The sequence below is a fragment of the Malania oleifera genome, chromosome 11, assembly GCF_029873635.1.
Source record: "Malania oleifera isolate guangnan ecotype guangnan chromosome 11, ASM2987363v1, whole genome shotgun sequence".
Classification (NCBI taxonomy): Eukaryota; Viridiplantae; Streptophyta; class Magnoliopsida; order Santalales; family Ximeniaceae; genus Malania; species Malania oleifera.
Window position 1 is genome coordinate 773,192 of NC_080427.1, and position 72,089 is coordinate 845,280.

Sequence of the window (72,089 nt, forward strand, 5' to 3'; positions counted from 1 at the left end):
TGTTTTTCTTGGGGTGACAACTTCAAGAAAACCATAGTAAACTATCAACGAGTCATGTGTTTGGGTTGCAGGATTGGATTTGGGGTTAGGATCATAAGGGATGGTTAATGGAGAATTTGGAGTTTTAGTTGAATAAGTTGGGTTTATAGGGAAATAGAATTCTGAAACAGTGTTCTATGTGTTTGCAGGATGGACCCAGGAGGCAATAGCGCTCATGTTAGTGGGGATGATGATGCTGGTCCTTCTAACGCAATAGGTGGGGATTCAGATGTTGTGCTATGTAGTGTGGCTCAGCAAGTTATGGCTGAGATTGCACGTACCTCTAGAGAGCGGGAAGGTCCATTTTCAGCTCAAAGATGTACCATAGAGAAATTTATGAAGATGAATCCGCCAGCGTTTTCTGGAGTGACTAACCCTGCAGTTGCAGAGAGCTAGGTGCAAAAGGTAGAGATGATTCTGACAGTACTTCATTGCACCGACGAGCAAAAAGTTTTATATGCTACGTATAGGCTAGCGGGGGAGGCCAAGAGATGGTGGTCAGCCACTCGACTGTTGGAGGAGTAGAGGACTATACCAGTGCTGATGACCTGGGTTCGATTCAGGGACGTGTTCTTCGATAGATATTACCCTGCCTCAGCCAGAGAGGCTCGAGTACAAGAGTTTCTGAGCTTGTCCTAGGGATTATTGACTGTCCAGTAGTATGCAGCGAGATTTATCGAGATCTCACATTTCTGCCCATATATTGTCCTCAATGAAGTAAAGAAGGCCAGAATGTTTGAGAAGAATTTGAGGCAAGATATTTATAGGCAGGTGGTAGTACTAAGGATCCAGGATTTTGCAGAGTTGATTGACAGGGCTAATATAGCATAGGAGAGTCTATCTAAAGAGATGGAGACACAGAGTCAGAAGAAGAGGACTGCGCCCTCGAGTTTTCAGGCAGGACCCAGCCAAGGCCCTTGGAGAGGAGGTAGATCTAGCGGAGGCCAAAGGTAGATGGTAGAGCATGGAGGATTTCAGGGCGAACAGCTTCCTGCTATTTGTCCTAGATATGGACGGAGACATCCTGGTGAGTGTTAACTGGGGGAGAATGTCTGTTATCGTTGTGGGAGGCTCGGCCATATGGCTCGATCGTGTCTGATGCCATCGAATTATGCAGCGGCTCGCAGACCATTTCGAGGTGGATATCAGACACCTCACGGAGGTTAGAAGAGGAAACTGCGCCGGCAAGGGTTTATGCTTTGACGTCGGGAGATGCTGAGATGGCTAGAGATATGGTCAAAGGTATCATTATTTCTTTACCATATAAAATTGTTGTTTTGTTTGATACATGTGCCACTCACTCTTTTATATTGGCGGCATATGTAAAAATGACCGGAGTAGAGACAGAACCGTTAGACGTAGAATTATCTGTGGGTACATCGATGGGATCTATAATAAGATACAGAAAAGTGTTTTGAAATTTCCCAGTGAGTGTTCAAGAGAGAGTACTACCCGCGGATCTCGTGGTCCTAGATATGCAAGGGTTTGATGTGATATTAAGCATGGATTGGCTAGCAACTTATCACTCCAGTATTGATTGTCATCAGAAGGAAGTAATTTTCAGACCACTAGGCGAGCAAGAGTATAGATTCGTAGGATCACGGGTACGTGCCTCGCCACAGCTGGTGTCGGCTATTCAGGTGGGGAGGCTGCTACAGGGTGGTTGCTAGGGGTATGTCGCATACCTAAAAGAATTTCCAAAATAAGAATTGAGACAAGCTGACATACCAGTAGTGAGAGAGTTTCCAAATGTATTTCGAGAAGAATTACCTGGTTTGCCACCTGATCATGAGATTGAGTTCACTATAAACCTATTGTCAGGATTTGTGCCAGTATCTAAAGCACCATATCGTATGGCTCCAGTCGAGTTGAAAGAACTAAAAGATCAGCTACAGGAATTATTGGATAAGGGATTTATCAGGCTCAGTGTGTCGCCTTGGGGAGCGCCAGTTTTATTCGTGAAAAAGAAAGATAGAACCATGAGGTTATGCATCGATTATAAGGAGTTGATCAGCTTGATGATTGATTTGATCAGCTTCAGGGGACCCAAGTTTACTCTAAAATTGATCTGCGGTCAGGCTACCATCAGGTGAAAATTAGAGCAAAAGATATTTCGAAGACCATATTTCGTACTAGATATGGGCATTACGAGTTTTTAGTATTGCCATTTGGGTTGACTAATGCACTAGCAGTATTTATGGATCTAATTAATCGGGTGTTCCATCAGTGTTTGGACTAGTTTATGGTTATGTTTATTGATGATATACTAGTCTACTCGAGGAGTTTTGAGGAGCACGAGCATCATTTGAGGCTGGTGTTGCATATATTAAAGGAGAGAAAATTTTATGCAAAATTCAAGAAGTGTGAGTTTTGATTAAAACAAGTTACTTTTCTCGGCCATGTGATCTCTAAAGCAGGTGTATCAATTGATCCAAGTAAAATAGAGGCAGTGTTGAGTTGGGAAAGGCTAGGAAATGTTCAGGAAGTCAGGAGTTTTCTGGGATTAGAAGGTTATTACCAGCGCTTTGTGGATGGTTTCTCCAAGCTATCAGCTCCATTAACACGACTTACAGGGGAAAATGTAAAGTTTGATTGGATCGATGACTTTGAGCAGAGTTTTCAGGAGTTAAAGCGGCAGTTAGTTTCAGCTCCAGTATTAGCTATTCCGTAAGGGGAAGATGGGTTTGTAATATATAGTGATGCCTCTTTGAAGGGTCTTGGATGCGTGTTGATGTAGCACAGGAGGGTTATTGCATATGCGTCTAGGCATCTTAAAGAATATGAGAAAGAATTATCCTGTCCATGATTTAGAGCTTGCTGCGGTGGTGTATGCTCTTAAGATTTGGAGGCATTACCTATATGGTGGAAAGTGCGAGATTTTCACAGATCATAAGGTCCTGAAATATTTCTTTACCCATAAAGAGTTGAATATGAGGCAAAGAAGGTGGTTAGAACTCATTAAAGACTATGATTGCACGATTAGTTACCACCCAGGAAAAGTGAATCTAGTGGCAGATGCTCTGAGCAGGAAATCAGGGGGACCCGTACTAGCAGTTATGAAAATTTAGCACTCAATTCTAATGGATTTGGAGAGGCTCAGCATAGAATTGGTAGAGAAGAGTCCTCAGGAAGTTATTGCCAATCTAGTGGTTTAGCCTACACTATACGAGAGAATTAAAGTAGCTTAGGGTGATGACGTAGAGTTGGTAGAGGTAATGGCTAGAGTGCGGGATGGTTAAGGAGAGGAGTTTAGCATATCAGATGACGAAGCCCTACAATTCTGTACTAGACTCTGTGTTCCTATAGATACCGAGATCAGGAGAACTATATTAGAGGAGGCTTACAGATCCCTATACACCGTACATCCAGGCAGCACTAAAATGTATAGGGATCTGCAGGAGTACTTCTGATGGAGTGGGATGAAGAGAGAAATAGTCGAATTTGTACAGCAGTGCTTGACATGTCAGTAGGTTAAAGCTGAGCACCAAAGACCAGCAGGGCAGTTGCAGCCGTTGTTTATTCTTGAGTGGAAGTGGGACCACGTTTCCATGGATTTTGTTATGGGGTTACCACCAGTGCGATAGGGGTTGAATGTGATTTGGGTAGTTGCTGATCGTTTGACTAAGACCGCTCATTTCATCCCTGTTAAAGTCGATTATTCCATGGACCGGTTGGTAGAGATTTATGTTCAAAAGATAGTTTGTGTTCATGGGGTACTGGTATCCATAGTTTCAGACCGAGATCCTCGGTTTACTTCACGATTCTGGAAAAGTTTTTAGGAGGCTATGGGTACAAAGTTAGCTTTTAGCACTGCTTTCCATCCCCAGACAGATGGTCAGACTGAGAGGATGATTCAGACATTAAAGGATATGCTTCATGCTTATGTGCTTGATTTTGGTGGCAAATGGATTCAGTTTATGCCGCTAGTTGAATTTGCTTACAATAACAGCTATCAGGCTAGCATCAGCATGGCACCTTACGAGGCATTATATGGCAGGAAATGTCGTTCTCCTCTTTTCTTGGATGAAGTAGGTGAAAGGCAAGTTTTGGGTCCATAGAAAATACATCAGGCATCTAACAAGGTCCGATTAATTAGAGAAAGAATCAATACAGCACAGAGTAGGTAGAAAAGCTACGCAGACACTCACCACTGAGAACTAGAATTTGATGTGGGAGATCGAGTATTTTTGAAGATAGTTCCTTTGAAAGGAGTTATGAGGTTTGGAAAGAAGGGCAAGTTGAGCCCTAGGTATATTGGCCCTTTCGAGATACTAGAGAGAATCGGGCCAGTTTCCTATAGGCTAGTGTTGCCGCCAGTTTGGCTCGAATTCATGACGGGTTTCATATTGTTATGTTAACGAAATATGTCCAAAACTTGTCCCACATAATTAGCTATGCAGAGATAGAACTCAAGAATTCACTAGCCTATGATGAGATGCCGATACAAATTTTAGACAGAAAGGCACAAGTATTGCGCACCAAAGAAATTCAGTTAGTGAAAGTTTTGTGGAAGAATCATGCTATAGAGGAAGCTTCTTGGAAGCTCGAGGAGCATATCAGACAAAGATACCTACAGTTGTTTCAAGAAGTATAGAGGTAATCAGGTAAAGTATAATAGTTACATAAGTTTCTTTTGCAGGTATATGTATGGATTTAGTGAGTAAATTGTTTCATTTTTATATATGTAATCTCCTATAACATAAAATGTAACCACGGTATTCCTCCGCTATAAGTGAGGGCAGGTAATAAAATAAGTATACCATTTGCGTTCATGGGATGATAGAAGATAATACAAATAAGTAAATTTTGAGGACGAAATTTTAGAAGGAGGGGAGAATGTAATAGCCCAGGAAATTTTACACAGGGCCTCATCGACGAACTCCCTATGTTCGCCGACGAGGTTATAAAGAGGCCTCATCGACGAGAAAATACCGAGAGAGGTTTATAGGGCAGTCTGAAATTCGTCAATGAGGGAGGAAGTTCGTCAACGAAATTCCTTAAAAACTCGTCAACGAGATGACGTGTCTCATTGATGAATCCAGGGCTATAAATAGTGAAAACCCGAATTAAATTGCAAAATTTGGCGCAATAATCACTCTCTCTCTCTCTCTAAAACACCTCTCCCTCCTTCTCTCTTCGATCCTGATCCCATTTCTCACCGGATCGAAAATCCGAGGCCCCCACGAAACTCCTGGCAAAGTTCTCTGCAAGTCTACAGGAGCTGATTGTGGGAGAAGTTGGTTTGGAATTCATCTCTGTTGGCCTTACAAGGCTTAAAATCTTGTTATCTTGTTTTGATGCTAACATACAAGTGAAATTTAATGTATTTATGTGAGTAATGATATTTCAGGGCTTATATATGAGAAAGCAAAGGTCAAAGTGTTTAAGAGGATCAAATGAAGCTTAAAAGAGTCCAAGCATGGATTTAAAGATGATATACTAAATCTTGAAGAATATGAAGACATGAATGAGTTGTTGAAAGCCAAGGAATACTAAAAGATCCAAAGAAAGGTAAAGTGATAAAGCTCAAAGTTTGAAAGCTTGAAGAAAAGATGGAAGCTTGAAGAAACAAAACATGAAGACTTAAGAATGAGAAAAGTTTTAGAAGTTTTCATGTAAGTACTTTAAATGTTTAAAATATTGTTTGCAATATTTTGAAACTCTTAGGTTAACTTCTTGGACCTAAATACCTTTTAAAATATCTGTAAAATAATTTTATAAAGTCAAAAATTATTTTAAAAGGGTTAGAATCATTTTTGGAATAAAAAGCACCAAAAAGGGTTTTTCTATTTGCTGTCAGTTTTTATACATCCGTATTCAGGTGTATTTTTCACTATCAAAACTTCACTATTTTAAAAAATGATCAACACGAAAGTTGTTGGATTTTATCTTAGCTTTCATTTCACACCAAGAACACCTAATTTAGAGTTATAAAAAAAAATTTATGACTAAAACACTGAAGCGGGGTCACTGCTATCAGTCAACTGAACACTGTTCACGGGAGGGACTTCAGATGACTGAACAGATGACTTCGGTCGACTGAAGAATAAGTTCAGCTGACTGAAGTATTTCCAGAATAGGCAGAAAGTTGTAGCAGTGAATTTAGTCGACTGAACTTGTGACTTCAGTCAACTGAACTTGCGACATCAGCCAACTGAACTCTACTTCAGATGACTGACCCTGTATCCAGCTCTATTTTAAAGGGGTTAAAGGAACTTCAGTTGACTGACCACGAACCTTCAGTCAATTGAACTCTGTACAATGGGAAAATTTTTCAAATTCTAATATTTTAAAATATAGCCGTTTGAGCTCCAAACTTTCTATAATATTGGGAAACACTTAAAGGAAACTTTTGCAACATGGAAACAAGTTTGAAAGCCTATAAATACATGGTTTTGCAAATCAAAACTCATTCAAGAATTGAAAAATCTGCTTGTAAAGCTGAAAGCACTCTTGTTCTTCCAAAAGCTCTCTTGCTCACTCATTGCAAATCTATTTTGCTGAGAAATTCTGAAGTGCTAATTTATTCCTCCTTTGAATTCCTACTTCTAATCCTTATCTAAGAAGAATATTGGTGAATTCTACACTTGAGCTTCATTGTATTTCATATTGATATTTTACATTCAAAGTATATAGTGCTGAAATTGTACTAACTTGCTCTTTGAGAGAGTCTACTTGTATGCAAATCTTATCTTATGTTTCTTGTAGTTCTTTGACATTCCAAGGGTCACTTGGATCGTTGGCTAAGCAAGGGGAGATTACTTAGAGAGGCGAGCTCTAGCCTATGTAAGGAGTGACCGAACGAGGGAATATCGTTTGGAGAAGGCAGGCTCTAGCCTTAACCAAGGAGTGTTGTAATCGATATTGTTCCACCCGTCAACAGAACTGAACTAGTGAATCCTTTGGTGGTTTGCCAAAGGCGAGGACGTAGGCTGGGTATAAGCAGAACCTCGTAAAATCTCCGTCTCATTCTCTCCTTCCCTTACTCTTTATTTTCAGCATATTTAAATTGTGTGGATGGTTTAAAATTTGGGAATCATATAAACTACATATATTTGGAAAATCAAACAAACTTAAGGTTTAATTTTGATTTAGGTTGCAGAAACCGAAAGGGAGTACGTTGGTTCACCATATCTTGCGGAAACCTTACGGGAGTACGTTACTTGGTTAACATCCCAAAGATAAATTTACCAAGAGTTTATTTGAGTTTTAAATATTTGGAAAGAGTGATTTGATTCATCTATACAAGGCTTTACATCAGCAAGCATAAATTTTCATTCATTACAGGGCTTGGTTCAAATTTGGCAAATATAAACAAACAGCCATCTTGAGTTGTTATATTACCAAAGTGCTGAATACTTTATATCTTGATTTGGTTGTTTGTTGTTTGACTTATACTTGGAAAATAAATTGATTGTTTGGTTTGAAGATTGCATTTAATTGATTGGTTGATTAATTAAGTTGTTGTGTGATTGGTGAAATTAAACAAATAAGTTAAAGAATTGGTTAGGTGTTTAAAGAAGTTAAGGATTCTTAAAAGAAGAAAGTTTTAAAAGCCAATTCACCCCCCCTCTTGGGAAGCTATTCCTAATTTCAATCTCAAATCCAGGATAAGGTATTTTATTCAGATTATGCCTTCCTTGTAGTTATAAGAAATGTTGTAGGTAAGAAAATACTGATATTTTTTTTCTGGGGGATGTTGTTTTCAGGGTGTTGAGTGGAGAACCCTTGAGGTGTAAGGCTAGAGTTCAGTGAGAGGCTTTTCAGAATTAAGGTAAGGGAAATATACTATGCTAGGAATTTTTATAATGTTAATAGAGATTTTACACATATGTATATACCAGCTTATTACCCAGTTTTACAAAATATGAGTTTTAAATGCTTGTGTGGCCTGAGTAAATATTTATGTGATGAAGAACTTATATAGTTTTTATAGTTTATCATACTATACTTACACAGATGTAGACAGTATATTACAATTTTACTCAGATCAGTATGTTATAGTTTTATACAGATAAGTATATTAAAGATATTTATCCAAAATAGTATATTATAGTTTTACTTAGATCAGTATGTTATAGTTTTATACAGATCAGTATATCACAGATTTTTATCCAGAATAGTATATTACAATTTTACTCAAATCAGTATATCACAGTTTTATTTAGAACAGTATATACAGTATTTATAGTTTGTCATGTTTCCTATTACCATAACATACAGAGTATACCGACAGAGTATATAGACAAAGTATACAGACAGATATATAGAGATAGCATCAAGATGCTACTAATATATATATAGAAATTACAGAGTTTACAGTATAGAAAGATAGCGTTATGGTAATTTTGGAAACATGATGAAAACAGTAAAAGAGTATATATGTATATATATATATATATATATATATATATATATATATAGTATCAGATCCCTAAGGAATGATTATAGATAGATATAGATAAAGAATACAGAGCACGGTACCATTGCTATATACAGAATAGAGTGCAACCACATATCTCAGATACTGTGTGGGTACCGTCAAACTGTGCTCGGAGAGGATGCGGCTCCCCAGTTCGCTGGGTTGAGGGGGCCAATTTGACGAGGTAGTAGCCAGTCCAGCGCCTAGGAGAGTATGCAGTTTGGCCGAGCTGAGGTAGTGTAAAGTATATTGACTTATCTGGAGGGCTGACCAAATTCAGTCCCGCCTACGAGCCGGACAACCCTGTCATGAGGGGTCAAATCATGACATACAGAGTTTCAGAGATAAAGCACATTTATGTATATGTATATAGTTTTACAGTATCTGATGAGTATAGTATGATATTAGTAGTATGAAAAGTAGAAAATATAGATGATACAGTTATATTTTAAATTGTGAAAAGAAAGATATGCTTTACAAATTTACTATTGTATTATAGTTCAGTTGTTATTTAAACAGTATTCTTAACTTAGTTGCCACACACTAGTAATAACATATTTCCACTTACTGAGCATCGACTCACCCCATGACTTTAACATTTTTCAGGTGAGCCCGTTGGGCGAGTAGATCAGGCTCGCGGATAGAGAGTATATTGGTTACCCTAGTTTAGAGGGTAAGTTTGTGCAAGATTTTGTATTTTGGGACAGATATTTTGGAGAGAGAAAGATGTATTATATAGTTATGGTTTAGAAATACAGATTCCTGATATTGTTTGATGTGTATGGATGTATGGATTACGTTTCCACTGCATAGTTATGATTTTATATTCAGATTTACCCTAATGCCTTCCGAGGCTCGAGTTTCATAGTAGGGGGTATCAGAGTAGTTCATATATATAGAGGTCGTCACAGTAAATTTTGAGGTTGTTACAAGTCATTTCTTGTTGCCTAAGATTACTTGGAGTATCTTCTAAGTTTTTAAAAATTTTGGGGCACAAGAAACCTTGATTTGAAATTTAAAACATTTAAAATTTCTAACTGTTAATAGTGTTTAGAAGACTAAAGTATCGGGTTCAGTCTTCTGATGTTCCTTAACACACTGAAAAATTTGAACTGAACATTGGGTTAGACAACTAAACTGAGGGTTCAGTCTTCTGAAGTCCCAGATCAGACAATTGAACTGAGGGTTTAGTCTTCTAAGGGTGTACTGCCTCTTGTGTATTCATTTAGAAAAATCTTCAGTAGACTGAACTAATTCTTTAGTCTTATGAAGAAATTATTTAGTAGATTGAAGTAAAACCTCAGTCTTTTGAGGTACATCTTCAATCTTATGAGGGTGCACTTCAATCACCTAAGCAGACCAAATTCAAATTTTTCATTTTAGTTTTCAAAAATCCTTTTTGCTCTCTTGCTTTGATTTCTTATAAAAAATTTTCTGGGGTTTTGAAATAAAATCTCTAAGTCCATAATTAACCCTATAAGAGCTTTCAACATATTTCCATAAGATATTTAAAACATAAGGTACTTACATCATATCTTTTAAAGCCTAAGACTCTAAGCTTTGAAGTCTTCCATGATATTTTTTCTTTGACTCCATCTTGTCTTCAAGTTTCAATATACTTTAGCAAGTTCTCATTTATGCTCTCATGATCTTCAAGCTTTATTAGATCATCTTTGAATTTTTGCTTTTTAAGCTTAATTTGATCATCTTTCTTTGGAGTATAAGCTTTCATTTATCTTTATGAGCACTTGACCTTGTATTCTCATTCTTGAGTCCTGCCACATCATTACTTAACCAAATATGTTAAGTTCCTCTTATTTGTTATCATCAAAATAAGATTTTAATCATTTCAAATCATTTTCTTGGCATTACTCTCATAAATTCACATATATTTGAAAAATCTTTTTGAGAGTCTTGCTTGATTGTTTATTCCCATTATATTTCATATATAAATATTGGATTGGGAATAACTCATTTTAGTTTCCTAGTCTTGGCATTCAAATTGCAAGACTTGAGAGCTTGCATACTTCATTTGAAAAATCTTTTGCAAGCATAAACCTTAAGTATCTGCTGTGATTATATTTGATAAAATATTTTTGTGATACTTGATTAAGGTTTCGAGGAAACCTTGAATATTTACTTGTTGAATATATTATCTTGAATTAAATTTTCAAGATCTCACTTGAACATTACTTCCTTATCATCTATGAGTGCATTGGTTGTATTGTGCATAGTGGTACATATCTACTTGTGTAAAAGCATTTGAATTGTATGCAAAAATTCTTATCATATGTTGTATTCCAGGCGTGGCCTAAGGGGGTGTTGATCTAGCTCGTAAGGATCAGATTGTAAAGGTTGAGGTTAGCCCTGATAATTTGACCTGGTATTGTAAACGGCGTCACTCCACCTAATAAGCGAGCATTAGTGGTAATCCTCGGACTTACGAGCCGATACGGGGACGTAGACACAGTTGGCCAAACCTCGATATCATATCATGTGTCATTGTCTTTCCCTACACTATTTAATTTTCTATATTTATTTGTTTATATTTCAATTTCTGTGAATGTTTGGGAAATACTGAGATTGCTTTAATTGTTTAAATATTTGCTCTAGGTTAATTATCAGTGTGATTGAGATTGCATATAAAGACCATAGATTGTGATATATTGCTGCTGGTTTAGTTGAATCTAGGAAGATATTTTTAAATTTCCAATTCACCCCCCTCCCCTCTTGGATTACACCAAAGCCAACACAATGGAAATTAAGTGATCTAACCACACTGGGAAAAATAATAGATTAATGACTACTCTATTAAAAATGTCAAAAAGCCATTATTTTATACCAATCACTCGCTTGGTCACCATCCTTGTTGAGGTGGTTCCATTTTGATATGTGTTGAAAATGGGTATAACGTTTCTTTTGGACAATTTTTATGCAATCAATATTACTCAAAGAAAATTATTATTTTCATCTTCAGTATTTTGGAAAACATCGAATTAACTTATTTGATAAGCACAACACACAATTCCTAACATGTCGCAATGAGCAAGAAATAGATAAGAATTTATACTAGTTCTATTACTTCGCACAAATTGTGTGATTTGCATATCTCTTAGGATTCCATGTCTCCCTAATCTTCTGGTCAAATGGATAGATGATCTTTTACTTGTAAAGACTTTAGGTTTTTCACAAACTAGTCATATTTTCCTTGAAGTGACTCTTATGCTCTAGTATTCGTGGAAGCATTAAAAACATTTGCTATTGATCTCCTGCAATTTGACTTGCATTTTGTTTTCAAAATAATTAACCTTGCTTTTGTTTGGCATTTGCAAACCCTCCCATTCTGCTGCTTTTCCTTTCATACTTGTTTAAGTCGATAACCAATCATAGAAAAATCATTTTGGAGGGGATCATTTCATCATCCTTTTGCATTGTGTTGCAAGAAATGTAGTTCATCAATAGGATTGGTAGTGCAACTATCAAACAAGATATCTTGGGCAAATGGCTTGTGGCTTAGATAGACATGCTTCATTATTGTGACATTTTCTAGGCTTATGCTCCACAATGTCATATCTTGCTAACCCAAATACCTAAAATGGGTTGCAATCATATTCATTCTTCTAGTACTAATGCTCATAGTTTTTGTTGTCCTTTAACATGGAGTTTAAGGTGATCACATGGAAATGCATAATACTTTATATTGTGCTTGAGGGATATCATCGCCAATTTCTCTAATTTTATGTGATCATATCCTCACCATTGGGAGGGAAGTTTAGGCGCAATGGTAAAGTTGTTTCCGTGTGACCAAGAGTTCACGGGTTTGAGGCATGAAATCAATATCTTACAATATAAGATACGATTGCGTACTATAGACCATCATGGTTCATCACTTCCCCAAACCCTGCATATGTGGTTATAAACTCATTGTGGTCCACCCCTTTCACGGGCTTTTTGCATACGCATGAGGTTTGTGTATCGAGCTGTCCATTTTTATTTTTATTTTTTAAATCCTTGCCATTAATAGTAAAGTGTTGCAAAAGATGTACTAATCTATATTACATATAAAAAAATGTATAATTCATGACCAGGCCAACAGATTCCCTTGAACAATCTGTTATGCATTCACTTATTATAAAATCATTTTGCTTCTAGCTACCATATAATTACAAAACTAGGTAAGAGAGAACAAAGTTTAATGCATAATGACCAAGTCACTAGATCCCCTTGAACTAGCAATGTCAATTGTTTCACTTTTATTGATATTTATAAACTCTCAATAAGAATTCACTGATTACAAAATTATTTTACCTCTAACTACCATAGTAAACACATTAGGTAAGAGAAGAAATATCTAATGCATAATGAAATTATTTTACTTCTGACGATCACGTAAACATGATAGGTACCACAGAAGAAAGATTTAATGATTCAAATTTACAGCAAAAAATGAAAAAAATAAAAATAAAGTGTACAAATATAAAGATAACTTAAAATGGGAAAAGATGAAAAAATTGAAATACATTTGTGAAGGCATTAACTAGATAGCTAACTCATAGTTTCGATAATCTGGGGACCCAAATACTCTATTATGTTCATCTGGGATTCCTCTGGCAGCTCAGTCTCTTCCAGCCACCCATAACATTCACCCTCCTCTTTTTCAATGAGGGTCACTCCGTCTGCACCAGTGAAATTCATGTCAATAAAATGGGTTGCTGAGATATACTTAGAAAAACTGAAGGTCAGTTATCAAATTCATAATTTTGTTAAATTTCAATCAATTAGTTTATTCAATACAATAAATAGAAGATATGATTATAAACTTTAAAAAACTAATTAAAAAAAAAAAGAATCAATTGGAACAAGATTTCTATGAATGACAACTTTGTAACTTACATAAATGTGCTACATCTCAGAAAGCTTTCTTTGATAAACACAGTTGCTATGCCATGAAATTAAAGATTATCGAAAGACACCTGAATCATTTTATTTGTTTTCAAGGTAATGATTTATAGTTGAAAGGGTTTCTAGAGTTTGTCCTTGTTACATATGTAGCCCTTGCAAATATGGTTCAGAACTTGATTTTTACTATCAATAAAAAGATACCTAGCCGTTGGTTTTAAGTTGTTTTAAGAATTTAAGTTATATTTAAAAATATGGATTTCATTCATACTTTTAGATTTTCATAGAAATAGATAAAATTTAATATAAGTTTGCATTGAGTTATTTTTAAATTTGTAGAGCTAGAATTTACTTGGGTCACCTGCATAACAAGTTTTTCTTTCGTTTTCTTATGAGAAATACATATAGGCTTTGATACATTGTCAGAGTAAATCCTTATCTGGTTTTGTTTCTCATGACTAGGTTAAATAATTTTAAAACTTATACTGAAGTGGGATTAATCACATAATGGGTCAAACTCATAAATATTAAAAAATCTCGACATAATTGGGTTACGGTACCCCTTACCAAAAGTTGAAAACAAAATAAAAATAAAAAGCTATTTGTGGAGATACATATATATTAATTAATCCAACCCTAACACGCTTACTGAGTAAATTGTTCATTGAATCAAACCCCCTCTTATCATTTAATAATAATGAAAAAACAACAATAATAAAAATATAACTAAAAATACATTGAAAATGATTAGTCCAAAATTGAACATAGTTGTTTTTCTTAGCTATCATTTTGAATTTTATTTTCTAATATATATGTACGTATACAAATATAAGGTGTAACATAAAATTAAGTCCAAGTGGCATGACTGATTTACCACTAATTTGACCCACCAATTCAATTCATCAAACCAACTAACTACTTCATTGAGGTGATCATTAAACTAAAATTTAAATCTATGACACATTAGAGATTTGGTTGAAGTTGGAGCGGTCATCTCCAGGATCTTGACTTAGGACTAACAAGGAATATTTCATCTTTGTGTATATTTATTTTTGAAAGTATGGGGACATTTTTGTGATTAAAACTTAATGTTTCTATTTTAGAAGTTTCTGGTTCAAATTATGAGAAGATGATAAAGGATATGGGATAGAAGATAAGTTGCCTAACTTCAGGTGTGTGGCCCATTTCTAACTTGGGCTTCAATTTTTAAAAAAAATTGGAAGCCTATTAAAAGAGAAAAAGTAGGTTTTTGGAAAATATTATTTTAGGAATTTCTACTTTTTAAAGAAATTCTTTCTGAAAACATTTTCTAGAAAAAACTAAGATTCATATTATAACTACCATCCCTAGCTAAGTAGGCCAAGTGATAGGAACCAAGGATGCCCTTCACCTCAACCAATTCATTTTAGGAAATTCATGACCTAAGTATTGAAGGACCTCAATTCTAGGTAATGAAAACTAGATAGTGTTACCAAAATTAGGTAGTAGAAATTAACCTTAGTCACGAATTACTGTCATTGATTAACATGCCTATGTGATAAGAATCTAATTTATTGAATAGAATCTCATCTAGGAAAAGGAAGCAAATAACTATTTTTAACTTCAATGCTTGAAAAGGGACATCTTATTTAAAAGTTTAGGGTTCAAAAAATAGTTTATGCACAAATTGAGGACAAGGATGAAATTACGAAAAGACCAGTAAGCAATTCCATTTGTTTTTTTTATACTCTTTATGATAAATTGGCGTTTTCAACTCTCTTCAAAATAAAAATAAAAATAAATAAACAAACAAACAAAAGCAAGAAACATAAGCTAGATGATATATTCCATTAAGCCAAGCATCCAATTCAATCACAAGTACTCACTAAATCCTAATTTACCTAAGCATGTTATCTCCCAAATCAAAGCATATAATTAATTACTAAGCTTTGACAAAGCAAACAATGTTTAAACACGTTTTGCCTAGTCAATTTTTAAAATGAAAATGCTCTCTGCCACACTTTAATTATGCGCAAAGTCAATAACCACATTACAGTTCATATGAAATGCAAATACCCTACTATTTCATCAATACAAATTGCGGGAATCAAGTGAGTTAAATGTTGACATTTTGACACCTTGTTATATAATTCTTTAAGCACAAGGGAAATTAAGAAAACACAACCAACTCCTTAGCAAATTCACCCTAATTAAAAGTAAGTATCAAACAAGCCAAAGATGAAAGAACACCGCTAAACAAAATAATTAACCATTCCGTCATAATTAGAAGAGTTAAACAGAGAAACTATATAAACTAAGAAGTGAGTAACTAATCAGAGTACGTAGTTTATATATGGAGCTTACTTGAAAGCTTGGCGCATGGAATATCCGTGTAGTAGGTGCAATCCCGATCTTCCTGTTTGGAGTAGGGAGGACCAAGCACGTCAAGCACTACACAAGGCGTGATGGCCGTGAGGGCATGGATGTTGCCCCCGGCGGATGGATATAATACGGTCGTGCAACATGGGGCTGTGAACACCCTGTTTGCTTTCAATCTCGCTAATCTCCCTGTAAGCACGTAAAAACCATGCATGCATTGCAATTAATTGATGAATCGAAACACCTTGAGAGAGAGAAACATCCTGTGGGGTACATCGGAAATTAATTAATTAATGTGAGAACTAACTATACGCACGATGAGAGCACGGGTCACTTGAATTGAGAACTGGATCAACCCAGTCGTATGCTTTGATATGCATGCTTCCTAGGAGAAGCTTACTGAATACAGTCATTCCAGGATGGTTATGGAGAGGAATTACTCCGTTTGCTGGAAGAAAGAATAGGCACAGCTGCAAATCAACGAGGGTAAACTTAACAAGTGAATACGGTTAACGATCCATATATATATTTGTGTTTGACAGATTAAATATAGAGGGCTTCCCAGATGCCTTTACAAAAAGAAAAAAAATATACGGAGTTGTGAGAATAATAAATAACTATTTACCTAAAATTTAAGATCCGCTTGTTGTTAAAGATGGTTTAATTTAAGGTCTCCTTGTTTCGAAAAATAGTTAATTTTTAGTTTAGAAAGGATCATAAAAATATCACCGTAATTATTTCCCATTCAGTTTCTTAACACTGTATAAATTAGGATTTTTTTAATTATTTCTCAGTTTTTCTCTGAAAATTGCTAGGCATTCTTTCAGTTATTTAGAAAATTAGAAAAACATCCTTTTATTGTCATTGCTGTGGCATTTTTTAATTAATTAAAAAATTGAAAATAAAAATAATAGTTTTTATAACTGAAAATACCATAAAACCTAAATTATTACATTCATGATTTGTAAATGTCATAACTAATTAAACAATAAATTGTACCGTGGCCACTGGTAATTCAGAAAACAATTAGGAATAAAAATATCAATACAATATATATATGATTAACAATTAATAAAAAGAGGTAAGTGATAGTCATACAGAAAAATTCTGGCACGTGTATATGGTTGTGTATGAGACTCTGGGATTCCCTTTGACAGCACCACTCGGGTTGAAGAATATAAGATCCTTACTTAGCCCAACGTCTTCCGGCTTCATACAATCTGCAACATGCGGAAGTTGTTCGTTACAAAGACTAATAAATGAGGATCCAAGAGCAGGATAGTCCTGTCCAGAGATTATACAGAGAACTTATTCTTCACTTGTTCATATACTTGTTTTCTTAAGATATAAAATATGAGATAATGAGTTTCATGTTTATTATCATTGAATGTATATGGAAGGGACTCGTTACATGTTTCACATTCAAAAAATTGGTCGATCAACAACATAAGTTACCAGCATAATTTCTCATGACACAGCCTATTGATTTTGCTAATTCCCATCGTTATTTTTAGTTTCCATAAAACAAGCAAACAAACAATAGTCAAATAAGAAGATGTGGGCATACATGGGATCTCACCTACTGCAATTAATATTCGGATTTAAAAAGAGAAATAAAACAAAAATTAGGGACGACAGATACCGCAATTTAATTTTATTCTTTATGTATTAAATAATTATCTTACTTTGTCCAACACCATGAACTTTGGTTGTCAAGCACCAAAGAACTGCTGATCAAAGGGTAAGACTGCTGGCTACTACTGATCGAACACCAGTCACCAGAAGGAGGGCTCTCTAGTTGTTGAGCAAGAGAGAAACTCAGGTGCTAGATTGCTGAACTTCAATGAGTAGAGGGCTGAGGTATCGAACAAGTACCAAAGAAATCAGGTGCAGATCCGATGGGAGGCTGGGAGCTTTTTTGCCCCAGTTTTCCAAGATTTTGGGCCAATAAAAAAATTTATTGGGCCATTTTATTGAAGCCCAAAAAGAAAAAGAAAAAAAAAGAATCTCAATTCAGGTAACGAAGTAAGATCCATAAGATTCTACTTTCGAGTCTGAGATTCCGTTCTATGATTCTACCGACTCTTTTTTGATTCTACCATAATTTTACTGGATTCCAATTTTTCATGCGACTTGGATCATTTAGGTCAATCTGGATCATAGAATCGTATGATTCTATGATTCAAATAGCAATTTAAATAATCATGGTCATGAAGGAGCTCCTCCTTGAACGTGCCAACATGCACAATGAGAGAGCATGCAAGCGAGTTCCACATTGTGTGTTACCGCGTACACTTGTGTACCTAAATTCCTAATCCTACAGGTTCCAGACGCTTCGGCCTGAAACCGCAAGCTTAGCCATTTCTAAATTCTTGCGTGAGGAGCTCCACCACATGCCACCCACTGCACTGTTCAGACTTTTCTTTGACTCAGTTTTGTTGCTATCCAAAACTCACTATGGTTGCCAAGACCGAGGAAGGGATGATCCATTCAGGTTTCAAATTATTATTATTAGGATTACTATAAATTCAAAAAAAAACAAAACAAAGAAAGGCATAGACTAGTCCAAAACCACTACACAAATAATTTTCTATTATATTTTATCTAAATTTATACAAATTCAAATCAAAACTTCTCCCAAAAATGTGTTTTTTTTTTTAATTCATAAAATTTAAATTTAAATTTTAAAATCTATGCTCTCAAATACCAGTGATTTGATTGAGGTGCGTCTTGAGGCGATTTTGGCCTAAAACACACCAAGGCATAACTAAAAAAGCGCGCCTCAGGTGAGAAGGCGTACACATCAAGCAAAAAAGCTAACCTTTTTACACCTCATATGCAAGGCCTACATTTTTTGGGATTCTTGGTTTAAAGCATATATTTAGAAAAGCCAGAACCCTGAACGGACCTGAAATTCTATCCTCCCTCTCTCTCCCGCTAAACTTCTTCTCCTCTGCTCTCTCGACGAAGCCTCCACTCTCTCTTCAAAGCCTCCAATCTTCTCCTCTCTCAGTGAATCTTCTTCTCCCTCTTCGACGACTCTACGATTACGTTTAACAATTCGTCCAAGCTTTGTCAAGAGAGCTTGGTTAGCTTTGTCGACGGCCTACTTTTACTATTTCACTTTTTATCTATCCAACATATATAAAGCAAATTTAAAAGAAAATATCTTTTAAATGTATATAGAGGCTTAAGAAATTGAAAAGGATGTGATATTTTGAACTGAAAATTAGAATCAAAATATAAATTATTTTTTTTACAACTAAAAATTTTGAGGCATGTTGTAGAAAATAATTTTTATTTTAATTTTTAATTTTCTAAAATTATAAAATAATAATTTAATTTACAGATTTTTCAACATTTATATAAAAAAACATAGCAAATATATGTTTTTAAGGATTTTCTAGACAAATATTTAAAAATTAAAAGAAAATTTTATACTATATATAATTTTTTTAATTTATTAATTATTTTAAAAAATAAAACCCCAAAATGCTTACGCCTCCCTTTTAAAACGCTGTCAAATACTATACATGAATATAATTTTATCTAATAAACTGTAATTCATTTTAAGAATGTATTTTTCTTAAAAATAATCTTTGTTACCAGAATATATTGCTCTTTAAAAAAATCACTAGCTGCAACAAGCGTTTTCCTCCCTTTTTTACAAAGAAATCATTAGTGATGATGTAAAGACAAAAATATTACAAATAGGTTTGCCTTCTTATTCTTTCAGTTATTTATCTCAAGTAGTATAAAAATCATTAACCTCATCTTTAGAGCTTGAAGTTAAAGTCTTAAATTAGAATTTGAATATAATACAAATGTATATTGAATTTTATTCAAATTCAAACAAATTTAAATGTAACACTCAAATTACAAACATAATTTAAGTATTTTAAAATTAACTCGTAATTGTTTATTACTAATACATAAATATAATAACATCAAAACATATTCTTAACTAAATTTTAAATTTATTACTTTATCATATTTATTCAATAATTTACAATATTTCAATGGCATTTCGACAGCAAATGCAAGAGGCAGAAAAAAATTAAAAAAAAATTACATGTGTGGGTTCAAAAATAAAATGCATAAATTAATTAATTAGAAAAGAAATTAAACAAACACGGACCACATTTCAGTCCTGGGCTGCTTGCTCTCGTACCAGTCACAGAGCCCACAACAAGTGATAAATACAGCAGAAAAATGAGATCAAAACAAGGATACAAGTGTAAAATAGATCGGAGCCATACCGAGAATGCGGCACAAAGCCTGCACGACATCGGGCGGCGCAACCGCTCCGGGGCCTTTGAACACATCTCGGCACGACGCGAACAGCTTCTGCAGCTCCGCCGGAACTGCCGCGGGCTCCGCCCGCTTGGCGTTCCTCCTGCATCTTTTCTTTCCAATCACTTTCTTAACATGTCGAACCACCTTCCTCCTGTGCTCCACCAACCCCGTCTCCGTCATCGTTGAAGCCAGATCCGCCTTCTCCTCCTTCTCTCGCAATCCTTTTCTCTCTAAAATTAATTTATACGGGCGAGGTCAATTCCAGATCCGTATGACCAAACTCGGTGATTCTTGGAGGATGAAATTTGAACTCGGAAGGTGAGATAATGGAGAAAGGCGCAAAGGGGTTGTGAGAATATAAGGAGAGAGAGAGAGAGAGAGAGAGAGAGAGGGAGCAAAACCAGGGGCCATTGATGGTTCCTTGGGATAAAGATTAAAAAAGAGCGAAGAGTCACAGGAGCCCCCTTCGGTACGTTTGCAGTATTAGTTTGGGAAAATTTGAATTATTGAACAAACGGGGTACAGAGACGGCGGTTTTCCATTTCCCATGCTTCGGCCCACCCAGTTACCGTCCCTGGTTTTGGGGTGCGCAAGTACGGCCCTGTAGCGTTGCACGTTTCGCTCATAATTAGGAGTGCGAAAGAAAATTCGAGCACCACCTCAACATTAATTGAATCACTGTTTGGTATCCAAGAAAACAATTAAAAAATTAAAAACTAAAAATTAGATGTAGAAATTAAAAATATGAAATTATAATTCCTTTTCTCCTTGTATTTTTATGTGTCTTAATATCAATTTCAAGTTTAGTTCAGATCATTGGATAATTCATTTATTACAAAACAAACTGTGAAAACGTATTTCTACTAATAACTAGGAGAAGTTTAAGGGTTTCCAGTATTTTTACAAGTTTTCTTATAATTATAATATTTATACATAATAAAAATAATTAATTTAATAAATTACTTTTATTTAAATTTAAAAAAAAATCATTTAAACTTCCACTATTTTTGTAACTGCCTATTATCCCCTCAAAAATTTAAAATACCTTTTTAGCTTTACATCTACAAAAAAAAAAAAAAAAAAATTGCAATATTTGTAGTGAGAGCGTTTTAAGTCACACAGGATAGATCGGTTATATCAATCATTTTTCGTCAATTTACCCAATTGAAATCCTTTTCTTTTATTAGATTAAGAGTTATTAAATCTTTCCTTACTATCTTATTCCAAGTTATTTTAAGTCTACCCTTATCTCTTTTCTTATTAGAAACAATAACTAACTCACTCACTCATAGATACTCTACTAGGCCTACATTTCAAATGCATAAACTACCTAAGTCGTCCCTCTCTTATCTTGACTTCAAGTGGTGTTATGCTTAAATTATTGTCTATATGTTCATTTCTTATTTTATCTTTTAATTTGATACCAATTATCCACATTAATATTTGCATTTTAGTAACATTTATAATCAGCCTTTTAGCCATCTTATAATTTTTTTTCTTTTAATTTTAAAAGTATTCTACGATTACACAAAACATTTTATGCATTCTTCCATTTTACCTATCCTGTTTTAATTCTATGTATTACATTTTCTTCAATTTCTTCTTCCACTTGCATAATAAATCTAAGATATTGAAATCCATTATTGTTATTTTTTTCTTGATTACCAAGTTTAATCTTCTCTCTACTACGATTCCTTACATTACTGAAATTATATTTCACATTTCTATCTTATTATTATTTATCTTAAAACCGTTAGACTATAAATTGTAAACAACATACATCAAGGGAACTAACTTTTGATACTCCTAATAAGGTCATCAATTATTGAAACAAAAAGATAAGGACTCAAAGTAAAACCTTGATGTACTCCTATTGTGATTGGAAAATCTATAAATTCCCCTATAACCTTAATACTAGTCACTACTCTATCATACATATTTTTAATGATCTCAGTATATCTATTACATGTCCCCTCCTTTTCTAAGACTTGCCAAAGAACTTTCCTAAGTTCTCTATCATATGTTTTCTCTAGGTCAATAAAAATTATATGCAAGTCCCTCTTATTCTTCCTAAACTTTTTCATTAAACTTCTTAAAAGATAAATAGCTTCTATTGTTAATCTTCTAGAAATAAAACCAAATTGATCTTTTGAAATCCTCATTTCTAGTCTCATTATTTTTCCTTTTTTTTCTTTTTTTTAAAGGTTTCAACGTAGTTTTCCTCCATCCCTTTGACATTTTCTTGGTTTTATAATAACGTTAAATAGATTAGTTAACCAAATATTTCTTTTATCCCCTAAACATTTTCAAACTTCAATTGGTATTTTACATGGACCAATAGATTTCCCACTTTTCATTTTTTTAATGCAATATTAACTTCAAAAACTGTAATTTTGTTAATAAATCTCCTATTTTTAATCTTCTCCTTATTTGTCACTTCCAAGTTCAACCTTTGATCTTAGTTTTCATTAAACAACTTATTAAAGTATTTTCACCACTTCTCTTTTATGTGTTCTTTTATAGTTAAGACATTATCACTCTCATCTTTTATAAATTTTACATCACCTTAATCTTTGCATTTTCTTTCTCTAACTTTTGCAAGTTTATAAATGCATTTTTTTTCTCCTTCTTTTGTATCTAGTCTAATATATAAAGTATCAAATCTATGTTTAGCTTCACTAATATTCTTTTTGTATTTTTTTCTCACCCTTTTTATTTTTCAAATTTTTCTATATTTCTACAACTTGACCATATTTTATACCAATTTCTTTTTGTTTTAATAACATTTTGGACTTCTTGATCTCCCCGTCAACTTTATTTACTACTCGAGTATCAACCTTTGGATTTACCTAAAATCTCTTTTGCCATCCTTAAAATAGAGTAAGCCATTTTATTCCAAACACTAATTGCATCTACTTTATCCACCACTATCCAATCACACTCTTTGATCAATTTTACTATATTATCTTCCTTCAAGCTTCGCCACCTAGTCCTTGTTGGTGTATATGTGTGCAATGACCACCTCCCACGAGTTAATTAGCACACTTACTTGAAGTATGGTTCAGATGAGGTCGAAGTGGTAAACCGCAATGGTACTACAAAGACAGAAGACATTCCCCTCCGAGACACAAGGGTCTAGGGGCAACGCCCCCAGTTGCCTCCTGAGACGGTATGGCCTATCCAGTGTGAACGGTGGGCACAATATGTCAAAGATGGCCACTAATGTCAAAGACGACCACTAATGTCAAAGACGACCACTAATGTCAAAGTCAGCCACTAATGTCAAAGTCGGCCATGGTAGGTGAGCTACCACCACATACCATGATAGGTGAGCCACCCACGTGCTTCGTCCACGGACCAGAGGCTATAAATAAGACCCCTCCCCCCCAACTGGAGCACCACACACATCTCGACTGCAAGATTGTGTCCTATTTTATTTTATTTTTTTTGTTGTCCTTTCGCCATTGAAGCTCATTTTATGAGTGCATGGTTGGACAGATTGTTGTAATCCGATTGTTATAATAAAATTTTGTGTTATCTCTTCAATCATTTCTTCAAAATAGATCTTAGTGTTGTTATTCTACATGGTATCAGAGAAGAAGGCTACTAAGAAGAAACAACAATAATTGTTGAGACATTGCAATGGTAGGAACTTCATCTTCCACTACTGCATCTCCACTAACACTTCGGATATGTCCACCAGCATTCACAAAAGGAAAGCTAGACAGCACGAACTACACTTTGTGGAAGTTCAAGATGAGTGCTATTTTGGATTCATATGAACTACATGATACAGCTCAAGGTATGGATCCAGAACCGATTGGAACGCCTAATTCCACCAATCCTAAGGTAATCATCCCTCCAGATGCTACCCTCGTCAAAGCATGGAAAAGGTGGAATGTAGATGCACTTTGTGCTATTGTCACAAGTGTATCTGATTCTATACTTACGTTGATCCAACATACATCCAAGGATGCTAATGCTTGGAATGGTCTGAAGAATCAATATGAAACAAGGAACCAGACACAAATTCAGAACTTAGAGAATCAAATTACTGCAGAAAAGCTATATGAAGGAGAATTGGCAGAAGTATTCATCATCAGAATAAAAAATATGTGTGATCAGATGGCGGCAGTGGGCATAGCAAGGACCAATGAGGAGTTAGCTCGAAGATGTATTCGAGTACTGCCATTAAAATATGATAGTCTGGTAATTGCTCTAAACACGCAGATTAAAACTCCTACACTAACCTTTGAAGAATTTTGTGCTTTACTGCTAGAGGAGAAGATGGGGCTGAGAACTAGAGAAAATGAAAGCAGTAGTGCTTTCACCATGCAGATCAAAGGCAAGGACAATAATGTTGAAAAGAAGGGAAAGAATAAGAAGAGATTTTCTAGTACGTGCTACTACTGCAACAAGAAGGGGCGTGCAACCAAGGGTTGCAGAAAGCATATCCACGATGAAAAGAACGGCACGTTGAAGCCTACATGGAATGTCAGATAGGTAGCAAATTATGTTGAACCAGAATTAGATCTTTTCATGGTTATAGAAGTATTGTGCTCAACTGCTCAAACAGTACCAGAAGATTGTTCATGGGTACTTGACAGTGGAGCTTCCCGAAACATGACAAGTAAAAAGGACGAGTATGGTTCTCTTAAGCCTTTATATGAACCTATGAATGTGATTGTCGAAAATAATGCAATGTGATTATCGAAAATAATGCAAAGTTTCCAGTAGAGGGCACTAGATACATTTCCTTAAAAACCACAAATGGCCAAGGTAAAACTCTTTCAGATGTCCTCTATGTTCTTCAAATTAAGAGGGATCTTTTATCTGTAACTGCTATCACTGATCGTGACTATGAAGTACGATTTATGAAAACAGGCTGAGATCATTGATAGCAATGACAGCATTGTGGGCAAAGGTATTCGAAAGAATAACCTTTATGAGTTTGTGGCACTTGCCGCAACAACTAGAGATATAGCAAGCAGAATTTGGTATGAAAGGTTTTGACACATCTCCTATGCAGTTTTGAAGGAGATGCAAAGAAAGGAAATGGTGGTTAATCTGCCTATAGTAGTTGATATTGTAGAGCCTTGTGAAGCTTGCATGTTGGGCAAGCAACATCGTACATCATTTCCACAAAAGAGCAACAACAAATCAAAAGCTTCCTCTAGAGCTGGTATATGCAGATATCTATAGTAAAATGACTACTCCTTGCACTAAGAGGATCTTTCTATTTTATGTTGTTAGTCGACGATTATAGTAGAAAGATGTGAGTGTACTTTCTTCATGATAAGGCTGAGGCTTTTGTAAAATTTAAAGTGTGGCATAAACTTGTTGAAAATGAGACAGGTTTGCAGTTAAATAAACTTCAAATAGATTGAGGAAGCGAGTTCACATTAGGGGAGTTTAACAATTATTGCAGTGCATTTGGCATCAAGTGCCCATTGCCTGTGCCAAAAACTCCACAATAGAATGGCATTGTGGAATGGCGAAATCGCACTGTGATGGAGATGGTCAGAGCAATGATGAAGGCACAAGACCTTCCAAAATAATTTTGGGCAGAAGTTATTGATACAGTTGTGCATATCCTCAACCGATGCTTTCACTAAAGCTTTGGGGAACAAAAAACCTCACGATGCTTACTCTAGAAGTGGTGCCTTCAGTACAATCTCCTATTAAACTTTACTATGACAATAGCGGGGCGGTTGCACCTAATACGAGATATAGTGCAGAGAGGTGATATGATGGTGACCAAGATTGCATCAGCAAGCAACCTGACAGACCCATTAACAAAGAGCTTACCAGTTAGGACTTTTGATAGTCATGTAGAGGGAATGGAAGTGAGATGTATGACAGCATGACTTTGAGTCTAAGTGGGAGATTGTTAGAGATTTATACTGAAAGACATTAATCAGTTTTAGTATTTATTAATAACTCAGTTATTCCATTTTAATGAGAATCTTTGTGAGCAATGTTTGCCTGACATTATTTATTTAATGATATTCATGTGTGTCTTTTATTCTATATAGTAGGTGATCTAGTATGTAGAGTACAACTTATACACAAAAGATTAGATCATCAGTTCTTATAGAATATAAATTTATTGTGCACAGTCTTAAATAAAATTGGACACACCAATGGTAGGACTGTAGCACAAGGTTTTAATAGGTCTATCTTGACTATTGGGAATGGTACAGTTCCAACTCCTTGTGTTAGTACACTTTGTGTGTATTGAACATGATTTTCTTGGGGCAATTGTTTTTATACTGACTATATAAAACAATTAATATCTCATGATTATTATGAGTGCTTATGCTCTTAATCCTGATATGACTATTGGACACGTACATATAGTGTTTATTACTTTGATTCATAGAAGAGTGAGATTCTTTATGGGTCAAAAAATTCAGTGAGTTCGGTGATGGCATTATGTGTCTGGTGAACATTAATTATTGATGCAATCCACGTCCCGGTATCGGGATTGATGATACCTCGTTGAGAAAGCTTATAAGTTTTGATTGTGTCAAACCCTATAGGTGGATTTTAAATTTGACACATCAAATAAGTTAAATGGAATGTCTCAAAGAATTAACATGTTAATTAATTAAATTGCCAGTAATTTAATTTAATAGACGAGTATCTGTAATCTTTACGTGGGGAGATAAATAAGCATTTAATAATAGGAGTTTGAAATTTAATTTGAAATATGACAGGGAGTGCAATTATAATTCTTTAGTGGTATGAGTTATAATTAACGTAATTAAGGATGAATTTGGGTCGGGTCAGGAATTCTTAATTACGTGGGAAGCCCTAATCATATTTGCCCAGAAGTCCCTACTGTAGCCTATATACATGTGCTTCATTCAGCAGTTAGGGTGAGACGAGCGAACTCTCATAGAGGCAAACATTTGTCGTGAGAGAAGAAAACCCTAGCAGTCGCTTGTGAGCCTACTCTCTCAGGAGTAAGGCATGTTCAAGGAATATAGTAGATGATTCCTAGTCATCTTCAAGAGCTCGTTTTCGTACTTGCAAATTTGGGATCAAGCTAGACAGATCTCACAGGTATAATCTTAATCACGTAATTAGGGTTTGCATGATCAGATTATTATTATTATTATTATTATTATTATTATTATTATCCATATGCACTATAGCCAGATCTTAGGGTTATTCCGCAAGTCCCTTCACTCATGAGTAAAATCAACCAAATGTCTCAAGAACTAGTAAAGTTGCAAGTGAATGGTAAAAGTATAAAAGACCGCGAAATGCATAGTCTTGAAAGTAAAATTGAGGATCGAACTAAAATCATCTACAACTTCACTAGAGGAAAAGAGAATTTTGATAAGCTTGTTGGATCACAAAGAATGTCCTTGGATAAAGAAGGAATATTTTTCAATGGAGTTGAGAACACAAAGAAAAAGAACCTCTACATGAGGTACTTTATAAAAGCCTCAAAACATTATGCAAGCACATCTTCCACTAATGCATATGAACACATTATTTCTTATGTAAGGAGAAGAGACACATAAAGTACCATTTTAAGAGAAAGCACTATGTATCCCCATCAATTACTAAAATAAAATTTCAACATTTTATTTATATTAAACACTATAAAAAATAAAAAATTATTTTAATATGATTGAAAGTAAAGAAAAACCATAAGCTAAAGATGTGTAAAAAAAAAAAAAAATTTACTCATTTATCTGATAAATTTTTTATTATCCTTTTTTACTTTCCTTGATAACTTAACATGAAAATGTGAATTCAATTAATATTTTTTTCCCCCCTATAATTTTTCAAGTTCCAAACACGTTAATATTTTTAAAGTTGCAAATGGTGCCAAAGAATAGCGGAGCATTTGGTTCACACGTTTTGAAATATATAAATAGGCACATAATTTACTTCAAGAATATTTTATTAACTCACCTACATCCTCTAGAAAATTGTCCATAAACATTTCATTTACTAGAAATTAAGCACAGGAATAACAGAAGTTCATAAGAAATGGGAGCTAGGATATTAATCTATTGTTAAGCTTTGTTTCTTTGCTTTTCTTTTTTACTTTTAATACAGAATATATCTTTTAACATCTTCATCAGTTTTCTTGATTTCTTCAAGGTGGGTGGAGGGGTTCATGAAACAAGAGCGAAGAAGACAATCTCTTCTTGATTCTCTATGGTCGCTTTATTGGCAGTTGGTTCATTTCATGTCATGCTTTAGTCATTTAATTTATTTTTTATTTTTATTTTTTTATTTTTATTTAGTCATTCTCGTTTTCTTTTCTTATAGCAGCGAACTTTAGAGCTAACCCAACTCGTTTAGAAGCACCCGCAACGGGAAAAAGATAAACCCCATCATCATTCCAAAGCAAAAGCGAAAGCAAAAAGGAGAAAAAAAGGAAAAATAGAGAGAGAGAGAGGGAAAAAAAAAAAAAAAGGAATCTGAGGAGGTAAAGAGGGGAAGTCGAGAAAGAAGAAATTTTAGGGTTTCTGCTCTGCGGGCGAGAATCTGATAGATCCACACGATGCAAACGCAGCAGAAGGCGTTAGAGCCGCAGCAATCTCTGCAGGTGCCCACCTCCGGAAGCCTCAGCTTCAACAGCAACCTGTCGAGGGAAGATGAGGAGGTTTCCAGGTCCGCCCTTTCTACTTTCCGAGCGAAGGAAGAAGAGATCGAAAAGAAGAAGATTGAGGTTAGGGACAAAGTTCATGCGCAGCTCGGTCGCGTTGAAGAAGAAACCAAGCGCTTGGCCTTGATTCGGGAGGTAATTACCCCTATGTCTGCTTTCATCCATCCTCAATCTAGGTCAAACGAGTTAAAATAAGAGCAAGAAACCAAATAAAATTCCTTTCGAGAAAAAAAAGAAAAAAGAGAAACCAAATAAAAATAATACTGGATGTATGATGTCAACGGAGTTTTGATCTGGCTGTGGAGTTAAGAGTTGAATGAAATTAATTTAAAATAAAAATTTCTTGTTTTAAATTTGTAATATAATTTCCAGGAGCTTGAAGCACTGGCGGATCCCATGAAGAAGGAAGTTGCGCTGGTTCGTAAGAAGATCGATTCAGTTAACCGAGAGTTGAAGCCCCTGGGGCAAAGCTGCCAGAAAAAGGTTAATCAATCAATCTTACGTTATTATTTTTGAGAATTTACTTCTACTGCAGATATTGAAAAATTGAATTGATTCTGTTGGTGAATCAAAGAATATTTGGGAACATTTTGATGAGGATTATATTTGGACTGTGTCAGGAAAGGGAATACAAGGAAGCACTCGAAGCATTCAACGACAAGAACAGGGAAAAAGTACAGCTAATTAACAAATTAATGGAGGTGCGCTAATTTTATCCCCAAATTAGTGAAGCGTACTATGTAATACTTGATCTCGAATTCTAAGATTGGTTTGTTTGTTCAATTGTGGGCGGCAGCTGGTGAGCGAAAGCGAGAGATTGAGGATGAGGAAGCTGGAGGAGCTGAGTAAGAGCATTGATTCGATGCACCAAAATAACCTCATGATGATAACCAATTAATTTAATTTTAATTAGGTTAATCTGTGTGATGTATTTAACTAGAGAGTGACTTAATTTTCTATTTATCTCCATATATACAAATGGGTGTTTTATTAGGGTTTGCTGTATTTTATGATTATCATCCCTTGTCCGTTACGTTTGCTGATTTAGGTTGGAAAATAACCGTCTCAGAAAATGCCTGTTATTTGTCTGCACTCTAATTTGTATTTTGTTCCCTCTCTCTCTCTCTCTCTCTCTCTCTCTCTCTCTCTAATTTTTGTATCCAAATTTGCACTGTTGTTCCAAGGGCACAAGTGGCATGTTATTATTGTAGAATAAATCTTAGTTTTTAGGGGTTGTATGGAATTTGCTTTGATTTTGTTTTTGAACCAGGCAATACTATATACTTGCTTTTTGATTATTATGTCATGAGATGACCATTCATTAAAATTGAGGAGCTTCTGTGAATCTAGGATTTTATTTAATGAAACAAAATAAGTAAGAGAGAAATGTATATTAATTTTGTCCAACAATTTCAGGGGAGATGAGTAAGGTTAATTATATTAATTGTTTTATAACCATTTTTCCAAATAAATTGCCTAATTAAATGTCATTGGTAGCTCAAGACTAACTTGTGCAGAACCGAGAGACAGAGAGAGAGAGAGAGAGAGAGAGAGGATGGGGGGGGGGGGGGGGTGGGGGTTGGTTTGGGTTGTTGAGTAATGATTGATGCGAGGCTTTGCATGTCTCATCAGTTATATTGGTGTGAGTTTTCAAAGTGTTAGTTGCGATTAGTTTTGAGAGAAGGGTTTTTGTAAGGTTGGGAATTTGATGTATTCCATATGTGGTTTGCAATTGTTCGGGACGGAGGGGTAAGAGGAGTATTGGAAGTTTTGCAACTGATAAATTATGGCACAACTGCTTCTCACACTTTAATCTCTCTTGTTGAAGATATCAGATAACTGAACAATGAGACTAATGGCGTGAAATTTTGTTTGTGTTCCTGGAGGAGAATCACTTTGCAGTTAATGGGTAAAGATTAATTTAACTGGCAACAATTTAGTGAGAAGTGGGTACAATTTAATGAGATATTTTTGCTCTCTGCCGCAATCTTGTTAGATCTTTTCGTTAATTTGGAGTTTGTAATTACTTAATTTATAGTTTTTAAAGGGTGGGGGGGGGGGGGAATACTGTGGGGTTGGAATTTGAAACCAACTATGTGTTTCATTATGCTAAGTGTCACGGACTCCCAAAATAGAACTCAAGGAAGGGTCATGCGGTACTCATTGAGAGTTCTCCCTCGACGAGTTAGCCAAATCTCACACATTCAAACCTGCAAGCACGAGCATCAGGTGAGTCTCAATACTCAAGAGAAACAAGGAACCATATGATATCACAAGAGCAATATATTCACGCATACGGAATAAGGCTATAACAATCAGGTATCTCACAATCTAAGACAACAAAACACCATAATGAAAATGACTACTTGTATTATTCAATTCAAGAGAATAACCATACAAACGTTAACACATATAATCATATATTCATTCTAAATCCCTAGATAATACAATTATAGTAGTATCTCTCTCCACCTTTTCCTCATTACATTGTCACTCCCTAACATCCTCCCCCACTCATTTTATCATCGTCCTCGTCAATATGTTGTAGAAGGTCTCCTCACTCTGTTGATGTTGAAGTTAATGTCGTTGTCTTCGAATTTCTGAAATCTTCAATCTTTTGTATGGCATGCTGAAGGTTTTCTACCATTTCCCAACTGTTCTCTTCTTTTCCCAGCCCCAGCCACTGAACAAGATATTATTGTTGTTGACGACCTTCTGCATTGATGACTATGTCTACAATGATCTTCTGAACATCTTTGTTTATAAGCTGCCTTTTGGATATTGTCGATCTCCTTATCTTTTGTCGATGCAGATCTGTTGTATCTATGTGGAATGACTTTAGGTTGCTTAAATGAAATACGGGATGGACTGGTCGTCTATGGTTCTTCATCCACTCTAGTTGTTCAAGGCGATAAGATGCATACCCCACCTTCTTGGTCACTTTTATTGGACCTTTGTAATGGCGTAAAAGCCTTTTATCCTTGCCACGAAGAAATCAAAATGTTTATGACAGCACTCTTACAAGAACTAGATCTTCAGTTTCAAATTGTTGTGGTTGTCTCCCTTTGTCAGCCCATTTCTTCATGCGCTTCGATGCTTTTTCTAATTGAACTTGAGTGACTTCGATATTTTGCAGCCAATTCTTTGTGAATTGGTATGCTTTCGAGCAATTTCCTTTTTATGGATCATCTAGAGTGTGCGGGAGAGTTGGTTGTTGACTTGTCACAATCTCAAAAGGGCTTTTATTAGTCACAGAAGATTTCATAGAGTTAAAACATAATTGTGCAGTGTCCAGTAAAGGAATCCAGTTCTTATGATTTGAGTTAATAAAATGTCACAAGTATTCTTCTAGCATCCCATTAAAACGTTTGGTTTGACCATCTGTCTGCGGGTGGTAGCTGGTGGACATATTAAGGTTTGAACCCATCAAGCGAAAGAGTTCACCCCAAAATCCCCTAGTGAATCTGACATCCCTATCACTGATTAGGCTTTTTGGAACACCCTAATATTTCACCACATGCTTGAAGAATAGCTGAGTTGTCTTCTCTACTAAACATGGCTTCGAGACTAGTATGAAAGTTGCATACTTTGAAAATCGATCAATCACCACCATAATCGTGTCATACTCCTACTTTTGGCCATAAGGAAATGAAGTCCAAAGAGACATTCTCCCATGGCCTTGCAGGAACTAGCAATGACTCCAACAAATCTGAGGTCTTCTTTCTTTCTACCTTGTCTTGTTGACAAATCAAGCAAGTTTTGGTATAACTCATCACATCATCTTGCATATTCGGCCAATAGTACCCATGTGTAATCAATGCACGAGTTCTTCGCCATCTGGCATGGCCAGCCCACAATGTATCATGACACTCTTTTAGTAAGGTTCTCCTCAAGTTTCCAGCTTTGGGCACGTAGACTCTCCTACCTTTAGTCATTATTAGCCCATCTTCTACCCAAAATTGTCATTTCTTCCCTTCTTCTATCAGTTTGCTCAATGTCTGCGCCTGCTGGTCTGTACTTAAATTTTCCTTGATAAGGTCTTTCAAAGGTAACGCACCCTACTAGCTGATAAATGACTTATGAGTTTCAATGCTACCAATTTGGTTTTTCTGCTTAAAGCATCAGCCACTTCATTCATCTTTCTTGCTTTGTATTCAAAGTCAAAATTAAATTCAGTTAGTTTCTCCTACCAACGGGCTTGTTTTGAAGTCGGTCCTGGTTGTGACAAGAAGTGAGTAACTACCACATTATCGATTTTTATAAAAAATTTGGACCCCAAGAGATAGTGCCTCCACACCCGGAGATAGTGTACCACCATGAGAAGCTCCTTTTCCTACGCTGTATAGTTCCGTTCGGCACCCGATAATTTTCTACTTTCAAAAGCAACTGGATTTCCTTCTTGCAAAAGAACTCCACTGATGCAAAGTCTGAAGTGTTTACTTGTACTTCAAATGACTTTGTCACATCAGGAAGGATTAGCACAGGATCTCCTACAATCTTTTCCTTTAAATCAATAAATGTTGATGCACACTCTATAAACTTTCGATAATAGTTGGCTCGCCCCAAGAAGGATCGCAATTCTCTAACGGATATAGGTGCTCGCCATTCATTGATGGTTTGTACTTTTGCTGAATCCATCCGTATTTGGTCCTCTTCAATGATATGCCCCAAGAATTTAATACACGTTTGAGCGAAAGCACACTTCTCCCCTTTTACATATAATTGATTTTCTCAGAGTTTTTGAAAAACCCGCCGAAGGTGATCTTTATGTTCTGCTAAAGATGCTTTGAAAACCATTATATCATTAAGGTAAACGACTACAAATTGATCCAGGTAGTCCCAAAAAACCTGATTCATTAAAGAACAAAATGTAGCAGGTGCATTTGTTAACCCAAAAGGCATGACAAGGAATTCAAATGCTCCATACCGGGTGACATAAGTGTCTTAAGTTCATCTCCCTCTACAATGCGCACTTGATGATATCCCGATCTCAAGTCCAGTTTAGTGAAATATTTAGTTGTACTTAACTGGTTAAAAATATCGGCAGTCAACAAAATGAGATACTTATTGTGAATCGTCACCTTATTAAGAGCTCGATAATCTACACACAAATGCAAACTTCCATCTTGTTTCTTCTAGAATAACACTGGGGCCCTAAAAGGTGTTTTTGATGGGCGGATGAATCCTGCTGCAATTAGATCATTTAGTTGCCTTCTAAGTTCAATTAACTCCGGTGGCACCATTCGATAAAGGGTACGTGCTAGCGGTTTTACCCCGGGAAAAAGCTCAATTCCGTGGTCAATCTGTCATCGAAGTGGTAAAACCCTAGGTAGCTGCTCTGGGATTACTTCCTTGAACTATTCTAAAACTTCCTTAATTTTAGCTAGATATTCGCCTATTTCTTCATTTTCTGAAACTACTGGTAGAACCATGAAAGAAGGTTCTCCCCTTTTTACTCCTTTCTTGAATTGGAGGGCTAAAAGCAACTTCCTCTCATCGAAAGTGTTGTAGGCTGCGGGAACTGCACAAGGTGTATCTACCATTATCACAAGACAATTGGCAGTTGGGATCGGCATTGAGCATGTCACTTTAAGAAAATCCCAATACCACATCAAAGTCATCGAGAGGTGCTACGGTAAAGTCAATTGTTCTAGACCATGACCCCATTTGGCAGGCTACTTTAGGTGCCACTTCTACTGTGGTTAACACTTGACAATTCACTACCTTCAACTTCCCCACATCCTTGTCTACTTGTAATTCTAACCGTTGGGCTTTTGAATCAGCAATGAAATTATGGGTGACCCATGTATCAATCATGGCCTTGATTTTATTTCCATTCAAAAGTAGATCAACGTACATTAAGCCTTTCTCCCGAGACTTGTTGGTAACTACTTAACGCTCTAATGCCCCCAAAAATCTCAATGCTCCATCATATTCTGTTTTTCTTCTAGGGTTGTTGTCGGGGTTTTGGTTTCTCCTCGAAGGGCCTTTAAAGCATTCAACGCCTTTCGTTCAGGGCATTCCGCCACTTGATGCAATCCCATGCAAAGGAAACATGAGACCTACAACCGACGCTCCCCACCCCCTGTTCGTCCGCCCCTCAACTCCCTAGTCATGGGTGCTCTTTTATCTTTCCAAGAACTATTTATTTCCTTATCCCTTCCCCCAATTTGTCGATTATACACTTTATTGGGCCTGGAGTCATTATTGTCAGACATGGGGAAATTTCGCTTCCCAGAACTCTCTGAAAAATCATCCAATCGTTCAACTGTGACGAGGGTGGAAAAGAGATCACTAGCACCTTGTTGGCGCAGTTCATTCTTTGGCCATGTCTTCAAACCCCAGAGAAAATGAAATAGCCTGTCTGATTCGGTCATGTCTATAATGTCCAACATCAAGGTTTGAGATTCTCGTACATAACTCATTATTGAGTCGGTCTGTTGCAATTCCATTACTTTGCACTGTGCTATGTACTCTACATTTTTTTGGGTATAATTGGGTCTTCAACACATGTTTCAACCCCTCCTAAGTGTTAATGACACACTTATTGTGCTGAATATCATTCCATTTAGTTCTCCACCACAATTTAGCATCCCCAACCCGGTATACGGTTGTCATATTTACTCGGTCCACTTCTAGATAAACTCGTGAGCACATGAAGTAGTGCTCCATATCAAAGAAGAAATTATCTAGTTCCTTTGCATCTCGCATACCCCCAAAATTTTTAGGTTTTGATACCTTTAATCGAAAACCCTCATTTGATTTTGCCATCGCCTTCGGACTATCTACGCAACTGCATTCACTTTCACCGTCATCTCTTGTAAATCCCTTTGAACCTGGTCCACAACACTCTAGACATTGTGCATCTCCTTCAAATCTTCCTTTGAAGCAGTGATGGACTCTTTAACATCTTCTACAAGGAAATCAAAATTATCCGTTAGCTCCCATAAGGAGGCCTCAAGCTCTATTGGCTCTCCCAGATGGGATGAAAGAGATGGCAATATGCCCTCAATATGTTCCAGCCTACTCTTAAAGGCTTCCAACTGCTCGATCCTCCTATGGAATGCCTCAAGCTCTATTGGCCTTTTATCCAAGGATTTTACACGTGGAATGAATTTTTCAAGTTCCTTAAGTTTCTACTCAAATTTTGAAATCCCATAGAGATTTCCTCTAGGTTTTTCTTTAGCGACCTCAAGCTCTGTTGGCATGCCTTTCTCCTTTATCAATGTTGCCACCAACCCTTGGAGTTCATTGCACATTGTCTCCAAGGTTACAAGTTTTGTCTCAAGCACCTCAATGCGCTCTACTTTTCCATACTTGTTTCTTATGTTACCACTCATAGTGCTCACACACACTGTGCTCTGATACCAACTGTCACAGACCCCTAAAATGGAACTCAAGGAAGGGTTGTGCGGCACTTGTTGAGAGCTCTCCCCCAACAAGTTAATCAAATCTCACACGTTCAAGTTGGCAAGCACAAGCATCAGGTGAGTCTCAATACTCAAGAGAAACAAGGAACCATATGATATCACAAGAGTAATATATTCACACACACGGAATAAGGCTGTACAAACAGGTATCGCACAATCCAAGGCAACAAAACACCATAATGAAAATGACTACTTGTATTATTCAATCCAAGAGAATAACCATACAAACGTTAACACACATAATCATATATTCATTTTAAATTCCTAGAGAATACAATTATAACAGTATCTCTCTCCCCCCTTTTCCCCATTACATTGTCACTCCCTAACACTAAGCAAAAAATAAAAACTTTGTTTCATTCTTTATTATTTCCTTAAGAGTTCATATGGAGTGCCCATTCTGAGATGCAGGAAAACCACTCCATTTTCTAACTTTATTACTCCCAACCGCGCCTATTCATATATGCTTCCAGTTATGGATTCTTTCTTCGTGTAGAAAAGAATTTTTTGTTTTTAATTAAAAACAAAAGCCTAATATACCCAAAGCTTCTCTCGTCTTCTAGAAATTGTATATATATATATATGATACACTCAAAATTGACAGGCATGTTCATAGGGTCAAACAGTGTAAGACCCCTATTTGATGCCTTACATAATCGCCCTTAGGTTATCTATAACCCCCCCCCCCCCCCGGCGTACAGTTACAAGAGCCACTATTGATATCCTGCATAGCCGCCCTTAAGCTATCCATAACCTCCTAGGCATAATAACACACTCATAAATGCCAAACTAAAGGAGGGTTTGCCTCCACCACTATAAAAAGGGTATCTCAAAGGAAGGTAAGCATATTATTCTCACTCACTCTTCACTTACTATTGCAATTTGAACCTCTCATTCCTTAACTTAGGCATCAGAGTGATCTCATGAAGTACACCTCAAGTCCTTCAAGTCCTTCTTGTTTGACTCCTTTCAGGTGGTCACGATCAAAAGAACAGTTTAACAAAAGCCATTTGATTCTTAGCAGAAATAGTTGGCATCGTTTGTTGGAATCCTTGGGGGGTTTTCTATCCTTGACCATGACCACATCATATAACTCCAAGTCAGATCCTGCTGGTGGAAACCATTCACCCCAGCCAAGTCATTCTACTCCAATAGATAACCCAAGTGTCACTTAGAGGCTTTCTAGTGTTCCAAAAATTGGTAGAAGACATGTTTGCTATGATCTTGAATTAAAAAAAAAAAAAAAAGATCATGGAAAGCATGACCTAGAGGCAAACTAGATAAAAGCAATGTCCGACGAGAAGGCAGCTGCCCTACAAGAAGTTGCTATGAAGGCCTCAAATCTAGTAAAGAAGGTAGAGGATACAAAATAGATAGCTAGCTATAATATGTATATTGGGGGGCCTCACTGAGGAAGGAAACCAATACTCGAGGAAAGAGAAAATTCAATAGAAAGGATAGAGAGTTGAAAGTTAGTGAGAATTACAGGGGAATTCTCACACAAACTGTGTGAAATTTGAAAGAAGCTCTGACAGAGGTAGACTCCCACATACCAAGGAAAGGGGGTTGTTCAAAAAGCAAAACCAACATTCAAGAAGACAAGTAGTAGCATTCAAAAGCCCCGACATCCACCTAGAATGACAAGCCCAGACTAAAGAGAAAAGGACTCAAAGATTAGTGGAATTGAAGACCATAAGTAATTTTTCAAAAACCTGTTAAAATTATGAAAAAATATACTATGTGCAGAATTTGATCCCTTAGGATACCCCGTGACTCTACCCAAGTCATTGTGTTGAATCGACTCGTCTACCTTAACCTGCAGGTTGATATGAATTATTAACGTGAAAAACCCCTCCAAACAATAATATTTTACATGTAGCTGCTGGTGGCCACCCTCACCATGTGCCTATCGTATGAGAGGATTGATGGCGCCGTCACCGACAACCCGTCTAAGACCCGATTTGGCATGGCTCCCAAGCCTCACTTCTTCAAGCCCTTTTCTAATCCCTCTACATCTTGCAATTAGCTAGCTAGGTCGCTAGCTCATTATATCAATAATTTGGATTAGAGGAAGAAAAATAGCAAAAAAGAAATTAAGAGAGAGGGAATTATAACCCCACAACCACAAGTACCCCCCCTTTCTTTCTTGGTCGAGGACTTGTGTTGACTTTGGTGCAATCCCAAGAGGGGGGTGAATTGGAGATTTAAAAATTCTTCCTAGGTTCAACTAATCCAGCAATAGTATTACACAATTTAGGGGCATTCTAGATACATATGAAGTTGCAGAGATGATATATCAATCAATTTTCAGTACATGCAACACACTTCCATTATCTCTCAACCAAATACAATAACATGCCAACCAGATATGCAGTATATTCAGTAAGAAAATTAAATCAAGCACAAATCAAAATGTAATGCAAGAAAAGTAAAAGTGACACCAAAAATGTTATCGGGGTTCAGTAAATGTGCCTACATCCCCGCCTCAACTCGCAAGCTCAAGGATTACCACTATTACTCACTTAACGGGTAGAGTGGCACCGATTACAACCAGGTCAAATTACACAAGGGCTGACCTCAACCTTAACAAACTCTCCTTATAGGGCGGAGAATACCCTACCGATCCTTACTGGCTAGATCAAATCCCCCTCAAGCCAGGCCTGGAATACAACAGTGAGTATCAAATTTTTGTGTACAATTCTAATGCTTCAAAACACAAGTAGATTTATACCAATACGCACATGCAATAATCAATGCACCTAAAGCAGTGCAATACGAGTGCAATAACACTCAATCTAATATCAATATTCAATCAAGAGCAAGAGTGTATTCTCAATCAAACTTTTAAACACTTTATCAATATATATATATATATATATATATATATATATATATATATATATCAATAAAAAGTGGAGTTTCAAAGATTTCCAAAAACTGTAATTAAAATATCTCTAAAATGATTTTCTCAAAATTCTAGCGCAAGAAATATTTGAAAAATAAGCTTGTGAAAAAGATTTTTGCACAATCACAATATAAGCTTACAAGTCTTGCAACACAAGTGCCAAGACTCACTAGCTACAAGGTTTTCCCCACACAATGATTATTAATTAAATTGGGGGGAAAAACCTTCGCTAAACTCTCAATAGAAAATCAATCACCCAATTACAACAATGAGAGTTTTAGCAATGGTGAGCTATGTAGAAAGATGTAGGATACTCTCACTCAAAATTGTTTTTCAAAGGAATGCTCAATGGAAGAGTATTTTGGGCTTGGATGGGTAAAATAAGCTCTCAAAAATTTAGAGGATTTTTTAGCTAATCAAATTGCTAATCATCCTTTAATCTTGCGAATGAACCTATATACATAATAGAGGTGTCCAAAAATTTTGACCGTTGGGGACATAAGGGGAATTATTAGAATTGCTTAAAACATGTTTAAGTTAATTAACCCATATTTACCCTTATTAACCCGCGATAAAATTTTGGCCAACCCGAAAGATTTGGGCGCCTGAACCTTGGGTTCGATCGCCCGAACATATGCATTAAGAAAAGTGCATATTCGATGTTTAGGTGTCTAGGGAAACATTTGATTTTCTAGTCTTGGTGATTTTCCAACTTGATCGAGGTTCGGTCGGCTCGTATTAAGTTCTATCAGCCAAATTTCTCAGTTTGGTCACCCGAGGTCAAAATGACCATGAAGTTTGGGTGCCCGGGTCGTTGGAAAAGTCTTTATTTTGAGTTTGGTCGACCGTGAACACTCAGTTCATTTTGGCTCGGTTGCCCGAAGTTAGGTCAACTATTTGACTTTCCTTACATTCGGTCGACCGAGGCGTTTTCAACACCAAGGTTCGGTCGCCCGAAGTCAAATCAAATTAAAACATAAGTCATATTTTTAGACCATAAGATACCCCTGATTGCATATATGATAGTGGGGATAATCCTTAGTGCTTGTGCAAGGACCTAGGGTCAGTCAATGATCTAAGCTTTTCAAGTATGCTTAAAAACCTGGCGTTGGTCGACCGAAGTCTTGTCTAAGGTCATTTGAGCTTTATAGTTCCTACAATGCATTAATTATTACAAACCTTCAATTAATATTACAGACCCGAATGAATTGATATATAAATTACAACAATAAAAACTTTGGGTCTTTCAAGTCTACGTGCACTATATGATACTGTTAATTAATCCTGCACACAAACTCAGGGCAAACATTAAATACTAAGGTATTTGTCATAATCAAAATGAGATATGACCTATAAGGTCAATAGCTTGAAATGCCAAAAAATAAATGCAATTAATTTTGATTTAGCAAATTACATTTAGTAAATATCATTTGCAAACACACTACATTTTAGTTCATCATCTATGTGCTCAATATCTCTCTTACTCTCTAATCTTGTTGTGATTCATTACTTTGAGATATTTGGGGTTTTCATTGTATTAAATATCAACTCATTCAAGAAGTATTGTTTTTGTAAAACATATTCATCTTCAAGTTGTAAAGGGTTCTTGGTGAATTGAGCTGCAAAGGGTTCTTGGTGAACTGAGTTTCAAAGGGTTCTTAGTGAACTAAGTTTTAAGAAATCTTCATGAACCTTGTTTGAAGGCTCTGTGTGAGCGTGAAGGGATTTGTTCCCTTGTGTAAAGGCTTCTCTATCCTTGAAGGAGATTGTATAGTGGATTGAGAATCCTTGAGTGCGTCTTAAGGCGTGGACATAGACAAGGGGCTGAATCACGTTAATATTTTTTGTTCAGCTTTTCTTCCGTACTCTTTAATTTACATCTTGTGCATGATTTACATTATATATTATGTGATATAATCATTTGTATCTTGTCAATATTTTATATTTTGTAGAAGAAAACACAAATACGCAAAAGAGTCTATTGACCCCCCCTTTAGACTTGACTCTAGGGCCAACAGTCATTATTGGTTGTCCATAGTGATAAATTGAAAGGAAACTGTTGGTCTAACTAGGTTTTTCAATCTTTTTTTGATGATAACAAATGTAGATGGTTTAACATGTATTGTTGAGTGATTTTGTTTCAGGAATACATATCTCAACATAAGAGAAAAAAGCTATAAATCAAAGCCACATCAAGAGAAAGCTTCTAAAATAAATCAAGTATCAAAAAACTAAAACTTGAAGATAAAGAGAAACTCAATGAAAAACTCAGTATCTTAAAGTATCTCAAAGTTTGAAGACCAAAAGCATGAAGACTTGAAGTGTTCAAGAATGGCAAAAAGCTTAGAAGTCTTTATGTAAGTGCTTTAATATTTAAATATCCTTTGAAATATTATTGAAGCTCTTTAAGGGACAAATATAAATTTAAGAAACTCATTTTTAAATCCCTGAAATATTTTATGAAAAATCAAATCATAAGTGTAAAGCTGAAATGGAAAAATCAAAAAGAAAAACCAGTATTTTATCTCTTCAGTCGACTAACTTAACCAAGGCAAACTTACCCAGCCGACTGACTCAAAATGAATTGTGTTTTGTCAGCCGACTGACAATTTCTTGAAATAATTTTTGGGAGACAAAATGGTGCCAGTCGCCTGTCCAGTCGACTGACCCTGTGTTTTTTAAACTACCCAGTCGCTTGTTCAACCAACTGACTCCACGGGTTTTTTTTTCTAGAACTCTAATGGAAAATTTTCAAAAATTGATTTTTCAAAATATGAGTGTTGTAAAAACTTTGGAAACACTCAAAGTGACTTGGGGAACAAGGAAACTAATCTTAGAATGCCTATAAACACCTATTTGAACCCAAGAATTATATAACAACAAATTATACAGCACACTTGTATAAAATCTCTCAATCTCTTTCAAAGTCTTGAATTGTTCAAACTCTTACTGGAAAGAGAACATCTGAATTGCTGCTGAAATATCTACCAAAGGTTCTCATATTGAATTTTTTTTTTTTTCAAAGCACAAAGGAAACCTTGGTGAATTCTACTCTTGAGTTTCAATTCTATTTCTTTGTAGTGTTTAAATTATTGAACTACCTAGAGCTGAAATTATACTAATCTACTCTATTTTGAGAGTGCTTTGTATGCAGTATTTTCTTCATATTTTTGTGTAGTTCTTGGATGGTTCGAGATGTTCGGATCGTTGGCTAAGCAAGGAGAGAGGCGGGCTCTAGCCTAGTTAAGGAGTGACCGAGTGAGGGTATATCACTTGGAGAGGCGGGCTCTAACCTATTTGAAGGAGTGACCAAGTGAGGGGATATCGCTTGGAGAAGGCGGGCTCTAGCCTTAACAAAGGAGTGTGTAAAGGTTTGTTCCACCCCTTAATGGAACAAGTTTAGTGAGTCCTTTGGTGGTTTTACCAAAGGCGAGGACGTAGGCTGTGTTGAAGTCGAACCTCGTAAAATACCTGTCCCACTCTCTCTTTCTCTTACTTTTTACTTTTAATACATATACAATTGCGTGGATGGTTTAATTGATAAACATAGAAACTACCTAATTTGGAAGTTAAATAAACTTAAGGTTCAATTTTGTTTTGGGATAGCGGAAACCGAAAGGGAGTACGTTGGTTAAACCTTACTTTACGGAAACCATACGGGAGTACGTTACTTGGTTAAACACCCAAAGATAAATTTATCAAGAGTTTATTTGAATTCTAAATATTTGGAAATAGTGATTGGATTTTATCTTGAATATCATATTGAAGAAGAAATTTCATATATACAGGGATTTGTTCAAACTTATATTCACCACAGGGCTGAAAGCATTAAAAGCTGAAAGTTACATATATTATATTGATTTGATTGAATGGTATAAAACTTGAGATTAATCGGATAGCGTTTATATTCCAAGAGATCTAAATCTTGAATTTTATAGTGCTATAGTAAACATATATTTGGTAAACAAATTGGTTGTTGGTTTGAGCATTGTGGTTGATTGGTTTAATTATTTGTATGGTTGAAGATTGAATGTTTTATTAGTTGTCATGTTGATTGTTTTTTGATTGACAAAATAGATAAACAAATCAAAGAATTGGTTAAATATTAAAAGAAGTTAAGAACTTTAAAAAGAAATTTTAAAAGCCAATTAATCCCCCCCCCCTCTTAGGAAGCTATTCCTAATTTCAATTGGTATCAGAGCGGGGTTATAACAAATCCTAACAAGTAGTTATAAAAAGATCTATATGGCTAACTTAGGCATAGCTCCCTTTGGAGAGGGACAATCTTCAACTAGGCCTCCTATATTTTGTGGTATAAATTACACTTTTTGGAAAAAGAGAATGCAAATCTATCCCCAAACTATGAATTGGAAAGTATGGGAAATTATTATAGATGGAGATCAAATTCCTACTAAGATAGTAGATGGAAAAAAAATTCCCAAAGAGAAAAGAGATATGACCGATATAGACTATAAGATGCTCCAAACAAATTTAAGTGCTGTAAATGCTTTATATTGTACCTTGGATGCTAATGAATTTAACAGAGTAATGACTTGCAAATCAGCTAAGGAGATATGGGATAAGCTAGAAGTAACATATAAAGGAACAACGGATGTTAGGGATAATAGGGTTGATATGCTTACAAGTGAATATGAAGCATTTAGAATGAACCCAAATGAATCCATATCCAACATGTATACTAGGTTCACTCATATAATAAATTCCCTAAATGCCTTACGAAAGACTTACACTACTCATGAGATGATAAGAAAAATTCTTAGAGGGCTACCAACCGTATGGGAACCAAAAGCCACTGCCATAACCGGAGGAAGAAATTTGAAAACCACTTCCTTAAATGAGCTTATAGGTTCTCTCCTTACATATGAAATGACAATAAATGAAAAGAGTGGAAAAACCAAAGCCTAAGAAAAAATAGCCTTTAAAACCTCACAAGAAAACTCTAGTAGTGAAGAGATGGATGAAGATGAAGCAACCTTTATATCTAAAAAGCTAGCAAGAATACTAAGAAGAAGAAACAAATTCAAGAGAAGAATTCAAAAATCTGAATCAGATGATGAAGAAGAAGAAGTTGAGAAGAATTCAAAAATCTAAATCAGATGATGAAGAAGAAGAAGTTAGTAAGAAATCAAAGAATAAAACTCCTACGTGTTACAATTGCAACAAAGCTGGACATATTAAACCAGAATGTCCACTACTAAAGAAAGAATCCATGAAGAAAAAGAAGAAGGTCATGAAAGCCACTACTTGGGATAGTACAAGTAGTTCTGAAAATGAATCAAGTGACCAAGAGGTTGCTTACACATGCTTTATGACATGGGATAATGAGGAAAGCTTCTTATCTAAATCCTCATCTAAATCTTCAAATAATTCTTGTAGTGATGAATCCGATGATGAGTGTATGTCATCTTATGAAGAACTTCAAAATGATTTATTCAAGGTGCATAAGATGTTAATTAAAGTAACCAAACAAAATACTACATTGAAAAACAAGAATGAAGGATTAATGAAAGAAGTAGAATCTCTTAAAACTACTAAAAGAGAAAAGGATTCAAGAATAAAAAAATAGAAAGTGAGCATGAAGCTATAACAAAGGAGTTCGAATCCAAAAATATTGCTGAAAAGGAAAAAGACTTGAAAATCAAAGAATTAGAATGCAAGAATGAACAAATGATAGAAGACCTTCAATCCCTATCCTCTACGGTATATGAGAAAGATATGTATATTTCTAAATTAGAGGATAGAATCAGAAAATTATCTCTAGAGTTAGAGAAATCATTAAAGAAAGTTGACAACAAGAAAGAGATGGAGATAAACAATCTCAAGAGTCAAATCAAAGATAAAGATAAGATCATATGTAACTTCACTAAAGAAAAAGAAAATCTTGATAAGATGATCACAAAGAATGTCATTGAACAAAGAAGGCATTGGTTTCAATGAAGTTGAAAATAAAAAGAAAAAGAATCTCTACATGGGATACTTTTCAAAAGGATCCAAAGATTATGTAGACACATTTTCTAATGATTACACTAACACCATATGCTACCAATGTAAGAAAAAGGGGCATATAAAGTTTGAATGTCTATTTAAGAGGAAAGATGTTAGAACAAAACAAGTATGAAATATAAAAGAAACATCCATTGTGAAACCATCCGGACCCAAGAAAATTTGGGTACCAAAAATGAAATAATGACTTCACACATATATAAAATAGAAAATGACATTATTGGTCAAAAATTATAAGATGAATTTATTTTTTGGCTTAACTTAAGAAAATATAAAGAAAATCTGAGCTTATTATATAAGCGCTTTGATGCCACATGCTCACATGCTTACATATGATGTGCTGATATGCTACATGCTACATGCCTACTTATGTGCTTATATGACTTGAATTATATTGATAATTTATGGCTCACTATGTTGAAAATTTGAGCATGAGATTATTGGGCAAAAACATGACTTTTCATATGAGATTAATTCTTGATCATGCATACTATTAATGAATCACGTGGATAAACATACTGCTCTTTACTTAATAACCATGAGCTATGAGAGATATAAAGTCTTTGGTATCCATGAATATTTTTGGTATCACATTTAAAATTTTTTTTTGGTATCACAATTTTTACAAAGCTCACTTGGTATCACAATCTAAAAGTTAAAATTGTCTTTTAAGTGTGACAAGTATGATTATATCTATGAGCATAATATGACTTTGATGATTTTAGCATAACATTGATATTTGATACATGACATGAAGCAATGTTTTGAAGCATGGATGATAAAAGAAAAATTGGTAACCAAACTGAATATATTGAATGCAGGGGGAGTGTTATGATGTATTGCTCGTATTATGATTGTTTCCCTATTAATCAATTGGTATCATAAATTAATAAATTTTCCAAATTAGTATCATGAATGAAATCATAAATTGGTATTATAAAATCAAATATTGATATCTTGAATAAAGAAAGAAAAAGCTGTTAGTAAAGATATGATTGTTAAAACACACTACACATGATATGCTCAACATGTGATTTTACTTGAACTTAATCATTTTCCCTTGCTTTTGATTGATGTCCAAAGGGGGAGAGTTTTGTGACAAGCAAAGATGGAAGTATAAGTATTCCTATCATGACTTTGATGCTTATGATGCAATATTGATATTGATTATTTTGAGCACATGTTAAAGAATGCATATAGTAAGGGAGAGTTTGTTTTTATCCTTATCTTTGCTTCTCATTTGTCATCATCAAAAAGGGGGAGATCGTTGGCCTAACTAGGTTTTTCAATCTTGTTTTGATGATAAAAAATATAGATGGTTTAACATGTGTTGTTGAGTGATTTTGTTTTAGGAATACATATCTCAACACAAGAGAAAGAATTTATAAATCAAAGCCACATCAAGAGAAAGCTTCTTAAATAAATCAAGTATTAAAAGACTAAAGCTTGAAAATAAAGAGAAACTCAATGAAAACTCAGTATCTTAAAGTATCTCAAAGTTTGAAGACCAAAAGCATGAAGACTTGAAGTGTTCAAGAATGGCAAAAAGCTTAGAAGTCTTTATGTAAGTGCTTTAATATTTAAATATCATTTGGAATATTGTTGAAGCTCTTTAAGGGACCAATATAAACTTAAGAAACTCATTTTTAAATCCCTGAAATATTTTATGAAAAATCAAATCATAAGTGTAAAGCTGAAATGGAAAAATCAAAAAGAAAAACCAGTATTTTGTCTCTCCAGTCAACTGACTTAACCAAGGCAAACTTACCCAGTCGACTGACAGTCAGCCGACTAACTCAAAATGAACTGTGTTCTGACAGCTGACTGACAATTTCTTGAAATAATTTTTGGGAGACAAAATGGTGCCAGTCGCCTGTCTAGCAGACTGACCCTGTGTTTTTTGAACTACCTAGTCGCCTGTCCAGCCAATTGACTCCATGAGTTTTGTTTTTTAAAACTCCAATCGGAAAATTTCAAAAATTGATTTTTTAAAATATGAACGTTGTAAAAACTTTGGAAACACTCAAAGTGACTTGGGGAACAAGGAAACTAATCCTAAAATGCCTATAAATACCTATTTGAACCCAAGAATTATATAACAACAAATTATACAGCACACTTGTATAAAATCTCTCAATCTCTTTCAAAGTCTTGAATTGTTCAAACTCTTGCTGGAAAGAGAACATCTGAATTGCTGCTGAAATATCTACCAAAGGTTCTCATACTGAATTTTTTTTTCAAAGCACAAAGGAAACCTTGGTGAATTCTACTCTTGAGCTTCAATTCTATTTTTTAGTGGTGCTTAAATTATTGAAGTACCTAGAGCTGAAATTGTACTAATCTACTCTATTTTGAGAGTGCTTTGTATGCAGTATTTTCTTCATATTTTTGTGTAGGTCTTGGATGGTTCGAGGTGTTAGGATCGTTGGCTAAGCAAGGAGGTATTGCTTAGAGAGGCGGGCTCTAGCCTAGTTAAGGAGTGACCGAGTGAGGGTATATCGCTTGGAGAGGCAGACTCTAGCCTATGTGAAGGAGTGACCGAGTGAGGGGATATCGCTTGGAGAAGGCGGGCTCTAGCCTTAACAAAGGAGTGTGTAAAGGTTTGTTCCACCCGTTAACGGAATATGTTTAGTGAGTCTTTTGGTGGTTTTGCCAAAGGCGAGGACGTAGGCTGTGTTGAAGTCGAACCTCGTAAAATCCTGGTCTCACTCTTTCTTTCCCTTACTTTTTTACTTTCAGTACATGTACAATTGCGTGGATGGTTTAATTGATAAACATACAAACTATGTAATTTGGAAGTTAAATAAACTTAAGGTTCAATTTTGATTTGGGATTGCGGAAACTAAAAGGGAGTACGTTGGTTAAACCTTACTTTGCAGAAACCATATGGGAGTACGTTACTTGGTTAAACACCCAAAGATAAATTTATCAAGAGTTTATTTGAATTCTAAATATTTGGAAAGAGTGATTGGATTTTATCTTGAACATCATATTGAAGAAGAAATTTCATATATACAGGCATTTGTTCAAACTTATATTCACCACAGGGCTGAAAGCATTAAAAGCTGAAAGTTACATATATTATATTGATTGTGATTGAATGGTATAAAACTTGAGATTAATTAGATAGCGTTTATATTCCAAAAGATCTAAATCTTGAATTTTATAGTGCTGCAGTAAACATATATTTGGCAAACAAATTGGTTGTTGGTTTAAGCATTGTGGTTGATTGGTTTGACTGGTTTAATTATTTGTATGGTTGAAGATTGAATGTTTTATTAGTTGTCTTGTTGATTGTTTTTTGATTGACAAAATAGATAAACAAGTTAAAAAATTGGTTAAATATTAAAAGAAGTTAAGGACTTTAAAAAGAATATTTTAAAGGCAATTCACCCCCCCTCTTGGGAAGCTATTCCTAATTTCAGAAACATAAATTGAGAGGTTTTAGTAATAGATAATAAATTTTTCACTACTATTAGGACTTTTATAATGAATCATAAACGATCACTATTAGTAATTTAAATATTTTTTTATTTTATTTATAATTGAAAAAGTATTAGTGATGGTTTGCAATCCATCACTAATTTGTTGGCATATTAATAAATGAAAAGAGACTGAAAGTAAGATTTCTTAGTAACAAATTAAAAATTTGTTACTAGTGTTGACTTGTAGTAACGAATACTAGCCTGTCACTATTAAGTCCACTACCTATCCATTTTATTTATATTCAGTTGTGACAAAATTATATTTGTCAATACTATTGGTGCTTTACTTTCAAGATTTTAATGACAAATTTTAAACTGTCACTAATAGTAATTTAGAATATTTGGTTTATTTTATTTATCATTTGAAAACTATTAGTGATGGTCTAGAAATCGTTACTAACATTTTTTAGTGACGGATTTTAAGAAGTTTCAGGATGGTTTGTAACTGTCACTAATAGCTCCCCCTAAATATTTCCCCCCATTCCTTCCCTCTCCCCAAAATCTCACACACACAGTCGTTGTTTCCTTCTTTTTGTTGCGTGGAAACCCTCACCACTACACCATCTTCACCTAACCTCGCCACCGCATTTCTCTGCCACCCCTCACCATCAAACCATTTCAGCCAGACATCATGTTGGAATTGGTGTATTCCCAAGAGGGTGAGTGAATTGGGTATTTTAAAATTTTCTTCTTAGGTCAACTAACCAGCTGCAGTATAACTCAACCTAGCTTCTTCTAAGCATTCCCCAATAACACAAATAAACTATTAAGCAAATATTTAACCTAATAAACCAATCTTAGTATTACCAATCATTCATTGCATATATGTAAAACAATTAGAGCAATAAATAATAACATGTAGGTGTAGAAAATAAATTGCGGAAAAGTAAAAGCTACACTAGATATGTTATTGGGGTTCGACCAATACTACCTACATCCCTGCCTCAAGCTCGCAAGCAAGAGGATTCACTAAATTTGCTCACTAGCGGGTGAAGCAATATTGTTTACAATCTCCCTCTCCTTACTGGGCAAGGGAATGCCCCAGGTCAGATTAACAGGGCTGGCCCCAACCTTAATAGGATGGTGCACCTAGTTCTCTTTATTGGGTCTGAACCAGTCTGGTGCTCTCGTAACCGAGTCAAAGCAATTTGAGACTATTCATAGGGCTAGTCTCCCTCTTTCGACCACCCATCGGGAATACAACAGGTAATCAATAAAATATTTTCGTACAACAAAGAATGCTTATATACTAAGTAGATGTGTACAACAATAAGCACCAATGTACTCACGTATGATATGAAATCAAGTTCAATGTGAGGATGTGATTTTCACAAAAATAATCTTTGAATAAAAATGTGTATAATGAGTGCTCAAAGATTTTATATGTAAATAAAACTTTTAATCCAAAATTATTTTTCTAAATGAAGTTGTTGATTTTTTGAGTTCGATCCTTATTTTAATGCTAGTAAAGCACCAGTTTCTTATGTGTGTTTTAAGTGTTTGAACAAGTTTACTATTTAACACACACATAAGGCAAAAGGAAAATGGAAGCCAAAAGATTTAAAGCTTACTTCAATTGACGCATTCCATGGAGTGAAGAGCAAAAGAAGAAGACATTTTATTTTTAATTGTATTGCATTTAATTTTTTATATCTTTGGTCTGTAATAATGCATGCATTTGCATGATATGTTTGAATGCTCATAATGACTGTAGATAGACCCTAGGGACCAGCACATTTCACCAAAAACCTTTTTCTAAAAAGACTAAAATCATACAAAGTTTTTGGAATAGCTTTAGGGTAAAAATCGGGGAAAAAACAAAGGCCAACTGACGTCACATTTTTTGGGCAAAATATTCATTGTTAATGCCCTCAGTCGACCAAACCAAGCCAGTAATAACTAGCTTGGTCGACCAAACCACTGTTTTCCTAGGATTCTGTTAGAAAAGGTGTATTCCCAAGAGGGGGGGGGGGTGAATTGGAATTTTAAACTTTCTTCCTCGGTTCAACTACTCCTACATTCAGTATTACACAAACCTAGGGTCTTTTCTATGCAATTCCAAATGCGTATATAAAAATGATGTGGAAATTAAATCAAACGAATCATTCAGACCATAACATACATGTGCGGTAAATATAAAATACAGAAATATAAACAAGGCACACGATATGTTATCGGGGTTCAGCCAACTGTGTCTATGTCCCCGCCTCTAGCTCGTAAGCCAGAGGATTCCACTAATAGCTCACTTAAGGGTGGAGCGGCACCATTTACAATCAGGTCAAATTAACACAGGGCTGACCTCAACCTTAACCAGGTCAATTAGCGGGGCTGCCCTCAACCTACACGCTTTAACAGGACGGCGCACCTAACTTTCCTAACCGAGTCTAAGCCAATCCGGGACTATTCTAGGGCTAGTCTCCCTTTTCAGGCCCGTGCCTAGAAATACAACAGATGTGTATTACAATCAAATGGTACAGTGATTGTACTTTCGTGTAAAGCAGATATGTGCACAAATATGCGCAATAACATACACCACAATATGATTTAATATGTAAGCTCAATGTGGTTTAGATGGTTCAACTCTTAAAAGTATTTTCTATCAGTGTAATGCATACGCGAGAGTGTCAAACAAGAAATCTTTGTATCACAAGATATTCAGCCAATAAGTTCACACAACGATGTCAAGTCTCAAGTATTTCAATCAGTAGGATGTTTCAAGCATGCAAGTATCAAATGAAGTATATGCTTGGTTTGCAAAAGATGTGTAATCTTTGTATTCAACTAGAGATATGAATCAATGAATATTGCAACAAAGATTTTTCTCACACAATCAAATATCTCTTTAAAAATATTTATCAAGATAAAGTAGACTAGATATTTGAAGGTATTTTGAAAATATTTTGTAACCAAAAACAAATACAATCTTCTCAAGATCTTGTAATGAAGGTGCAAGCTTAGAAGATCTATCAAAGTCTTCTTAGGATAGACTGATCAATAAAGTCCCCTAAGAATCCTTAGGTTTTTCTCTCAAATAAAATCGTATCTATTAATTAGAATAAGGAGAGCAAACCTTTGCAAACAAACTCTCAATCCACTTACAAATGATTTAGACATTAATAGAGGGTAAGCTTGAGTAAATGAGGCTAAAAAATGAGTAGTATAGGATTTTAGATTTTCAGAGGATTCTCCCATAATCAAAGTAGTTAATCATACTTCTTTTTAACAAATGATTTCATATATATAGGCATGAGAGAAAATATGACCGTTGGGGACCTATTGGGTATTATTAGGGAAGTTTAATTATGTTTAAAGTATTTTAACCCTGTTTAAAAAATATTTAACTGCGGTAAAAATTAAGGCAACCCGAGAGGTCCGATCGACTAGAATAAGTTCGGTCGACCAAGTCTTATATGGTTCGGTCGACCAGGGGACTTTTGAACTGAGGGCTCGGTCGACCAGGAGAGGGCGATTTCTTAGTTTTCTGAGGTTTGGTCGACCAGGCCATTTTGAACTGGTTGGTTTGGTCGACCAGACCGCTGGGATTTCTCCCGAGGACCCTCGCTCGACTAGGTAGTTGGAGTTCATTTCTGTTTCGGTTGACCAGATGGTCAAACTTTTGATCCCAAGGGGTTTCAGTCGACCAGGGCTTTTTGAACTACCTAATTCGGTCGACCAGGTGGTCAAAATGTTGAACAGAGAGAGTTTCGGTCGATCAGGGCTTTTTGAACTATTCTGGTTCGGTCGACCAGAACCTTGGTCCAGTTGACCCAGGAAGGTTTCGGTCGACCAGGTCAAAATGAACTGACTTGGCTGGTCAACCGAAAGTGCACCAAGTGTGCATTTCGGTCTCGTTTTGAAGCATGCAAACCCTATTAAGGTGCCTAACAAACATATGTGTAAATGTGTGTGTCCTAGGATCACTTGGGGTCCAATTTCAAGACACCGAAAAAGTCCGGTGTCGGTCGACCGAACCCTAAGGTCTTTCTAAGATAACTTTTAGTTCGCATCTGGTTTGAGCTTACAAAATAGATTATACATGTGATGTGCGTGAGCTTATTACAAACCAAATGTCCTAATTACTATTACAGACCAAATAGATATGAAATGCATTACAAAAGGAGATTTGGTCTTCAACTTCACTTTCTCTTCGTTCCGTTAATGTATCTGCTAATGTAGACCTGCACAAGAACTAGATATTCATCAAATACAAGAGTATTTGTCATTATCAAAACCGGACGTGACCTATAAGGTCAATAGAGTCAAAAGTTTGACTTGCCCGGACTACCGAACTTATGGCGTTATAATTGCCACGATTGACCAAACCATTCGAAAATCAACATTTTGACTTTGGATGATCGACCATTTTGTTTTGAACGCATCTTCCTCGGTCTACCGAACCAACACATGTCTGACACCCAACTATTTGGTCAACTGAACCTTGTAGTTCATTTTTGCCACGGTCAACCAAACCTAAAGGAATGGTCTACCAAACCTATGAAGGGTTCAAAATTGCCCTGATATGGTCGACTGAACTTGCAGTTCAAATTATCCACAGTTGACCGAACTCAGTGATATGGTCGACTGAACCTTTAATATGGATGACCGAACCTCTCAGGTTGGAAAATTTTTAAGGACTAAATCGTTATTAATTTTTTAATTAAACTTTTCCAAATACGAAGTGTGTCTCCAATGGTTATAATTTTCAAAAAATCTATAAATACCCCCTCCATAACTCAGATTAGCAACTTTGATTAGCCTAAATTTTCTCTCAAACCCCTTGTTAATCAAAGTTCCCTTAAATCATTTTTATTGTCAAAATCATTCTTTTGGGCAAAATATTTATACAAATCTCTCCAACTCTCTTTCATGCATTTACTTCAAAATCATTTTTTAGGAGAGTATTTTATTTATGTCATTTTATTTGCATATACTCTCACTTAGCACTTAATCTTTGAAAAACATTTTTGAGAGTATTGATTAGGTTTTCTCCCAATTATTTCTTTGATAAATATTTTTGGGAGAAAATTTTTTACAGCACAAATATTTTTTTGAGCTTAAATTCTTAGATTCTCTAAATATTCTTTATTTGTAAAATTATTTATAGGAGAGCAATAATACTCATTTTTCATATATTTTATTTGTGCAAAATTATTTGATAGCACCCTTACTCTATTGAGAATAATGCATATCATTAGAGAGTGCATATATTTTACGAGTTTAAATTTGTACATCTCAGCTTATTGTTTGAAGCATGTAATGTATACAAAAATATTTTTATTGTACCGGTTGGATTCATCTTATTAATTAAACTATGGAGTCTCAGCCACGTAAGTGAGACCGGTTGGGTTCAGCCCAGAATTCAAACTGAGGAATCTCAGCCGCATAAGTAAGACAAGTTGAGTTCAGCTTTGTAATTGAGCTAGGGTTTTCCTCGCCCCTTAAGGTGAGGATGTAAATGACTTTTGCTCCGCCCATTTAAGTGAACAGGTTTAGTGTAATCCTTGAGGGGTATGCCCAAGGTGGGGACGCAAGTTGGTTTGATCGAACCTCGATAACAAATATCGTGTATGTGTGTCTCTCTCTATCTCATTTATATTTCAACACTTAAATTTCTGCATGTGTATGCTCTCATTTATCGTTATAATTATTTGCATGCACACCTCTATTTTAAATGAGATATGTTCCACGTGTATGTTTGCATTCATTGTTTTATTAATTTACATACACACATGAAAATGGGATATGATATGTGGTGAATCGGCATAAATATTTAATTTAGTCAAAATATTTTTAAAACCCAATTCACCCCCCTTCTTGGGATCACACCAATTCCAACAAAAGTGCTGGAGAATCTGGGGTTTGACTTTCAAACGATTTTGCACAAATAATGACAAGCATTTAAAATCTATGTGCAAAAAGGTTTCCAAACAAAAAATGTATTTCTCCAAAAATATTTATCAAGGAAATATGTGGAGAAACCACTAAGTTTACTCTCAAAAAGATTTTTCAAGGAAGAGAGAAAATGAGAGTAGTTGTGCTTTGAATAAAGAAGTAAATGCCCAAAAATATAACTCCTTAAACAATCCCCAAAAGCAAAGAACTTGCTAATGAAGAGTGTAAAGGATATAATTTAAGCTCTCTTGAAAATGATTTTGAATCGAATGAAAATAAGAGAGTATGAAAGATAAAGCTTTTGAAGATGAAAAATGATAAAAATGTTTAGGAGAATTATCTAGCCAATCATCTTGCTAATTATAAGTTAGGAGGGAGTATATATAGGCATTAGCCAAAATATGACAATTGAGGGATACACTCGGTATTTTAGAAAAGTTTAATTGAAAATTAATGACGTTTTAGCCTTTAAAAAATTACCAACCCAAGATGTTCGGTTGAACGGGGCAATTTTGAACTACAGGTTTGATGGACCGTCACAGGGCGATTTTGATCCCTTCGTGGGTTCGGTTGACCAAGACAAAGGTTGGTTGACCATTCAAGGGGTTCGATCGACCAAGACAATTTTGAACTACAAGGTTTGGTCGACCAAGTAGTTGGGGTGACAGTGCTTTATGGTTCGGTCGATCGAGGTTGGTGCGTTCAATTCAGAATGGTTGACCAAAGGAAGTCAAAATGTTGACTTCTGACCAGTTCGGTCGATGAAGCCAATTTGTGCATGGTGGGTTCGGTCGACCGAGCCAAGTCAAACTTTGACTTCAGGCTTTGAGTGTGTTCGGTCGACCTAGGGCTATGACACATAAACTAGTCGGTCGATCGAGGCTTTTAATTAAGCCTAAAAACGCAACATCGATCAATTGAAGGTTGACCGAAGACTTTGCTTTTGCCCCGATTTTTAACCCTAAATTTATTTGAAAAACTTGTATGATTTTGGCATTTATAGGGTTTTTAACCCTAAACATTTTTCTATGAAAAATGTTGGTCCCTAGGGTCTATTTATGGTCATGTTGAGCTTATCAATCACATCATGCATGTCATGCAATTATTACAAACCACAAAATAAATACATATACAATTTAAAACCAAATAATGTCTTCAATTTTCTTTTGCTCTTCTTGTTCTTTATGGAATCCGCCAAGTGAATGTGTTCTTTATATTCTTTAGGCTTCCATTTCTTATGTACCTCATGTGTGTGCTGTATTGTAAACCTATTCACAAACTATATGCACACATAAGATCCTTGTTTTTTGTCAGCATCAAAATAAAGATTGGACTCAAAAAGTCCACACATCACCGTGGCATGCTTGCCACTGTGCCTCACCCTCTTTGCTGCTGTGTGCAGTCCCTTACCACCACACCTCACCACAGCCCCTCGCCCTCTATGTTGCTATGTGCAAACCCTCATCACCACACCTCACTGCCAAACCATCTCAACCACACTTTGCCGTTGCATGCTCGCTGGCATGCCTCACCCTCTTTGTTGCAGCGTGTGAACCGTCACCCTTGCACCTCACCATGAGCCTCACCATCGAACCGTCTCAATTGCACCTCACCAACGCACACTCGGCGACTATCTGGTGCATTGAATTGCCACAATATCCAATCCTTCTCTCCCTAAATTTTATTTGTTGCATGTGCTACCAGACAGATTTGTGCTCCTTGAGCTCTCTCTTTCTTAATCTTTCTTTCAAACTTGTGGGTCTATCTGCCATAGAAATTTGGTTGATAAAAATGATTTCCATTTTTTTCTCCCACAAATATTTTAATCCAAATAAAAATTTTATATTTGGTAGAAGGAAAAGTGGTTAGATTTGAAAATATTTTCCAAATATTTTCAACTTTGTCCTGCAATTTCATTATATTTTAGTTTACTTAGATTGTACCTCTACTTGGGTTTGTTCAAATTTAATGGTATGAAAATTTTGATTTTACGTGTGATTGAGACACACTCAAGGATTCTCAATCTACTATACGATCTCCTTCAAGGATGGAGAAGCCTTTACACAAGGGAACAAATCCCTTCATACTTACACAGAGCCTTTAAACAAGGTTCACCAAGTTTCCTTAAAACTCGGTTCACCAAGAACCCTTAATTTGCAACTCAGTTCACCGAGAATCCTTTGCAACTTGGTTCACCAAGAACCCTTTACAACTTGAAAATGAATATGATTTACAGAAACAATGCTCATTGAATGATATGATATTTGATACAATGAAAACCTCACACAAATCTCTCAAAGTAATGAATCACAACAAGATTAAAGAGTAAGAGAGATATTGAGCACAAAGATGATGAACTAAAATGTAGTGTGCTTGGAAATGGTATTTACTAAATGTAATTTGCTAAATTGATCCTATAAAAAGGGGGGCCTCGTAGAGGAAGGACACCAATACTCGAGGAAGTAGAAAAGTCAATAGAAAAGAGAGAGAGTTGAAAGTTAGTAAGAATTACACAGGAATTCTCACACAAATTGTGTGAATTTTGTAAAAAAGCTCAGATAGAGGCAGACTCCCACATACCAAGGAAGAAGGGTTATTCAGAAAGCAAAACCAACACACAAGTAGAAAATTAGTAGCATTCAAAAGTACTGGCATCCATCGGAAGGACAAGCCTAGACCAAAGAGAAAATGACTCAAAGATTGGTGGAATTGAAAACCGTAGGTAATTTTTCAAAAACCTATTAAGTTCCTTCTATTTTAAAATCATGCAAGAATATACTATGTGCATGATTTGATCCCTTAGGCTACACTGTGACTTAACCCAAAACATTGTGTTAAATCGACTCATCTACCCTAACTAGTAGGTTGATTTGAATTGTTGGTTCCCCAGGACCCAGGTGCTCTTGGACCTGGGTCCATCGACTCGTCTATGCCTACAAACCCAAACACGAAGGCCAGCCCCCTATAGCCATGTAATGACCTGAAAAACAATGGTATTTAAATAATAAAAGGGAGGGAAATGGAAACAGAGACAGAAACAGAAATAGAAGGAGGCAGCAGGCTTCGTCGACGAATGCGAAGCGTTCGTCAATGACATTGCACTTTGGATGTAATAACCCGGAAGTTTTACACAAGGCCTCATCAACGAACACAGGGAGTTCTTCTACGAGCTCATAAGTAGGCCTCATCGACGAAGCCACGCCTTATCGACAAGAAGATACCAAGAGGGGTTTTTGAGACAGTCTGAAATTCGTCAATGAGGGAGGAAGTTCGTTGACGAAATTATTAAAGGGCTCGTCGACGAGGCGACGTGTCTCGTTGACAAATCCGGTTCTATAAATAGTGAAAACCTATATTTTTCACGCACAACTCACGCAGAAACCTTCTCCTCTCTCTTTCTACATCCCTCTCTTGTTCTCTCTTCGATTCTGGATCCGTTTTACACCAGATCGACGATTTGAAGCCACCACAATGCTCCTGGTGAAGTTCTCTGCAACTCTGCTAGAGCTGATCATTGGTGGGTTGGTTTGGATTTCGTCTCAATCTTAGGGTAATTCATTTTATTTAGTATTTGTCTTTCCCTCAGTTATGAGAAATACGACACACGAAGAAATACTGATGTTTTGTTCTAGGGGATTTGATTTTCAGGGTGTTGAGTGGAGAACCCTACGGGTATAGGGATAGAGTACTGTAGGGACTTTTTAGAGATAAGGTAACGGAAATATATGCTAGGAATTTTTATAATATTAACAGAAATTTACACATATGTATATACTAACTTACTACCCAGTTTTACAGAATATGAGTTTTAAATGCTTGTGTGGCCCGAGTAGATAGTTATTTGATGAAGAACTTATACAATTTATATAGTATATCATATTATACTAAATACACAAATATAGACAATATATAACAATTTTATTCATATCAGTATGTTATAGTTTTATACAGATTAGTATATTACAGATTTTCACCCAGAATAGTATATTACAGTTTTATTCAGATCAATATGTTATAGTTTTATACAGATCGGTATATTACAGATTTTCATCCAGAACAGTATATTGCAGTTTTACTCAGATCAATATATTACAGCTTTATTCAAAATAGTATATACAGTATTTATAATTTGCCATGTTTCCTATTACCATAACATATAGAGTATATAGACAAAGTATATAGACAGAGTATACAGACAAATATACAGAGATAGCATCAAGATGCTATTGATACAGAATATAGAGATTACAAAGTTTATAGTATAGAAAGATAGCATTATGGTAATTTTGGAAACATGATGAAAACAGTAAAATAGTATATATGTATATATATAGTATCTAATCCCTAAGGAATGATTAAAGATAGATATAGATAAAGAATATAGAGCATGGTACCGTTGCTAGATATAGATAGAGTATAACCACATAACTCAGATAGTGTGTGGGTACCGTCGATCGTGCTCGAAGAGTATGTAGCTCCCCAATTCGCTGGGTGGAGGGGGCCAGTTTGACAAGGTAGCAGCTAGTCTCGCGCCTAGGGGAGTATGCAGTTTGGCTGGGCTGAGGTAGTGTAGAGTATATTGACTTATCTGGAGGGCCAACCAGATTAAGTCCCGCCTACGGGCCACACAACCCTGTCATGAGGGGTCAAATCATGACTGACAAAGTTCCAAGGGATAAAGCACAGTTATGTATATGTATACAGTTTTACAGTATCTGATGAGTATAATATGATATTAGCAGTATGAAAAGTAGAAAATACAAATGATACAGTTATATTTTAAATTGTGAAAAGAAAGATATGCTTTAAAGATTTACTATTGTATTATAGTTCATTTGTTATTTAAATAGTATTCCTAACTTAGTTGTCGCACACTAGTAATAGCATATTTCCACTTACTGAGCGTCGACTCACCCCATGACTTTAACATTTTTCAGGTGAGCCAGCTGAGCGAGCAGATCAGGCTCGCGGATAGAGAGTATATTGATTACCTTGGTTTAGAGGGTAAGTTTGTGTAGGGTTTTGTATTTTGGGATAGATATTTTGGAGAAAGATGTATTATATAGTTATGGTTTAGAAATACAAATTCCTGGTATTGTATGATGTGTATGGATGTATGGATTACGTTTCCACTTCGTAGGTATGATTTTATATTCAGATTTACCCCGGTGCCTTTCGAGGCTCGAGTTCCAAAGCAGAGGGTATCAGAGCAGTTAATATATATATATATATATATATATATATAAAATGATGTAAATTTTGAGGTCGTCACCAACCCATGAACTAAAGCCTAAGCCTATAGCCCAAACACCATAAACCAAAACCCCAAGCCGAAACATGAAGGCCTACCCCCCATAGCCCAAACACTGAAACCAAACTTACAACCTAATGGTGAACCAACCTTAAGCCCACTACTAAAGCCTAACCTGCAACCCACTCTTTTTTAAAACAAATAGAGGCCCACTAGTTTTGTTGAAAATCCCGGCCCAACTTTTTTTAACCTAGAAGCCCAAACTGAGAACCAAAACCAGACCCACATTCTAACTAAAGCCACAACCTTCTTTTTTTTGTTTAAAAAACTAGGCCCATATTTTAACCTAAGCCACAACCCATTTTTTTAAAAACAAACTTGGTCCACAATTTGATCTAAGCCACGACTTATTGTTTAAAAAAACAACCTGACCCAAATTTTAACTAAAGCCACGACCCATTTTTTTAAAACAAACCAGGCCCACGTTTTAACTAAAGCCATGACCTACCTTTATTTTAAAAACAAAAGCCTATACCATGAAACAACACCCAAGCCCAAGCCCATATTGTGAAACAAAACCCAAGCCCAGGCCCATACCATGAAACAAAACCCTAGGTCTAATCTAGTCTAACTAGAACCCCGCGGGGCCCATAAGCCCACTACCTAGATTCAAACCCAAACTCAATCCAATAGGTTGACTCAATTGAGTCAACCCAAACCCCGACTCACCAGGTTCCAAGCAAGTTAACTCACCATGAACCCACTTAGCTTAGAACATGAATCCGAACCCCCTATCTGAACACAACTCAGAATACAACTCGTGCACAACCCAGGACATCAATCCAAATTCAAAACTTAGAACATCAAATCCAAACTCAAAATCGGAACATAAACAAAAAAGTAAATAGGAAGAAGAGAAAGAAGAACTCATCTCGAAACCTTAGGAATTGTATTCGATGGATCCTGAGACCCCTATCACCCACACACATAATCAACCTGAAAATAACCAAGGGAAAGTGAGTAAGATTTGAAAAATACAACCGATTTAAGGGAGAAGAGAGAGTGGGAAGGGGTAGAAGCCTCAAAGGTAGAAGAGAGAGAAAGAGAAAGGGATAACACAGAGGGAGCCATAAGAGTTCGCAAGTCTAGATCCGTGAGCTCCATGAAATCTTAGGAGCCTCTAAGGATTAGAATGGTCGTAGATCTGAAGGAGAAGAGGCATAGAAACTAGAGGGAAAGAGAGGGAATGTAAATAGATGGAGAGAAAGAGAGAGAAGAGAGAGTGTGCGGATAGAAGAGAGAGGGAAAGAAGGAGGAAAATGAAAAAGGTAAAAAAAGTTTTGCTTTTATATCTAGGGTTAGTGGGCCACATGTCACCTTCGAAGGGTGACATGTGGCATGTTCTTAGCTTTTATTTCAGGGGCGACATGGTTTGATCTGGGTCATTCGATATGTGTTTTCTCTAGATGGTCCAGATCATGCCACGTCATCAATCTACTTTCAGTGGTCAGAGCCACTTGACAGATGACACATGGCTAGGGTGATGTCAGCATGACGTCACTCCCACCTTTGTAAAAAAAAAAATTCAAAAAATAAAAAATTGGTACCCTCGGTGCTGACACGTGTCCTAGGGTGATGTTCTCATGACGTCACCTCACTAACTAGAAACATATATATATATATATATATATATATATATATATATATATGACCACGTGTCTTCATTCGAAGTTCACACATGGCTCTGCTGCTTCAACCAACCCTCCGAATGAGTTGACCCGAATAAGGCCATTCAAATTGGTTCACTATTTATTATTTATTTAGTTTAATTTAATTTATTATTTTTATTTACTTTTTTTAATTGGGGAAAAATTGGAAGAAAATATTTTTGAAGTCAAGAAAAAATTTTGAGTTATTTTAATTCAGAAAAATGGTGAAAAATCCCAAAAAATTTTGAAAAATGTAAAAAATGCTTAAAAAAATTCTGACAAAATTTTTTGAAAAATCTAGGGATATTTTTAAAAGATATATTATTGGTTTTAAAGGGGGTAGGGGTGTGTCTCTATGATTTTAAAAAAGGCAATGAGGAATTTTTAGACCTCAACTGTATCGACTCTAAGGGAGGTTTTTTTAACAAAAATCCCTCTTTTGGAGGTTTTATTAGACATTCCTAAGTTACACCCCATTTTTCTTATATCCTATTAATTATATATGTTGACTCTATGAGTCTAATCCTATTTTGATAATGACAAATCACTTTGTATTTGATCTGTGCATTGAGAATGTGAGCAAGAATATTACTTAGCATGCATGGAAGGTGATGAAGTCGTGGAAGCCACGAGGATTAAAGCATATATATATATATAACCCGACACAATCTATGGAACTAAAAGAGTAGAAGAATGAAGATGCAAGTGTCAAGTTGAAGATCGTTATGGGAATGGGTATTTAGAATTGATGTATGTGCATACTTTATATGATATAACTAGAAGCTTAAAATATACCATACATATGCATATCATGAAAACTTTCTAGTGTTAAATATGGATTTAGAGAACTTATTTTTAAATCCTGGAAAATGTTTTATAAGGGGTTAAAGGAAGAAAGCTCAAATAATTTTGAAAAACTAAGCTGAAAATTCTGAAGTGGGTCTGCCCAGACGACTGAGGATTACCCTTAGAAGTGTGAAGATTCAACTTCAGACAACTGAAGTTTTTCTTCAGACGTCTGAAGAATTTCCTCAGAAGATTGAAGAATTAGTTCAGTCATCTGAAGATTTAAATACTAAAATACAGAACAGGCATAGCACCCTCAGACGTCTGAATCTTCAGTTCAGTCATCTGAACTAGGGACATCAGAAGACTGAACCCTCAGTTCAGTTGTCTGACCTTGTGTCCAGACTATATTTTTCAATGCTTTAAGGAACATCGGACGTATGAACCTAAATCTTCAATCATCTGAACCTGTGGGAAGTTTAAAAATTTGATCTTTAGTGAGAGAACACGTGGGCTATACACTTGATCAAATTGATCCAAAGGTCAAGACTTATCCTAAGGCCGAGATTACCTATATAATCAACCTCTAAACCCTAGTGCCTCAAACTTTGGTAATAGAATTGGGAGCCTTGAACGTATACCATTTCTAAACATTGTTGAACTTATTGCTAAGTTCTTGTCTGTGATTTCAAAGCCTTTACACCATATTAAAGCTTTAGTTATGTTGATTTTCAAAAGGGGTTTCAGCAACTATAGTGCAAACAACTTTGGTATTAAGGTTTGGTGATCAAACTAAGTGTTTGCTTGATCTCAAAGAGTTTTTCATTTCACAAACTTATCTTTGAATATTCATTTTGAGAAGTTGATCTTGAGTTATTATATATATATTATGGAAGATCACTACTTGAGAAAAGCTTTTGTTTAAAACTAAAATCTTGAAGAAAGTTTTAAATATATCTTCATTCAAAGGGTTGCTATTTGATTAGTGTAAGAAGTATTTGATTGCAAATCCTAAGAACCACTAAATACATATTATTGAGGGATATTATTTTTCAAACATAGTGTTTAGATCTTTACTATATTCAAAGTTGTTTATTTATTCAAAGATCCAACGTTACAGATTATTGATAGCAAGAATTTGGATCTGCGGATTATCAAAGATTATTTTTAAAAGGATCTTGTTTTCTAATCTTGTTTAAAGTATTCTGAAATCGAACCTTATATTTTCTCCAAAGCATTTATTTATAAAATCATATTTGGGAGATATTGATTTAAAGGATTGATTTGTAAAACATATCATTCATATAATGATATCATTGTTACATACATATTGAGCTTCAAGTTTTATCATATGAATATGTGTTAGGTTTTCTATTGTACTCACTAGCTTTGTTAGAAGCAATATTGAGTTTTTGCAAATTTGAAATTTTATATTGTAATCACGGTTTGGGTTGTGAACTGGGTGAGGAGGAAGCTGTGGGTCTTGTAAGCAGTGGATTGTTAGGGAAGCTCCGTCCTGATTAATGGAGCAGGGATTTAGTGGAATCCTTGAGTGGGTTGCTTAAGGCAAGGACGTAAGCTGGATTGGCTAAACCTCATAAAATCGTGTTTTCCTTCTCTCTTCCCTTATCTTTTTAATTTTCGCTTGCATTTCATTATCAACTTTTGTATGGTTGTATGTTGATTTATATTATACGCACTTGATAATTAATTGGGTAAAATAGAATTTATTGAGATAATAATTTGAATTAATTTCAAGCCCTTGCAATTAATTTGTTGAATATTGAAATAGGAATTAAGTGGTAAAATAAACTTAAAGATTTTTCAAACTACCCAATTCACCCCCCTCTTGGGATTACACCTGAATTAACATTTGGTATCAGAGTGGGTTTACATAGACTTAACTGTTCATTTTGTTAAAAGATCATATGACACACATCAGTGTAACTCCATTTGGCAAGGGACACTCGTCCACTAGACCACCAATTTTTTGCGGTGTAAAGTACACCTATTGGAAACGTAGGATGAGTATATATCTTTGAAATGCTGATTGGAAAGTATGGAAAATAGTTTTTAAGGGAAACCATGTTCCTATGAAAGTAGTTGACAAAGTAAATGTTCTTAAGACTGAAGATGAATGTACAAAGGAAGACTGGAAATCTGTGCAAATAAATGTTGCTGCAATGAATTTGTTATTCTGTGCACTAGATGTAAATGAATTTAATAGGGTGATGGCCTGTAACACTGCTAAAGAGATTTGGGAAAAATTTGAAGTCACATATGAAGGTACTAAGGAAGTAAAAGATAGTAGGATAGACATGCTCACTAGTGAATATAAGGCATTTAAAATGACTGCTGATGAATCTATTCAATCCATGTACACTAGATTCATATACATCACGAATTCTTTAAATGTTCTTGGTAAATCTTACCCTACATATGAGTTGATTAGGAAAATACTAGAGGACAACCTCCAGTTTGGGAAGCTAAAGCTACTGCAATAGCAGAAGGGAGAAATATGAAGGAGATGTCTGTTGATGAACTAATTGGATCACTCATCACCTATGAGCTTGCAATAAATGAGAGGAAGAATGAGCAAATTAAAGTAAAGAAAGCTACAACACTTAAGGCATCATCACACTGCTCTAGTGAGGGAAGTGATTTAGAATTAGATGAAAACATGACACTTATCACTAAGAAATTTGGAGAGTTCATAAGAAAGAACAAGAAATACACCAAAAAATTCAAGGGCTCAAAAATAGAAAAGGGAGAGTCAAGCAGAAGGAAGCAAAAGGATGATCCTCCAATGTGTTATAACTATAGAGAATTTGGACATATCAGGCCAAATTGTCCCCAACTGAAGAAAGTGTCTAAGAAGAAGAATAAGAAGGCTCTAAAGGTGGGTTGGGACACTCACAGTACCAGTAGTTCAGAATCTGAATCCAGTGATGACGAGATTGCGAATTTATGTCTGATGGCTCACGATGACCACGAGGTACAATCTTTTTGTCCTGCTTCATCTTACTATTCAAGTGATTCAGAAAATGATAATAGCATGTTTTCTTATGATGAATTGCATCAGGAATATCTATATACCTTTAAAATGCTTGAGAAAATGAATAAGAAAAATTCTAGTTTGAAATTAAAATTGAAACCATTTTCAAACTTAGTTGAAAGTCAAAATGAATCTCATGCATTTCTCATGAAAGATGGGGATTTGAAAATTAAGGAGTTAGAAAAGAATTTTAAAGATAAATCTAAGATTATTTGTAAATTTATAGAAGGTCATAATAATTTTAAAAACTCCTAGGAGCTCAAAGAAATTCTCTAGAGAAGGAAGGTTTTGGTTTTAATGGAAAGAAGAATCTAAAATAGAGACATCTCTACATGAGATATTTTGTAAGAGAGTTAAAATCGTATGTTCCAACTAAAGACTATTATAGAAATATTACATGTTTTAAATGTAAGAGGTTGGGTCACATAAAATTTGACTATCTTTTCAAAAATAAAGATTTCAAAATTAAGAAAGTCTGGAAAGTCAAAGAAGAATCTAGTACTAACCCCCATGGACCCAAGAAAATCTGGGTACCAAAAGTAGTTATCTGATTATATCCTGCAGATGTGCTTGAGATTGTCCTCCTCGAAGGACAAGTGGTATATGGATAGTAGATGCTCACGACATATGACAGGAGATAAAACTAAATTCGCATCTATCATATTTAAAGATGAAGAATTCGTTACATTTAGGGATGACTCTAAACGTAAAATCATTGGAATTGGTAAGGTTGGTAAGGAAACTTCATTTGTCATTGATAACGTGTTATTAGTTGATGGATTAAAACATAATAATGAGTATAAGTCAACTCTGTGATAAAGGTTATAAAGTCTCATTTGAACATAACAAATCCACTGTAGGGAACAAATCTGAAAGCAAAATATTGTTTACTGTTGATCGTCATGAAAATGTCTACACCACTAGCCTTGACAATCTTGCTTATCAACATGTTACTTGTTTTTCTGCTATAAATGAGATTAGTTGCTTTTGGCATACAAGACTAGGACACGCAAACATGAACTTAATATCTAAACTTGTTAAGGAAGAATTAGTTAAGGGATTGCCTAAGTCTAAATTCGTGAAAGATAAAATCTGTGGTGCATGCCAACTAGGAAAACAAGTAAGAACTAGCTTGAAGAAGAAGAAAGTAATCTCTACAACTAGGCCATTTCAAATGCTACACTTAGATTTAATTGGTCCATACTAAACTCAAAGTTTAGGAGGAAAATCATACGCATTTGTTATAGTTGATGATTATTCAAGATATACATAGGTACTAATTTTAGGTCACAAAGATGAAGCATGTAAACAATTCATAAATATGTGTAAGGAAATTCAAAATGAAAAGGGTTATACAGTCACTAAAATCCGAAGTGATAGGGGTAGAGAATTTAAAAATCAAGGCATGGAAGACTACTGCAATTCATTAGGAATAGCTCATAATTTTTCAGCTCATAGAACACCACGGCAGAATGGTGTAGTTAAAAGAAAGAATAGGTCTATGTTGAATTAGGTGTAATCCCAAGAGGGGGAGTGAATTGGGTATTTAAAAAATACTTTGGCACTAATTTACCGCTTAAACGCTTCTTATATATTTACCAATAAATTCTTGTTACTCAATTACTTTTGTGCAAGACTATCCAACCTATGCATGCAATATACACAATTTAAATGCAATGCTAAAAATAAATAGTAAAGGAAAGAGAGAAGACAAACACAGTTTTACGAGGTTTAGCCGACTTGGCCTACGTTCTCGCCTTGAGCAACCACTCAAGGATTCACTAAAACTCTGCTCCTTAAAGTGGGACGGAGCTTCTCATACAATCCGCTGCTTACAAAAGGCACAACTTTCTCCTACTCCGCTACTTACAAGAGATACAACTCTCTCCTTATACACCGGTTCACACACCAAACTGTGTATACAATAGAATCTGAAAATTAACACTCAAAACAATGCTTCTAACAAAAGCTGGCGAGTACAATTCAAAATCCTAATACATTAACATATGATATAACTTGAAGCTCATGAATGTATGAAAAACGATACAATCGTTTTATATATGATATGCTTCAACACACAACTCCCTATTTAACCAAAACTCCCAAGTAAAGATATATTTAAAATGTTTTGGAGTCAACTAGTGTTCTTGGTTCACTTTGAAAAAATGCACAAGTATGTTTGATTTGAACTAGTTAACAAAAACTTTGTCTTGAATACAAACTTAATCAAACTCACAAAGTTTTATTTCATGTATTCAATCACAAACTGAGTATATTAATTTTCAGAACATATCCCTCAATTAAATGTATAGTTATATGTACCAAGGATATTTAATCAAGCTTTAATATATCTAAAATATAAATCCTTTAGAAAACACCCACTTGAATCAAAAAATCAATCAACCAAGTTAAATAAGTTTTCTCAAGTAATGATCATTTCAAAACTCAATTTTTATACTAATATGCACACTCAAGATCAAAACTTTTCTAATGATAGTCAAGAGCACGTAATAAAATGAGATGAAATGTTCTTAAGAATAATAACTTGAAAGATCAAACTTCAATACTAGATTGAAGTACAATTGAGTAAACAAGTTCCTTTTGAGAATCTGAGTTTATTTGCCCAAGCTTGAAGATTAGAGATTGAAGTGTAGGCAATCGTATATCACTAGGAGTAGATTTTCAACGTTCTTTCAACAATGTGTGTTCTTCTCTTTCTTGTGTGTCTAACTTCTCGTTTTAGGATTTAGATATTCAGAATATATAGTATATTACCCTTAGGATTGATCTCAGCCGTTGGATCAATAAAATAGCTCGCGAGTTCTTTTAATAAAAATATGATTTTTAGACTTTCTCGCGACTTCAGGCAACCGAAGTGGGGTTTAGGCTCTTGAAGTGGCAACTTTAGGCGCCTGAGGATCCAGGGTCAGGCGATTGAAGTACCTCTACCAGGTTCTATTTTCCCATTTAATTCTTCAGGCTATCGAACTTAATCTTTAGGCAACCGAAGAAATTTTTCAGGCTACTGAGGTGAAGTTCAGGCTACCAAAGTCCATTTTTTTTATTTCCTTTTTCTAATTTTTAAAAAATGCTTTGCTCTTTTTCTTGGGCCTTTTATGAAACATATTTTCCATGATTTCAAAAACATTTCTAAGTCCATGGAAGTTCCCTAATGATGTATATGAAATGCATGAATCCTGAAATCATTCTAAGTTATGTTGAGCCTCAAATTAAATCATACGAAAATGTAAGTACATGAGTTTTAAGTACCCATTCCCAAGATATTTTTGAAATTTTCCACTTGCATCTTGATTCTCGTACTCTTTGAGTTTCATGGTGCTTTCCAAGATTTGTAAGCTTTACTTGAAGGCTTCCGTGATTCCTTATCTTTCCGTGCATGATTAATGTAAGTCCTGTTCACAAACTTAATGCACAGATCAAATATAAAGTGATTTGTCATTATCAAAATAGGATTGGACTCATAGAGTCAACAATCTCCTCCTTTTTGATGATGACAAATACACAAGCAAAAATATATAATGGGTTATGCCTAACAAGGCTCCCCCTCAATTAATGCATCAAATATTCAATGAATGACAATATGTTCATGTTCATACACAAAGTGTTTAGCCTGAATCCAAATGAAATATGAAATATGCTCATAATGAATATAATATGCTAGATTTCTCCCCCTTTGTATATCTCACCCTTTGCATAACTTCAATAACAATTTTTGCTCCCGATTTTTCTATGCTTCTGATTTCTTTTTTGTGTGTTATCATTTTTGCTCCCAAATTTTCTCCCCCTTCTGACATCAACAAAAAGGTGTAAATAAATAAATCATGTGTAAACGTACCCTTATGTTCTTCTTCCCTTAGAAATCTTAAGGTTTTATATGTGTCCAATTGTTGATTAATGCAATATCAAGTGATTATATCGTAAGTGATGTTACTTCCCTTGAATTATATCATCTAACATGATTCTAAGCAACCTATCAACTATGCATGAGACCTAATTCATGCCTAATTTGGAAAAACCTATCCTCCGCAAAGTGGTTTCGTTAATATATCTGCCCATTGTTCATCCGTGCATACAAACTCTAGTTTTACATCCCTTTTTTGTACATGGTCACGAAGAAAGTGATGTCGTATTTCTATGTGCTTAGTTCGTGAATGTAATATGGGATTCTTTGAGATATTTATTGCACTTGTATTATCGCATCTTATAGGGATTGTTTGATAGGTTAATCCAAAATCCTTTAGTTGTTGCTTCATGTAAAGTGTTTGAGCACAACAACTACCTGCCGCTATGTATTCAGTCTCAGCTGTGGAAAGAGCAACTGAATTTTGTTTCTTGGAAAACCACGAGACCAAGGAGTGACCTAAGAAATGACAAGTACAACTAGTGCTCTTCTTATCTACTTTGCTACCTGCAAAATCAACATCTGAATAACTAAGAATCTCACAAGATGTGTACTTAGGATACCATAACCCAATGTCCACGGTTCCTATCAACTATTTAAGTATCCGTTTAACAGCTAGAAAATGAGACTCTTTTGGAGCAGACTAAAATCTTGTGCACAAACATACGCTAAACATTATATCTGGTCTACTCAGAGTTAGGTATATCAAGCTACCTATCATTCCACGATATAGCTTGACGTCTATAGGTATACTAATACGGAACCCCAAGAATGAACGTCTGGAGACCCCAAATCATATTTATCAAAAACCCAAACCCAAAATAAGATTCAACATGGTAGTGGATCCTTGACTTATTGCTTGACGTGAAGCACAAACCAAGAATATCAAATTAATGGGATGAACGCCACAAAGGTAGCACCTTTGATAAGTTCGGTGAAAGTTCAATGAAGAACTTGAAGAGAAATAAACCTCATTTGTAATTGTATTCAGCAAAAATAATTATCCTTTAATACAATAAAGAGTTGACTACTTATAGAAAATAAAAGAAACCAATGACATCAGTTCGGCCAATAAAAATAAGCTATGACATCAATCTAGCCAATAAAATAATCCCACATAACCTTAAGCATGTCATGTCATTTAATGAAACATGTGCAAGTCACATGCCATGTGTCATGTTATTTAATGAAACATGTGCGAGTCACATGTCATGCTTAATCGACACAATTGGCCCATTATTTAATCCATAAAAATTCCCCAAACAGCCCTTATTGACCTTAGGTTCCAGTTTCATATGCCTTTAGACAATTTAGCATCTTAGGCTCTTCAAGAAAGTCTTTTTCTTAAGTGTCCATGGCCCTCATTGACTCTTACTCAAACAACTTCTCGATTAGTCCTTGCATAGCCTCCTTGACCTTCTTGGCTCTAGCTCTTGTGATGGGTCTGCTTGGCACGTGCAAATCATCATGTGCAATCGGAGCTTGTGGGTTCATATCATTCCCCCTCTCTTCAAAAATATTCGTCCTCGAATCATCACCTACATCAAAAAAGGATAAATCAGAAACATTGAAAGTTGCATTGACCTTATACTCACCTGGTAGATCCAACTTGTATGCATTATCGTTGATCTTTTCTACTGCTTGAAAAGGTCCATCACCCCTCGGGTGTAACTTTGTTTTCCTTCTAGTAGGAAACCTCTCTTTTCTCATAAGCACCCATACCCAATCTTTCGGTTCAAAAGTAACAAACTTGCGCCCCTTATTAGCTTAAGATGAATATTGTCGGTTTTTCTTTTCAATGTGCTGTCGTGCTTGTTCATGGATCCTCTTCACCAAGTCAGCCTTGTGTCATTCGTCTAAGCTAGCTATCTCATTCACAGGTAGCGGCATCAAATCCAATGGAGTCGAGGGATTAAAACCATAAACAATTTCAAATGGAGAAAAATTAGTAGAAGCATGCACAATTTTATTATAAGCAAACTCAACAAGTGGTATGCATTCTTCCCATGATTTTAAATTCCCTTGAATGACTGCACACAATAAGGTTGCTAAAGTCCGATTAACTACTTCGGTTTGAGGATGACAAGTAGTAGAAAACAATAGCTTAGTTCCTAATTTTCCCCATAAAACCTTCCAAAAGTAGCTAAGGAATTTAACACCCCTATCACTCACAATTTTCCTAAGAATGCCATGCAATCACACAATGTCCCTAAAAAATAAATTGGCTATATTTGTGGCATCATCAGTTTTATGGCAAGGAATAAAATGTGCCATTTTAGAAAATCTATCAACCACCATAAATATAGAGTCCTTACCCCCTTTGGACCTAGGCAAACCTAATATGAAATCCATTGAAATGTCTACCCAAGGTTCACTAGGTATAGGCAAAGGAGTATAAAGGCCATGAGGTAAAACCTTAGACTTAGCTTGTTTACATGAAATGCATTTAGAACACACTCTCTCTACATCTCTATGCATATGTGGCCAAAAGAAGTGTTCATGCAAAATATCTGAAGTCTTTTGTACTCCAAAATGTCCCATTAAACCCCCGCTATGTGACTCTCGCACAAGCAATTCTCTTAGGGAGCAGTTAGGCACACAAAGTCTATTCTCCCTAAACAAATATCCATCATTCCTATAGAATTTATGAAACGCAACTTTATCACATGCCTCATACACAATAGAAAAATTAGAATCTTTAGCATGTAAATCCTTTATGTACTCAAAACCCAATAGCTTAGTGCTAAGTGTAGTAATTAAGGTATACCTGCGAGAAAGCGCATCAGCCACGACATTTTCTTTCCCTTGCTTGTACTGAATGACATATGGGAAGGTTTCGATGAACTCTACCCATTTGGTGTGGTGGCGATTTAGCTTACCTTGCCCTTTCAAATGCTTTAATGATTTATGATCAGAGTGGATCACAAATTCTTTAGGCCACAAGTAGTGTTGCCACGTCTCCAATGCCCTCACCAAGGCAT

The 72,089-nt window shown here is 35.4% G+C and overlaps 2 protein-coding genes across 3 annotated transcripts; one reads left to right on the plus strand and one right to left on the minus strand.

Annotated features, from left to right (window-relative positions):
* Window positions 1-12,813: 12,813 nt before the first annotated feature.
* Window positions 12,814-20,640, minus strand: LOC131168668 (plant cysteine oxidase 1-like). The gene is made up of 5 exons (XM_058128281.1): window positions 19,978-20,640; window positions 16,817-16,938; window positions 16,035-16,188; window positions 15,704-15,907; window positions 12,814-13,137 (listed from the first exon to the last, which is right to left on the minus strand). The coding sequence occupies exons 1-5, from the start codon at window positions 20,192-20,194 to the stop codon at window positions 13,007-13,009; spliced, it is 828 nt and encodes a 275-aa protein (XP_057984264.1). The 5' UTR covers window positions 20,195-20,640; the 3' UTR covers window positions 12,814-13,006.
* Window positions 20,641-27,934: 7,294 nt separating this feature from the next.
* On the plus strand, window positions 27,935-29,747 carry LOC131168287 (uncharacterized). Of its 2 annotated transcripts, XM_058127609.1 has the most exons (6): window positions 27,937-28,049; window positions 28,139-28,198; window positions 28,313-28,784; window positions 29,022-29,132; window positions 29,270-29,350; window positions 29,446-29,747. In XM_058127609.1, the coding sequence occupies exons 3-6, from the start codon at window positions 28,545-28,547 to the stop codon at window positions 29,545-29,547; spliced, it is 534 nt and encodes a 177-aa protein (XP_057983592.1). In that variant the 5' UTR covers window positions 27,937-28,049; window positions 28,139-28,198; window positions 28,313-28,544; the 3' UTR covers window positions 29,548-29,747. The 2 variants fall into 2 exon arrangements, with proteins under 2 accessions (XP_057983591.1, XP_057983592.1); XM_058127608.1 differs by having other exon boundaries at window positions 27,935-28,213; window positions 28,310-28,784.
* Window positions 29,748-72,089: the final 42,342 nt, after the last annotated feature.

Bases quoted from the DNA above. Each gene is read 5' to 3' on its own strand.
- LOC131168668 (XM_058128281.1), bottom strand. From the start codon at position 20,194: ATGACGGAGACGGGGTTGGTGGAGCACAGGAGGAAGGTGGTTCGACAT. The intron at 16,939-19,977 runs GTATGGCTCCGA...CGCATGTTGCAG, and splicing joins GGCTTTGTGCCGCATTCTCG to ATTGTATGAAGCCGGAAGAC. The intron at 16,189-16,816 runs GTATGACTATCA...GTTGATTTGCAG, and splicing joins ACACGTGCCAGAATTTTTCT to CTGTGCCTATTCTTTCTTCC.
- LOC131168287 (XM_058127608.1), top strand. From the start codon at position 28,545: ATGCAAACGCAGCAGAAGGCGTTAGAGCCGCAGCAATCTCTGCAGGTG. The intron at 28,785-29,021 runs GTAATTACCCCT...TATAATTTCCAG, and splicing joins GCTTGGCCTTGATTCGGGAG to GAGCTTGAAGCACTGGCGGA. The intron at 29,133-29,269 runs GTTAATCAATCA...GGACTGTGTCAG, and splicing joins GGCAAAGCTGCCAGAAAAAG to GAAAGGGAATACAAGGAAGC.